The 72,089-nt window shown below is 35.8% G+C and overlaps 4 protein-coding genes across 5 annotated transcripts; 2 read left to right on the forward strand and 2 right to left on the reverse strand.

Annotated features, from left to right (window-relative positions):
• The first annotated feature begins 6,735 nt into the window (after nt 1–6,735).
• Nucleotides 6,736–11,862, forward strand: LOC110740295 (transmembrane protein 97-like). The gene is made up of 2 exons (XM_021920775.1): nt 6,736–7,848; nt 11,491–11,862. Exons 1-2 carry the CDS (start codon nt 7,525–7,527, stop codon nt 11,665–11,667), a joined length of 501 nt encoding a protein of 166 aa, XP_021776467.1. The 5' UTR covers nt 6,736–7,524; the 3' UTR covers nt 11,668–11,862.
• Nucleotides 11,863–20,427: 8,565 nt separating this feature from the next.
• On the reverse strand, nt 20,428–23,046 carry LOC110740296. Of its 2 annotated transcripts, none has more exons than XM_021920777.1 (2): nt 22,524–23,046; nt 20,428–20,872 (listed from the first exon to the last, which is right to left on the reverse strand). In XM_021920777.1, exons 1-2 carry the CDS (start codon nt 22,884–22,886, stop codon nt 20,729–20,731), a joined length of 507 nt encoding a protein of 168 aa, XP_021776469.1. In that variant the 5' UTR covers nt 22,887–23,046; the 3' UTR covers nt 20,428–20,728. The 2 variants fall into 2 exon arrangements, 1 of the variants encoding a protein (XP_021776469.1); XR_002515018.1 differs by lacking the exon at nt 22,524–23,046 and adding an exon at nt 21,865–22,515 and having other exon boundaries at nt 20,782–20,872.
• Nucleotides 23,047–25,698: 2,652 nt separating this feature from the next.
• On the forward strand, nt 25,699–26,955 carry LOC110740260. The gene has a single exon (XM_021920744.1). The coding sequence runs from the start codon at nt 25,995–25,997 to the stop codon at nt 26,940–26,942; it is 948 nt and encodes a 315-aa protein (XP_021776436.1). The 5' UTR covers nt 25,699–25,994; the 3' UTR covers nt 26,943–26,955.
• A 708-nt stretch (nt 26,956–27,663) lies between these two features.
• Nucleotides 27,664–38,536, reverse strand: LOC110740297 (exocyst complex component EXO84C-like). Its single transcript, XM_021920778.1, has 7 exons — nt 37,839–38,536; nt 36,556–36,650; nt 34,338–35,373; nt 31,068–31,592; nt 28,996–29,184; nt 28,425–28,561; nt 27,664–28,349 (listed from the first exon to the last, which is right to left on the reverse strand). The coding sequence occupies exons 1-7, from the start codon at nt 37,932–37,934 to the stop codon at nt 28,094–28,096; spliced, it is 2,334 nt and encodes a 777-aa protein (XP_021776470.1). The 5' UTR covers nt 37,935–38,536; the 3' UTR covers nt 27,664–28,093.
• Between the last annotated feature and the right edge of the window lie 33,553 nt (nt 38,537–72,089).

Below are 72,089 nucleotides of genomic sequence, written 5' to 3' on the forward strand. Positions count from 1 at the left end.
TTGATCCTACTTTTGTAATTGACACTATTAATTATCTTTTATTATTATAGTTATCGTTTTTTGCGAATAATTATTATTATTTTGCTAAATATTTTTATAAACTTAATGACGTTTGTTTTATTATTTGAAACGAAGAAAACAAGTAATAATAATGATTTTTATTTATAATTTCCAAAATACATGTTACAATTTGTACTTCTAAACTACTAAATTACAAAATATTGAAGTACAGCTAACACTACATGTATTTTTACCCTGCTCTACCGAAGTAATTTTCGGGCTTTACTTGTGGATTAACAAGTAAATTAATACGGCCATTAGGAGGACTACTAGCCCCACAATGTACATGAAGTACACCCTTTATCATCTTTCATGTCTTCCTCAAAGGTAAAGACAGGCTGATCTTCCTGGTTTTCTTGAAACATGGTGGCCGAGTTTAATGGTGGTTTTTTTATTTGGTTTTTTCGGGTAAGGAGGAAGATGGAAGAAGATAAGAATTAAGTGGTGAGTGGAGATCTTGGATAAAGGGTAATTTCTTTTTATAGTAAAAAGTGAGTATTTTAGACTGTACTTTTATACGTATATGTATAATAATCGTATAGTATAAAGTACAATATTTTTTGTCTCACCAGGGGAATATATCATTTTCTTTATAAACAAGCGTTGTTTACTCCTTTAGAATATAATAAGTATATTCGTATGTTCACTTACTAGAGTAAGTTTTATTCTTTTTATTTTATCTAGTGATTTTTGCAATTTGTGCACTACTCTATTATATAACCAGTTTACTTAAGCAATAAAATCCACTACTCTAAAGACTCATGTCCAACCAGTATAGGGAAATGACAAAAATCCCAACACCTAAATGGGTACTATATGTTGTAGCATTAAAGGGACCTCATTTTATGTACGCTTGTTATAATGTCTTTGTCTTTTTGTCCCGCACTTAATAGTTGACCCGATAAATATAAGTTCGGACCAAACCCATCGATATTTATTTAAGGATAATTGAGTATTGTATGGACGAGAGTAAACGGGAAATACTTGTGAATACAACGCGTAGAAATGAAGTATGTATGAATAGTAAAGACAGCTGAAAATTCGGATCGTGTATTGAGTTTCTGTGAATGATGTTGCATGATTTTCTTCACTTTTGTTATCTTACTTCTGTTCGTTCTCCACAATTTAATGGGTTCTAACATTCCTTTCACCAAAACTAAATAAGTTATGAGCTTCTGACATTCACATTTTGATAAATGAGTTATGAGCTTCTGACATTCACTTTTTATTTTGTTTTCTTTTCATTTTTTTTTCTTTTTCTTTTTTTTTTCTTTTTTCCTTTTTTTTTGTTTTATTCTTTATCTTTTTTTTTGTTTATTCAATCTAGTGTGTGTATTCTTTCGTCAGTTTTGATAAGCAATTGTCAATAGTGAAATAACTTCACCTTTTTCCCCCCCTTGGTTAATATTGTATCCAGTAAATTTCAATTTGGACCAATTGCATCAATGTTTATCTGACGCTAATTGGGACAACTGGATTTCATACGTGTCATATATTGCATTTCACTATTCAAAATACTATTTGACCCTATTCAAAACACTATTTGATACTATTTTAAATAGTAATTTCCGTTACGTTGATTTGCTTCGCCGACGTGAATTTGGTCTTCTGTTTTATTTGTTTTCTTGTTGTTTTGATCTAGTTTTGTATCTTTTATCTTTTTTTTCGACTATGATAAGTATAAATTTGTGTTTTAGTAGAGTAAGGCAAGGTAAGAGTTCACCTTTTTTTTTTAAGGTCATTCGGTTAAGGGAATATTTTTTTACTCTTGACCACCTTAAATTTATGTCGTATGACTTAATACTGTATGATATATTTTCACGTTGACCATGTCAATCTTATGATTTTATATGATTTACTTTACTTTATATTTTTAATAAGGGTTATTATTTAAAATGCTTGTATTTATAAGGTTTTGTCGTATGTTTAGATGTTCTTGCGTAAATTTATATTTACTATCTAATAAGGGCAGAGGTTATTTTTCTTTTTACTTTTTTTTACTTACTCTAAAATATTTTGTCCAACTCTATTAGTATTGTAATTTAATGTCTTTGTGTAATTTTCAGAGCTGGCATCTCAGAGCTGATATTTATTTTATAAGTGTTGTTTTAGTACCTTGGTGAGTATAATAGTCAATAAATAAATTTAGGCACTCTGCTATTATATACCTTGTGAGTATTATTATTATTATTTTTTTTTTGAATTGTGACATGACTTGGTCATATATTTTATATTTTTTACCATGGAATTTTAGAACCTTTTTATTTGAATATTAGAGTTGATTTTATTACAGTTTTCTTTATTTTTATCAGTTTAAGTGTTGCAAAACAGATTAAGTAAGTTTGTTACATATAAAACGAAAGAGTTTAATATCAAGATTCTCATTATTACCAAAATCTTGATATCTACCAAAATAATCCTTGAATTTTAATTTATTTACTTTTTTTTATTTACAAATTAACCCTTTATTTTTCTATAAATACCCCCCTAATTCTCAAGTTTTAAAACACCAAAAAATTCCTACAAATTCTCTCTCTAAAATTCTCTCTAAAGAAATTTTCTCCTCTAATCTTTGCTTTAGCTAAAATCTCTCTAATTTAGCTTTATTCCTAAATTATTAGCTTATTAAAAGCATCTTATAATTAAGTTGATATTGTTATTTTTATTTAAGTATTGTTATCATCTTTAATTCCTATAAAAAACACAAAAATATTTCAAGTTCAAGCATTATTTTTCTTTATTATCCTTGTTAAAAAAAATAATAGTTTAATTGCTTAAGTATTTCTAGTCTATATTAAAAACAAAAAAAAGGGTTTGTTTCTCAAGATTTAGCTTTATTTTTCATGTTTATTTCCTCTAATCAAAAATAAAAAATAAAAAAAAGTTCTTTAACTCTATTTTTGCATTAATTTCCTTTAATATCTCAAAACTCCAAAAAATCACTTAGTCTCTTTTATTGCACTTTAATTAAGGAGTGATCATCTTTTCATCCTTGATAAGTAATAAGGGTTATCCAAAAAATTGCTACATCTAGTTCGAGGTATTATCTTTATTCCTTTCTTAATTTCCTTAATTATTATTATTATGCTAACTAATGTGTTTGTTTTCATGTGATGTTACCAATAGGGGTAATGACGATATTAGGTGCTAAATTAGCCCTAAATCTTTCATTACTCCATATTAGAAAGCCAAGCCTATTGGTGAGGTGATAGGTTACAAAGAGGGGGGTTAATTGCATTTTGCATTGCATCTCTTTATAATGCATTTTAAATATGAAAGGTTAATACATTCATGTGACTGCCTAATATATATTTTAAGGAATGATTTATTTCTTAAAGTGAGCTTAAAGATCCAAGGAATTAAGAGTTTAAGCAAAGGTTGTTCAAGAGTAAAGAATTACTTACCACGACCCAAAGATGGCCTGTGAAACAACCCTTACGACCAAAATCCGTTCCATTTCTTTAGCTCAAGTGCTAGAACTTTTCAAGAGCTTTCCAACCATATCTCACAATAAGTTTTTCTATTTTTCTATGATTTTTAATGAAAATTTTAGTTCAAGCTATCAAATAGATGAAATATGCACGTTTTTCTCTTAATTGCTTTTTTAAAAATTGTATTAATGGTGGTATGAAACTTATGTTACACTATATTATATATATACTTCTTAACTTATGGAGTTTTAATTAAAATGTCTTTAATCTTATCTTAAAAATGACTTTAGAAATAAGAGTTTTAACCAGGCTTAATTCTAAGTGTTATTTTAAGAATCTTTTTATTTCATTTTAATGAAATAAAGTTTTAACAAACATTACTTTCTTTTATAATTTCGTGAACCTTTTTATTTCAAACCCTTTTGTGACACAAGGATGAAACATAACCTTGCTTGTTTATTTCTAATAATTAATGATAGTTAATATAAGGTTATGGCCTCAAAACATGAGGTTAAGATTAATTATTTAGTTGTATAAGGTTGTAACAATTATCCATCTCCACAAAAATAAACTTATATCCCATCTAGCACTGTCAAAACGGTTTGACAGTTCGGTTTCGGTTCGGTTTGAAATCGGTTTGATATTTAATCGGGTCGGTTTGGAATCGGTTTAATTGTCTCACGGGTCGGTTTTGGTTCGGTTTAAATATTATCGGTTCGATTCGGTTTCGGTTTATTCTTAAGCGGTTTTAATTCGGTTCGGGTTGTAAACAGTCCGGGTAGTAAACGGTTCGGTGCGGACGGGTTGCGGTTTGTTAACGGTGCGATGTAAACGGTTTTTATCCCGGTTCAAACAGTTTCGGGTTGGAAACGGTTTCGGGTTAGAAACAGTTCAGTTCTTTTTCGGTTCAGTTTATAGCTGGTTCGGTTCTTTTTCGGTTCAGTTTTTAACTGGTTCGGTTCTTTTTCGGTTCATTTTATAACTGGTTCGGTTCTTCGATTGTTTAACCAGTTTAACGTTATTCATATCGGTTCCATTTCAAGTTTACTAAATTATAGTTGAATCTGAATTAAAACATAGCCTAATATTATATTCATGTCACTAGCACACTCCCATCTTTATTTCATTATTACTCACAGAATCAATGTAATCATATGCTTAATAGTCTTTGTGAATTAATTTTATTTATTACGTCTTTAGCCAAGCCTTGGTACCTAATATTACAAGCTTTTTGTTCATTTGGTTTCATCACTTCAAATGTATACATGACTAGAGGCAGTAGTGTTGCTAATAGTTTGAGGCAGGGCCTGAGCCTGCTTGTTTTGCTCTTGTTTGTGAACACTGATTATCCTTAAGACCTTAATGAATGATTTTCCTTGCTATTTTAAAAAAAATATTCTAAGATTTCTAATATTTAATCCATTTAATTATATCCCCGTAAAAAAAAATCCATTTAATTATATAAAAAAGTTTGTAAACGGTTCGATTTAGAAGCGGTTTGGTTCATAAACGGTTTGGTTTATAACCAGTTCGGTTTACAATCAGTTCGGTTTTTAAATGGTTCGGTGCAAACGGGTAGCAGTTTGCTAACGGTTCGGTGTAAGCGGTTTTTTTGCCAGTTTAAATGGTTTTGGGTTAGATACGGTTCGGTTCTTTTTCGGTTCGATTTTCTTTCAGTTCGGTTTATATTCGATTCGGTTTGTTAACGGGTTCGGTTCTTATACGGTTTAACATTATTCGGGTCGATTCGGTTTCGGGTTTACTAAAATACGGTTCAAGTCAGTTTTCGGTTTCAAAAAAATCGATTTTTAATCGGTTCGGTTCTCATTTGGGTCGGTCGGTTTCGGGCAGTTAAACGGTTTTGGTTTGAAATTTGACAGCACTAATCCCATCATAATTATCCGATGGATTAATTGACAATCGGATATGATTAAATAGTTTATTGTTCCCTTTTATTTGGAAGTAAAGCCTTGACAGGTGTCGTGTTTTACTTGGCCAATTCCATTGAGCCTAAACACATAACCCTTAAAACCTTACAAAAATTACCCTTGAGTGATTTTAAACCCAAAGTGAGATTATATAGTGAACCCTTACAGTTTCACTCCAAAAAAAAATACCTTGACCCACTAAAAAGTCGTCAATTGGGACGCATTTGTTGAATTGTCTTATTCAAAAGACATTTTTGGTAATTACTAATCGGGGTGACTTTCCTCAACTAAGGTGGTTCATTTTACTTTTATGAGTGAATCCGTCAAAGATCACTAAAATCCCACTTACAAAAATGACGTTTATGTCAACTACCCAAATTAAAAACCCAATGGAATCAGTTATTTAAAACATGGCATATGTCCAAACTACGAAGCTTTTGATCCGTGAGTGAATTCAAAATCTCACTATGATCGGTACGTAGTGCAACTTTGGTGCTCAAACCTACCTTATACTAATTTTTTATTTTTTATTTTATGTGGTTTACAGGTCTTAAAACTTGATTTTTAACAACACAATAGTAAGAGCCCGTTCCTTAGAACGGAAGGGAAGACGAGTTCCAGACGTTCGATTCTCTTAACCTAAACCCCAAACCCTGTGCCTTATTTCATTTTATGGAGTTAGCAGTTGATTTGTTTTTTAAGATTTATTTCTTAAAATTGACTGTTTTTAAATCCGTCCTTATTCGGATAAAAATAAGGTGGCGACTCTAAGTTTTTAATTATAAGTCTTATCAGACACTTAAGTGGAACCTTTTATACACTAATTTTTGTCCATTAAAAACCAGGTGCCACGGGTACTTTAGTCATTTCACAGACTTTTATTGAGGACCTGATTGTAATTTACCATGAAGATGGATTGAAGATGGTTAACTAGTGCTAAATAACGTTAACGAAAATGAACAGCAGCTCTTGCAACAGCACTAATCGCCATCGGAGAAACGTTGAGGTTGGAGTTGTCGACAACGGACTTCAGCGAGGCGCGTTTGGAGAAGGTTCGAGTCGGTGGAATCAGCGAGAAGATTCTAGTTGTTAAACTCAGCGTGGTGTTGTGGACCACCACGACCCGTAATGGTACTAGAATTCGCTTCGACTGTTCACGATTTCGTTTATATGGAGATTTCAGAAGCTGAAGGGTTGTTTCAATGGAGGAATATAACACCCCTACCCTATGGGGTTGATTATGCCCTTTATTTCTCATTTTGTCTATAGGGTTTTCGTTTGAATGGTGGTGGGTGGAGATGAAAGCTGTCAAGAATAGTAGAAATGGTGGTGGGTGAAATTTTTAAAAAAATGGGTGAAATGGTGGAAATTGTATGTTCAGGAAGAAGATGGAATAGTAAAAATTGCTTATGGTGTCAAATGCAAAGTTAGCTTGTAAAATACGAAGTAATAATTAAAAAAAAAAAAGTTGTATATATTTACATTATTGTCCTTTTTTGTTACTCAAAATTGCGTAATCGGGGCTTGACCCTATTTTACCGTTTTCTATTTTTTTTTTTGAAATAATTTTACCATTTGCTATTTGTTACTCTGATTGCGTATATCATATTATTACACAGTGTCATAGGTTAGACTTTTAAAGATGGAGGATGGATGGGTATATGCATACTCTAACTCAATAACAATATAAGTTGAAAATTTTGTCATACCTATTTTGGATTGTATTTATTTCACAATCATCTTGATGAAAATAATATCCAATCGAAATTGATAGCCGTATCAATTAAGAATTTGACCTATTTCTTACACACCCTCTTGGTCATAAATCTTGCATAATTTTCTCCACGTTACAAGCACTAACACAAACTTGGAACTTCAAACAACATGAACCCAACATTCTAAACCACTTTCAAATTTTCAATATTGAATTCTCAACAAAAAAAAACCCTCAAAAACATAAACAATTGCAACCACCATGTTCCTCTTAGATCTAAACAATTTAAGTCAATTTTCTATAAATACCCACAACACATTTTCACAATCACATCACTCTCAAAAACACCCACAATTCCCATTTCAGAAATTCAATTTCAAATCCCAGAAAAATGGGCTGTGTTATCAAACTCATTGATGCAATTTTATTACTGTTCTTCCTTTTAATGTCAGTTGTTATCCCATTGTTTGATGCCCAAAATTGTTTACCAAAAGAATATTATCCTAATGTTTTGGTAGATCTAAATTCATGGTATAGCAGTGTGTATGGTGATTATTTGGTGGCTGAGAAGCCACATTTCTTTGTGGGTCTAATTTGGATGGAAGTTCTTGTTCTTTGGCCATTGTCAATTATCAATCTTTTTGCTCTTATTTCTTCGAAGTCGTGGTTTCGCACTACCTGCTTGATCTATGGATCCTCCGTTGCCACCTCCATGGTATATTTTTGCTCTTTTAATTTTTGTTATCTTGATAATTTGATATATTTTCAATCTTGGTGTTATACTGCATAATGCTGTTTTTTTAGATCATTTTTTGAATCGATTCTATATACTACGGGTGTATTGTATACTACGAGTTTAATTAGTTGGACTCATATGGGAGTCAACCCTTTGTGAAGTTTGTCATTTATGTGATTTTGCCTGTGTTGTATAAAGTTTTTGCTATTTGGAGGTATTTTCTGTGGTATGCTTGTGGATTTGGGTGTTTGAATTGAGTGTCCTACATTGAACCTATGTCAAATTTAGATTAAGTTCTCAAAATGGGTAGAAATGAAAGAGAAATGTGTTCTTTCTTTTTACACTTTTAGAGTTTTATCCATAGACGTGTAGAGGTTTAGGACCTGTGTCTTTGGGTGGTGGTGGACTGGTGTGTGCTGGGTTGAACTATTGACAAAAAATGCTAAAACCCAAGGAAGGTAAAACAATAAAGGGAAAGCGAAAATTGGAGCTTGATCGTTGAAAGGATAGTGTAATGGTGTATTTTTTAGCTTTCTTACCACACTACCGCAGGATGGTAAGTAGTGTCATGGAATTATACTGATGTATTACAAAAGACAAAAAGAAGGAAAATAAAGAAATTTAAGCTGTAGTTTTATTTTAAGAAGGGATTATAGAAAAATGAGAGGTTCTTTACTTATTTTTGGAGGGTTAAAAAAAGGGGGGTTGCGGGCAATTCCTTGATTGGTGAATGTTGTCAATCAAGTATCATTTTTATAATTAAAGTAATATATAATCTACTTTTTCGGGAAAAAATAGAGTAAATTGTAATAGAGAATTTTATTTGAATATTCTCCTCATAGGTTTAGGATATATATTTATGTAATGATATATCCTAAATTTATGAGGTTAATATTAAAATTAATATTCTCTATTAGATGTATAATCAACAATCAATGACGTAATTTGTACATTTTTTAATTTGTTAATTACTAAAATGCCACTGGATTGATAAAATTTTCAATCAAGGTGATTGTTTGGTCAGATAAATTAAAGAAAAGGATGGCTTGAAGGGTGATGTGTAGTGCATTAGAACTATTCAAGTATAATCTTGACTTTATATGGTATCATATACTAAACTTAACAAAGAAATATAACTAAACTTAACGAAGAACTATAGAAGTTATTTAGGTGACTGCCTTAGGCCACTCAATTGAACGATCAACAAGATTTCCCACTCAATCTAAACAAGGGTAATACACACCTAATATTGAGTTTGGGATATACTCTTTTTTGATTGAAATTCTAAGTGCCCATTTGGTCGAATTGAAGTAATAATTAATAAAAACACGTTTTTTTTTATGTAGGTTTTTACCTAGGAATTTTAAACCGTTGGTACCTTATGATCAACCTAAATGAATCTTCTTCCCTCCCCTACTAACTCCATCAGGAAGTTCCACCATTTTATATGAACTAAAACCTCATAGGAAGTACAACTATTTATGTATTTTGCCAACCAAAAATTTCACTCTTCCACTTTCTAGGAAGTTCTACTTCCCATGATTTTTGATGTCACCAAACTAGCAATATGAAGTTCCATCTGTATATGCTGGGATGGTTGACACACAAAAAAAAAAAAAGAAAAAAAAAGGGAAATAGAATTGTCTAGAAATTGGATAATTTTGTAGTAGTTTACTTGGCAAATAGAGTTTTACACAAGGGAAGAACATAGAAAGTAATATTTCCTAGAAAGTTGCTTCTCCTATGTAGTTTCATTTCCTAGGAGGTACAAAATGTTATTTGGTTAAGCATGAGAAGTTTATTTCTCATGAGTCATGAGGCCATGAGAAATTCCATTGAAATAGGGGTTCTAAGTAAGTAACTTCATCCATTTTGTAGGATGGATAACTTTCCACTTATTTTGCAAATAAAAAACTTCTACCTTCCACATTCCAAGAACTTTCACTCCCCATGTAAATTGATATCCAACAAACAAGCATTAAGTGCTTATATGGTGACATAAAAACTCATTGGATGTAGGATCTAATGGGACGTGGAAGATGATGGAATTGTTTAGTTGGAAATAACACGCTTCCTAGGAAAATACATTACCTACAAAATGGAGGAAGTTGCTTACCTAGGTCTCTTTAGATAGGTAGAACTTTCAATGCTCAACCAAACATTTTGCATTTCCTAATATATCTATCTACATGGGAAAATTTCTTTGTATGTTATAAAATCACTTTTAAGTTAACATAAAGTACTACTTATTTGATGGGTACATAGCCATTTACTGCAACATAAAACCTCAAGTGTTGTGTAGAGTGTGTACCTTCACCTGCAGCTGTCATGATTGTTATTGGATAGATTGCTAGATCAACATCTTTTAGACCTGAGGCATTTGATTTTGATTAGTTTTTCACGTGTTGGTATCAAGTTACACTTGTTCTGGTGGGTGATAAGGCGGCTTTTGAGTGGACAGGATTGCATTACCAAGTAGTTGTCCTGTTTCATTGTTAATTCTCTTGACTTTAAGTAATGTATTTCTGTTGCTACACTTTTAAGGCCCGTCTTGGTTACACTGTTTTCTGCTTGCTGCATGTACTTACTTTTATCTATATTATTTAACCCATATATTTTGGTAGATTATAATAAAACCAAACATGTAACGTATTTCCATTGCTTAGGGGAAATATACCAGCTAACTAAGCAGGATTTGTTCTACCTAAACAAGTATCTACACCTTTGAGTTTCTTTTAAGACATTTGAAAAAGTAACATTACAAGTTGGTTAAGAGATGGTCAAATTTGACTTTTTTGTTGATCACCCACCACAATAACTCTTGATTCACACAAATGGTAGTACATATGTACCTTGATGTTGTTGATTGCCAAAATGGTGATATATGAAAGATCAAATTAGGTAATTTTTTAGCTTTAGGTTGTGTCGTATACGGCTGTTGATTGCAAACATTATTTTACAAGGCAATTGGTGTGAGATTTGTAATTTAATTTTAGGTAATTTCACTTTTTTTTTTCATCCCTTAAAATGTCAAAGAGCCCCCTATTAGAGTAGCCATTTAATATTGTGAAAATTCTTATTATTCATGTACTCATTTAAAAGTCTCATTTATGTTTAATGAATTTTTCTTACTTTTTAGTTGTTTAAACTATCAGGTCTTTTGATATAAAATATTTATAATCTGTTTTTCTTTCTTTTTCACCTTTGTACAAATTTTATTCTGAATTTGAGGTGACCTAAACTTGAGTCTTAAAAAATGAACCCCTTTTTTTTCTTCTAGTTTTGTTCTTATTTTTGTCTGTCTCTTTGATCTTGGTAGGGCCTCTAAATTTGAATTGTATTGAAATAATTCTTAAGGTTTTCAAGTTTAGAAGGTATAACTAGTATTATCTGGATTGCCAACCAGAATTGTGTAAAAGCGGGAAGGGTGGGGGAAGGCATAAAAATAACTGGGCTAACGTGGCGTCCGGGTAAAGTAAATGTCATTGTAGTCGTAATTGAGTAGCCAGATAATTATCATTTGGCTATTGGACATGGCAATATACAATATCATTGTTATTCTGTTTATAATTGACTGTCAATGACAATTTCTGAATTTTGATCATAAATTGTACAATTCAGGCTGCAATACTTTCTGAACTCTTGAGCTCAGGCAAAGCATCAGATAAGTTGAAAATGGTGTACTTCCCATTCATGGGCTTCGCTGTGTTGGCGATCCTACGTGGTTTACTTCCATCATCATGCAAGCCTGCAGCTGTCGGCAAAAATACTGTAGCAGGTAGGAAGAAGAGGGCTTGAAGTTACTAGCATTGCAACTACAATTTTGCCTTTCTGAGGTCCATTGGATATTTGGATGATATTCCTTCCATTCTTGTTCCTGTGCTACAATTAGAAAAGCTCCATTTTGAGCCTTGATCACAATTTAATGATCAGAATTTTGTATTATTACAATTATTTTGATGGCCATTGTTCTACAGATTTGACTGTTTATCACTTTCTCTTCTCTTCTTCCATATTCTAGAGTTTTGAATATCTTTTTGAACTTCATGATGCCGGTTTAGTATATAGGTACAGGATAAGGTCTAGTTACATCATTGTGTTGGAAGTTTTTGATATAAAAAACAAGAGTGTTGGGGAAAAACAAAGTCCCACATCGATTGGGGAGTGAGGTGTTTCCTTGTTTTTATATTGTAGTGCTTTATCACTACTTAGTTGAGTGAGTTGGAGGTGTGTGTTACTCCACACACACGCGCGCGCCGAGCCGGGTCGGGCTCGGGCCTCGGGACTTGGGGAATGCGATGCGCGGGCGTGGGTCCTTGTTATCTTTTTGGAGAAATTTTATTTCCCTTTCTTTGCTAAACAGAATATTCCTTTTTGTCTGTTGGGATTATTCTTTTATGACTGTTGGGATTACGGAATTAATTCAATCATTAATTCCTTGATTGTAGCTGACTGATTAATTCCTTGTTTCTTGCCTCGGTTGTTGACTGACTAAATTAATCTGGTCATTTTCTTGGCCAGATTCTTCCCACCTTTTATGCTTCCCGTTTTTCCTCTTCAGCCTATAAATACTCTGTGGTTTTCTCAGTCTAAACACACAACACAATCAGTCTTCTCTCTTCTCTATAATTATCTAAACACATGTTTTCCTCGTTCTGTTTTCTGGGCAAGTATTCTGAGTTCCAGTCGGGTTTGTGAGTGCACATAAACTCCGGCGCCGTGCTTATCCCAGAGGGCGACCGCAACTGTCTACTGCACCGGGAGGTAGCGCGGAATCGTCTTTTAGGTCAGTGGTTCTCCACGACGCGGCTATTGTCAGTTTGGTTCACGCATCAAGAGATAAGTTAATTCTGTTTTATTGCTTATTAGTATAACAATCTAAAAGACGAATATGGCTTCCAAGTTTCTGATTCCTGATATGTCTAAGTTAGAACCTCTTGATGGAAAGAATTATAAACGTGGGGCTGTTAGGATGCGTTTTTATTTGGAGCAAATTGATGTTGCATATGTTCTTGATGATATTGTTGAACCTGATGATAAGGATAATTTGTCTGAAAGTGATGTTAAGTTTGCTAAGGATGATAAAACCTGTAAGGGCATGTTGTTGCATTATATGTCGAATAGTCTGTTGGATATTTATATGGGTTTTTTTCATGCTAAGGATATTTGAGATGCTTTAGAGAAAAAATATGGAACTGATGATGCTGGTACTAAACGTTATTGTGTTAGTAAGTGGTTAAGTTTTCAAGTTGTTGATGATAAGCCTATTATTGATCAGATTCATGCTTATGAGAGTGTTTGTATTAATATGGCTGCTGAAGGTCTGTCTATTTGTGATACTACCCTTGCTATTGTTCTGATTGAGAAACTCCCTCCCTCTTGGAAGGATTTTCGTAACCAACTCATGCACAAAAAGAAAGACCTAACCTTAGAGGAACTTGCTGCCCACCTCAAAATCGAGGAGGAAAACCGTATCAAAGACAAAACCCCTTCTGTTTTTCCTTCCTCTTCTTCTGCCAAAGCCAACCTTGTTGAACCCAAATCAAACAACCAGTCCAAAGCCAAAAACAGTAAGGGCTAAAGATTGCAGGGTCAAGAAGAAGAATGGGCAAAGTCAAGCAAATCTTATTGAGGATTCTGATGTTATTGTTGCTGTTGTTTTAGAAGCTAACTTTACAGGTAATGCTGCTGAGTGAATTGTTGACACTGGAGCTACCAGGCACATCTGCGCCAACAAGGACATGTTCACTACCTATGACAAGGTTGAAGGTGAAAATGTCTTCATGGGCAACTCAGCTTCTGCTTCTATCCAAGGCAAAGGGAAGATCGCTCTCACTCTCACTTCTGGAAAATTGCTTACTCTCACTAATGTTTTGCATGTTCCAGAAATGCGCAGGAATTTAATTTCTGGCAGTTTGCTCATGAAAGCTGGATCGAATCTCTCCTTTGATTCTGATAGATTAGTTCTTACTCGCAATGGGAAATTTGTGAGGAAGGGCTTTTGTAATGGGGGGCTTTTTACTCTTGATGTTAAAGTTGACACTATGAATAAGAATGCTAGTACTTCTTCTGCTTATATTGCTGAGTCTATTGATTTATGGCATGCTAGATTAGGTCACGTTAATATTGATTCTGTTAAAAGGCTTAAACACTTAAATTTGATTCCAAGTTTTTCTAACACTGATTTTTCGAAATGTCAAGTTTGTGTTGAAGCGAAATTTACTAAGAAGCCATTTAAATCAGTAGATAGACAGGCTGAAGTACTAGAACTTGTTCGTAGTGACTTAGGTGATTTTAATAATCACGAAAGTAGAGGGGGTAAAAAGTATTATATTACTTTTGTTGATGATTGTTCACGTTTTTGCATGGTTTATCTTCTCAGGTCTAAGGACGAAGCTGAGGAAATGTTCCTCAAATATAAAGCTGAGGTAGAAAACCAGTTGGACAAAAAGATCAAGAGGGTTAGGAGTGACAGGGGTGGTGAGTACAGCCCTGACACTCTTAAGGCATTTTGTGAGCAACTTGGCATTGTTCATGAGACAACGACTCCCTATTCACCCGAACAAAACGGTATAGCTGAAAGGAAAAATAGAACTTTAAAGAATATGATGAATTCTATGCTTATTAGTTCTGGGCTTCCTAACAACATGTGGGGGGAGGCTATTCTTTCTGCTTGTCATGTTTTGAACAGGGTTCCTCACAAGAAGCTTGACAAGACTCCATACGAAATATGGAAGGGTCGAGTGCCAAACCTGAAATACTTGAAAGTGTGGGGGTGCCTAGCAAAAGTAGGCATACCTAGTTTCAAGAGGGATAAAATTGGTCCCAAAACTGTTGATGCTATTTTTATTGGCTATGCTTATCAAAGTGCAGCTTATCGTTTCTTTGTTAAAGGTGCTAACAACTCTTATGCAGGTGGTCATATCATTGAAGCAAGAGATGCTGAGTTCTTTGAGAACATTTTTCCTTTGAAAATGTCTCCTTCTAATGATAGTGAATTGCATGCTAGTAGTTCTGTTAGTTTGCCTATTGCTAATGCTCCTATTACTAACGATGATTTTGTTTTGGAGCCAAGGAGAAGCAAAAGGGCAAGAAAGGAAAACAGTTTTGGTCCTGATTTTATTACTTCCTGTTTATCTGAATCTTCCTTAATTGATGATGATTTTGTGCATATTTTTGTTTTGGAAGATGATCCAAGAACCTATGATGAGGCAATGAGGTCAGTTGATGCTGTTTTTTGGAAAGAAGCAATTGATAGTGAGTTACAATCAATTCTCAATAATAACACTTGGGAATTGGTTGAACTTCCTAGAGGTTGTAAGCCCATTACTTGTAAATGGATCTTTCGGAAAAAGTTAAAGGCCGATGGATCCATAGACAAGTATAAGGCAAGGATAGTGGTAAGGGGTTTTACTCTAAAGTTTGGCATTGATTATTTTGATACTTACTCCCCTGTTACTAAAATTGCAACCATTAGGACTTTAATTGCTCTTGCTTGCATTTTTGATCTTGTTGTTCATCAAATGGATGTCAAAAATGCATTTTTGAATGGTGACTTGGATGAGGAGATTTACATGGTCCAACCTGAAGGGTTCGCTGTTCCAGGACAAGAGGAAAAGGTTTGTAAATTAGTCAAGTCATTGTATGGGCTTAAACAAGCTCCAAAGCAATGGCATGACAAATTCGATAAGACTATGACTGGTAATGGTTTTCATGTTAATGAAGGTGACTCTTGTGTTTACTTTAAGCATGATAGTCATGGTTGTGTAATTATTTGTCTTTATGTGAATGATATGTTGATTTTTGGGACTAACTTGGATCGTGTAAATGAGACAAAACAGTTTTTGAGTTCGAATTTTGAAATGAAAAACATGGGTGAGGCAGATGTGATTTTGGGAGTTAAAATCAAAAGGACTCCAAATGGCATATGTCTTAATCAGTCACACTATGTTGAAAAACTTCTTAAAAAGTTTGACTCATTTAATGTCGATCCAGTTAAGACTCCCTATGACCCAAGTTTCCACCTAAAGAAAAATAATGGTAATCCAGTTAATCAGTCTGAATATGCTAGAATTATTGGTAGTGTTATGTTTCTTATGAACTACACTAGACCTGACATTTCTTATTTCAGTTAGTACGATGAGCAGGTACACTCATAATCCAAGCAGTGATCATTGGATTGCTCTAAGGAGGTTGCTTAGGTACCTTAAGGGTACTATGGATTGGGGTTTGCACTACTCCAAATTTCCTGGAGTTTTGGAGGGTTTTTGTGATGACAATTGGGTATCCGATAATGATGAAGTTAACTCCACTAGTGGCTATGTCTTCACCCTTGGGGGTGGAGCCGTATCCTGTAAATCTTGTAAGCAATCTTGTACTGCTATGTCTACTATGGAATATGAGTTTATTGCTCTTGAATTGGCAGGTCATGAGGCAGAATGGTTGAGGAACATGCTTGCAGATATTCCACTGTGGGGGAAGCCAGCTCCTTCAGTTGCACTTCATTGTGATTCGCAAGCTGCTATTGCTGTTGCACACAACCATGCCTATAATGGGAAGAAGAGACACATCCGTCTGAGGCATAAAGCCGTCAGAAATTTGTTGTCTGAAGGGGTGATATCACTGGACTATGTTAAGTCCGAAAAGAACATTGCGGGTCCGTTAGCTAAAGGCCTATGTAAAAAACTAGTTTTGGAAACATCGGAAGAGATGGGGCTAAAGGCCGTTGTATGAATTGTGAAATAATGAACTCCTACTCACTATGAGTTCAAAGGGGAACATTATGTAATAATTCGGAAGCACAATTTTATTTTATTTGTCCATCTCTAGATGTTTGTTTTGTGCTTAGCTACATATGAGAAGGAGGTTGAGCATACGGCTCTTTATGAACCCATATCCATATTTTTGGAGGTGTGTTGTAGCTCACACTTGATGGAGTTCACCTACTTAAGTGTGGAAGTGTGGCCGCTTCCTATGAGTATTTCGTGGGCTTATACTCTAGAGCACCTATGAGCATCCAGGCTGGACGTATGGCCAGTATAATGCGTCACCTTTATTCGCGGAATTTCAGAATATTATACATGTTCAATTGTGTGGCTCAAAGTGACGGGTCCATAACTCCCTATTGAGTTCAAGACGAAGGTCACTTGGTAGGTGAGGGATCATAGCTTGATGTCCACTATGTGTTAATTCAAGTCGCGAGACATTGACACTTATGCAATTGTTTTGTTTTGCCCAGAATTTATTTTTCCTTTCTCTCCTTTTTCATATCTTCGAACCTGTGGGGGATTGTTGGAAGTTCTTGATATAAAAAACAAGAGTGTTGGGGAAAAACAAAGTCCCACATCGATTGGGGAGTGAGGTGTTTCCTTGTTTTTATATTGTAGTGCTTTATCACTACTTAGTTGAGTGAGTTGGAGGTGTGTGTTACTCCACACACACGCGCGCGCCGAGCCGGGTCGGGCTCGGGCCTCGGGACTTGGGGAATGCGATGCGCGGGCGTGGGTCCTTGTTATCTTTTTGGAGAAATTTTATTTCCCTTTCTTTGCTAAACAGAATATTCCTTTTTGTCTGTTGGGATTATTCTTTTATGACTGTTGGGATTACGGAATTAATTCAATCATTAATTCCTTGATTGTAGCTGACTGATTAATTCCTTGTTTCTTGCCTCGGTTGTTGACTGACTAAATTAATCTGGTCATTTTCTTGGCCAGATTCTTCCCACCTTTTATGCTTCCCGTTTTTCCTCTTCAGCCTATAAATACTCTGTGGTTTTCTCAGTCTAAACACACAACACAATCAGTCTTCTCTCTTCTCTATAATTATCTAAACACATGTTTTCCTCGTTCTGTTTTCTGGGCAAGTATTCTGAGTTCCAGTCGGGTTTGTGAGTGCACATAAACTCCGGCGCCGTGCTTATCCCAGAGGGCGACCGCAACTGTCTACTGCACCGGGAGGTAGCGCGGAATCGTCTTTTAGGTCAGTGGTTCTCCACGACGCGGCTATTGTCAGTTTGGTTCACGCATCAAGAGATAAGTTAATTCTGTTTTATTGCTTATTAGTATAACACATTGTTTTTCCGACCTGGTTCTGTAAGTGTTGGAATCACATCTTTTGATGTGAAGGACTGATGTAATGGCTAGTATGCTCACAGGATGTAAAGCAACTAGTCATTTGGCTCACATGAATTAGATTTCTGCATGAAGTGAAACTTTTTGAGGATCACTTATTTGTGGTGAACCAAAAAGACTTAAATAATGTAAACTTATGTCAATTGAATGAGAATTAAGGAAAGAGACTGAGGCAAGCAAGGCATGCAGTCAGTCTGCACTATGAATCTTTAAATCATAGCTCATGTTTAGGGCTAGAGGACATGGAGGATATAGAGCAACAAAGGCCATGTGGAAATGGTCTAAGAGTGTGCAAGACTGATAAGGACCAAGTGGTGAAGTGGGCAAGGTTGGGGTTGGGTATATCGTCCTTACATCAAAATAGTGGCATGACCGTGCTATAGAATGTGTCGAACAAGATGCATAATACTTCATTACTTCTTCCATCCCATAAGGCCATAACACTGCTCCGTTTGATATCTTATTAATGCAGTGTTTTGAATTAGATAGATCAATCTTAGTTGGACAAAAGCAGTACACGTACTTGGTTGTGGGGATGAGATGGTCAAAATAAGGAAGACCAAGCAGTGGCAACAATCGGAGTTGTAATGGAAACTGCACCGTGAGGCAGCATGAATTTACAGTTGTAAATGTGGGTGGAACCTATAAGAGATCATAAGCCATAAAGATACTATTATATGCTACTACCTTCGTTTTTTATTACTCGCAACAAAGGAATATTTTACATCTCACAATTAATACCCCTTTGTTGCGAGTATTAAGAACCGGGGGTGGTATATTAGGCCATCTCCAATGGTGAAAATTGGATTTTTTTTTAGGAAAGAGTATTTTTTAAAGGAATATTTCCCTAAAAATTGTTGAATTGTAAATTAATTCCCTATTTGCGTTGGTTTAAAAACTTATTCCCACAATATTGTCCACGTAGGTTTGGTAGATTTTTTTTTCTTTTTTTATTTTGCAAAACCGCTAACGGTGATAGAGGTCCTATACTTATAAAACAGCTAATGTCGTTAGCGGTTCTTGTATTAGGTTCTTGTATAAGAAAACTTCACAATTTAAAACTTAATATAGGAACCGCTAACGACGTTAGCGGTTTTATAACAAGTATAGAACCGCTATCACCGTTAGCGGTTCTTTGTAAAAAAAAAAAAAAACACCAAACCTTTTTCCAATCCTACGTGGACAATATTATGGGAATAACCGACGCAAATAGGGAATTAATTTATAATTCAACAATTTTTATGGAAATTGTTCTTTAGCGATTTCCGTAAATAATGCTAAAATAAAAAATAATTCCGTGTATACATTGCTTTAAAAAATATTTCCCACCATACTGTACCGTCCATGTAGGCTCGGATTGTTGGTTTTTTTTGGCTATTAATAAACCGCTAATAAAGATTACGGTTCTACACAAATTAGAACCGCTAATGGTATTAGAGGTTCTTCAAATAGAACCTCTAATACCATTAGCGGTTCTATTTGAATAATCTGAAATGGTTAGAGGCTCTTTAAATAGAACCTCTAATGGTATTAGCGGTTCTATTTGAAGAACCTCTAATACCATTAGCGGTTCTATTTGAAGAACTTGTAATGGTTAGAGGATCTTTAAATAGAACCTCTAATGGTATTAGCGGTTCTATTTGAAGAACCTCTAATACCATTAGCGGTTATATTTGAAGAACCTCTAATACCATTAGCGGTTCTATTTGAAGAATCTAAACATTAAGCCTAATAAATTACTGAGTATTTTAAGTATAAACCGCTAATGACATTAGCGGCTTTAATAAATGAACCGCTAATGACATTAACGATTCTTTTTTAAAATCCGCTATTGTTATTAGCGGTTTATAGCCTCGGATTTTACAACCCTACGTGTACGGCATCAAGGGAAATAGTTTTAAAACTGACATATATACGGAATTATTTTTTATTTTAGCATTATTTACGGAAATCGCTCGTATACATAAGAGAGTTTTACCGTTGAGCTCCTTTATTTTTTTTTTTAAATACATCACTTTAATTTTTGCACTATTCACATATCATGGTTGACTTGATTTTTTCACCTCTATAAAATAAATAATTGTTATTATATAATCTTTAGATTTGTCATAATGTACAGTTTCATAATATAATTTTGTTATAATTTTTACTAATTATAATTAAAGATAATAATGGTCAAAGTTGCGCCTTTGCAAATGTGCCGGTCAAACTGATACAAATAAAAAAAAACAGAGAGAGTATATCCTGAGTTGTTAAATTGAGAAGTGAGTTGAGTATTACGTACTATTGGGTGTGAAAATCTACTCATTTTCTATTTTAATACTTAGAGTTGAGTCTCACTATTAAAAATAATCTTACATACGGAGTATTATACGAACAATAATTAAATTACAATTTCCCCTTTAATAAATTAAATAACAAGAAACAATAATCCAAAAAACCCTCATATATTAGCTATACATGAATGCAAATTATTTACAAATTAACCGACTATTGATTGTCACAACAACAATACCAATAGTCCACCACCACATACAACGGTAGATGATTTTTAAACAAAGAGTGAGGCATTCTGTTACACTAAATTATTGTATAATAACAATGCTATAGGCCTATAGTAATTACATAATATGCATTTCGCAAATACAATCTATAGAACTATAAGAAATTCTTGGTTATATTTGCATTTAAGGGAGGACAGAGAAAAGTGATAAATTAAACAGAACATATCAACCAAGATAGTTGACAACCATAGATACCGGAACTACACATAATCCTTTTTGCTTCAAATCAATGCAATCTACATCCTTGAAATCATGCTCTCTATTTATATTATTGTATTCCATATGCTCATCAATTGAGATTTCATTGCCCTGCATTATGATTATAAAATTATCATTAAAGTCAAATGTGTTAGGTATATGTTGACCTTTCAGTTAATTGAAGAACATATGAATAATTTAAAGGAGATTTAAGACATAGAATCTTTGGAAGATGCTAATTTCTAGCCTATACTTAATTTAGTTCCTAAAGGATAGATCTTGAACTAAAGACGTTATTACAAGATTTTTGGTTTGGACGTAGAGAAAGATGAAAAGACAATGATGTAAATGAGAGTCAATTTAAAATTTTAGGTATCACTTCTAAAACTTTAACCAACTAAGTTAGTTGACAGTCAATTTCAATAAGAGAGGATGACTATGAATATTTAACAACATAATTTAGACGCTAGTGTCTAGTGAGTGCGAGGAGAAGTTTTGGGGTGAACGAGTGACATATTTAAGAGTATGTCTATTGATCATGCCAATATATACTAAGCATGTTTAATATTTTTACGCTTTCAAAAACAGAAAGGAATTTTTTCCCCCTACTAGTGCATGTTCCGTACCTTATGCTTCTAATGAAATTATTGTACGTAACATCCTAAACGACTCCAAATCATGTTAAACAATTTCATACATGAGTGACTTTCATGTGATATTTGGCAACCAAACTCAACAGATGTGTATACTATCTAGTAAAATTATTGTATACAGCATGCTTAATAATTTCAATTCATAATAATTAAATATTTCATATATGAGTGATTTTCATGCAATATATAGTGACCAAACTTGATGGGTATGAGTAGAATATAATCATATAAAATCATTGTATATAACATGTTTAATGACACCTATTCATATAAATCAATTTTATACACGAGTCACTTTCATGTGATGTATGATGAAAAACTTGATGGATATCATGATATGAATATATAGGTTGAGTGTAACATTAAATTTAAATCATACCATTATATTCTGTAAGAAGAATAATGATTCAAATAAGTATTATATAGGGGAAGAGTGATACGTAGTTTTACCATGGGACTTCCATTGTCGTTGTCCATTTTTCTGGAATTAATATCCATCCTCTTGAAAAAAGAAGTAATATGTTCAAAGAAAAAGCAACTAAGTACTAAAGAAACAGAAAACAAATTAAATGCATCTTTTGAGACTTGATATGAACCTAAGGCAAAATTCATATTATTGATAAATATTTGTTTTATAAGTAGATACGTGTCACATGAGACGTCTAAAAACTTAATAGTTACACCCGTGACTAGTACATATGTATAAATCAAGGAATAATAATCATTCAAATATTCGACTTTTTATATCCTAATATGAATTTCATACTTCCCTTGTTCGTTTTTTATTGTATCATTTAGAGTTTTACGTTTGATGATGCTAAACATATACAATCAACATATGAACTAATCTTGTATTAAAATTATAAAATTTGTATTTTCAAAAATATATTGAGACAAGTTTAATAAATTGTAAGATAATTATATTTTGTCATACATATAAATCACAATATGGATAAAAAATAGAAAAAACAAAAAAGGTGCATGATCCCATATAACAAAAGGACATAAGAAGAGTAGAATTACGTTATAAAATCAACAAAATAAATTTTTTGATAAAAGAAGTTGGTTTAAACATGTGAATATTGACAAAATTATAAACAAAAACTAACCTTGGGACTATTAACAGGGGAAGAAGCAGTATCTTCTAAGGAATCATCAAAAGGAATTTTCTTCTTGAAATTTAATTTCTTAGGTATTTTTTGTAAAACACCAAATGAATTACAACCTCCTGCAGGATTGATACTGAATTTGTGTTTCCATTCGGGTCCGGAACCGGCATCAGACACCATAGAATAGCTCATATAACTAGAACTACTACTGCTGTTTTCATGAACACATCCTTCCTTATCGTAGGCCTCGAAATCTTCGATATACTGCGTCCACCCGCTCTCCTCCGGTACACTATCGTCTTCGAGGATTGGTTCCGGCGTTGTAATGACTTTGTAATGGGAGGAAGAAACAGAGTTTTCCATGCTCAACTTGATAAAAAAAAAAGCAGCAGTCAAGGACTTAACTACTTGTATATGTAACAGAAGTAGACTTTTTTTTTGCCGGCCTTTAAAAAAGTACAAAAAAATAACTAAATTACTGTTATTAAAGAATAAAATTCAGGGGAAAAGGTCACCAAAATTTGTAGAATCTTTGTTGCAAAGAACAAAAGTAGTTAAAGAACCAATAATTTGAAGCTAATTTTAGAGACTAAAAATAAAGGATATGTCACGTATTTGGTAAGAAAGTTTAAAGGTATGCCTCCAAATAGTTGACCATTTCGTATTGTCGTTGAGAAGTATCTTTCACAAAATCTCAATTTGCATAATATTTAGACTTTTTGGCTTACTTTTAAACCGAAAGAATCTTTCATATAATGACATAAAGAAAAAGTATATTAAAGCTAGTTTAATTAATATGTATATATTGGCTAATCTTTTGATTTCTGTATAATTGTAATTGTCCATCCATTTTTGTTTAATTGTTATAAGTTGAGAGTCATAGAATTATAAGAGGTTGAGTTGAATTTAATGTAATGAGATAACAGAGGTAGTAAAAAGATTAATACATAACTAACATTAATGTACAAGAGATATTCCCAGTGTTTCATATTAGTCCCTCCGTGTTTTTTTTAAGTGTTACACTTCCTATTTCCGGCCGTGTTTTTTTAAGTGTTACACTTCCTTTTTTTTGGCAAAAAGCTATATTAAAATATTATATCTCTCCCCTCTCATAGTCTCCACCCAAACTCTTTACTACTTTTTTATTATATATTTCCTCTCACAAATTCATTACTTTTCAATAAACTATTAACCCCAATATCTTTCTTTTACAATTTTTTAATACTCCAACTACCCCACTTACCTCTTATTTTATTTAAGTCAATTATATTGCCTAAATCTATGTGTCGGTCAAACTGTAACACTTAAAAAAACACGGAGGGAGTAATTGTAACATTAGTGTTCATAAAGTTAAAGAAAATTTATAGACTGGGGCCCAATAAAGGATTTTTTTATTATATTTATAATACTCGTATAAAGTGTTGTTGGTAAAAGAGAGAAATAATAAAATATTTGTAAAGTGTGGTTAGTGGGAGAAAAAAATTTATAAAATAATGATCGGACCTTCCCAAAAGTTATAGTATTGCAATTATAATGAAACGGCCAAATATAAAAAGTGTTGCATTTAATATGAAATGGAGGGAGTAGTAAAAAGAAACCGATATGTGCGTTGAAGAAACACATAATGATGTAAGATTGGAGAAAAAAAAGGGAATGTGTGCGTTGATGCTGCACAGGATTATGCGAGAGATAGATAATAATATAATATAGTGCAATATATCTATCACATAATCCCGTTCAACACCAGCGCACAATGCACATTGAAATGGAAATCCATTTTGTTTGAGAAAAGGTGGCATTGGGAAATGTATGATTATTACATGCACAATCCTACTAGATAGCATTCCATGTATTTTCACAAAATGCCTACCTCATCAACTATTCTTGAACTTAGATACACTCTCAATGTTCGACCTTCTCCCACTAACTGCAAGGGTGTGATAGAGAATATATGTAAATGTTATTCGCGTTGTAAGTATTAAGATATATTTTGTGAATATTGAATATTTAAATTTTGAGATTTTCTAATAAACATGATTATGACTCAAACTTGTAACCCTATATATATCCATTAACACAACTTATGGAGTAGGGATTTTTGTTTTTTTAAGGCTTGAAAAGAAATGTAGATTAGAAAGAAGTGGAGGGAGTAATATGGTGAATATTTTCTTTCTTTCTGTTTACATAGTTTTCCAATCAATAAAGACACTTCAAACAAATTAAGTTTGTTCCCTAATGCTGTGTTTGCAAGGACAAGCTTCGGATCCGGTTGACCATTGTCTATGTTGTGACGGAGCATGGCTTTGTCAGGATAATCATGCAGGCTCTGGCTGGATTTTTCGACAGGTTGATTCGGATGTTGTTCTAGCTAGAGGTGCTCCGGCTAGGAGAGCAGTCTCTGCTCTTCAGGCAGAATTGCAAGCCTGTTTGTGGGCCTTTTCGGATGGCTGTCCGTCGGGGTTTTCTTCACCTTCTCATTTATACGGATTGCGCTCAAATTGTCTCCTTGTTCAGCATCGTTGTTCTTCGGATATTTCTTGCCTTTGGTTGATTCAAGAGATTAAGGAGATTCTCCCTCGTTTCACTATTTGTAGAATTCGTAAAGTGCCTCGTCAGTGGGTGACTCCGGCACATTGGTTAGCCGTTCAAGCTCGTGATCATTGCTTTCTCTTATGGTTATTAGTTAGGTTTGCTTTTGATTTGTTAGTGATCTTTGTAAAAAAAAAAGTTTGTTCCCTAAGAAAAAAAAATAATCAAGAAGATTCTTAGCCCCCAATTTTTTTAGGCATACAAATGTACATATCTAAAAATAGTGATTATGGTACTGCAAGCCTACACAAAAATGTAATTTATAGTAAAAAAAATTTGAGCCTACAATATATTTTTTCTGTTATCTTAATTTATCCTTTCCGTCTCTCTAATGGCTGCAATTAAATTCATTTGACACCACAATCCAAAATTTCATTCATTCTCATATTTAATCATTCTCTTTTCTTTCTAATATTTTTTTAGGCAAAATCAACTTTTCAGTCGATATTTTTAACCATTATCTCCACCTTACTTAGGTTGCTCCCAATTTCCATCATCAAAAGATAGCGTACATTGATTAATACATTGATTGATTATTCAAAGATCAAATTCATCTTTCTGTATAAACATTCCTATATTCTTTGTTTTCCTTCTCAAATTTTGAGATTGAGTGAAAATTACATATATGCATGTACGTGCGTTGGATAAGAAATTCCTTAGAACATTTGGGCATGAAAAGAATTTTGTTGGTGCAACAACTTCACCTTCTCAAGTAAAGTCATCTAACCATATATGATTTATTGCATGAAATTCTTGGCAGAGATTACCATTATATTGTTGTTCGATCACATAGTTGATAGCTACGTATATTTTCATTTAATCCCTCAGTCGGGTACACATAGAGTTAGGTGTAATATCCATGTTACATTTTCCTAGAACGTAATGACTACAAATATAAGATCTCGATCAATGAAGGGACCACCAGAGAGAGTAACGGAGGAGCCTATAACCCTTAAGAGTTCCCTATGCACGGTAACAAGTGTTTTTCTAACAAATATTGCGGGATATTGGAGAAATGTTAGTGTATTGTGGTGTAAAAACCTAATGAACATTTCTTTTAGCATCATTATAGATGGATGTGAAGGTGAAATGGAAAGGCAAACAACATGCAAGGTAGAGTTAAAACCTTGGCATTTTTGGAGCAAGAAAGGGTACAAATCTTTTGAGATGGATCACAATAAGGTACCGGAGGAATCCAGCCACCAACTCGACTTGTATTGGGATCTACGATCTGCCAAGTTTGCCGGTAGCAGCCCCGAGCCATGCTCAGACTACTACGTAGCACTTGTATCCGATGAAGAGGTTGTGCTATTACTAGGGGATTTCAAGAAGAAGGCTTATAAGCGCACAAAGAAAAGGCCAGCCCTAGTAGACGCAATCCAATCCTTAAAGAAGGAGACAGTGTATGCTAAGAAGAGTTTCGCGACAAGGGCACGTTTCACTGAAAGCAAATGGGAGCACGACATAGTGGTAGAGAGTTCAACAACGGGAACTAAAGACCCGGAGATGTGGATTAGTATCGATGGAATCGTTCTCATTCATATCAAGAACTTGCAATGGAAGTTCCGAGGGAACGAAACAGTGGTGGTTAACAAGACGCCGATTCAGGTGTTGTGGGACGTTCACGCATGGCTATTTTGTAATCCAGGAACAGGGTATGGATTGTTCATATTCAAACCGGGAGTATCCGAAATGGACACAGATAAGGAGGGAAGCAATAGAAGTGGAGCTAGTGACAATAGTTGTGGTAGTATGTTTTACTCAACACAAAGTGCTCAAACCAAAATAGTTGATTTTTGCCTGTTATTACAAGCTTGGAAAACCGACTAAAATTGAATCTTACAATTCTAATCATTCATATTATCAATAGAATTTTCTTTGTTATGTAAATACAATTTATTTCAATGTTTATTATTATGGTTTACATAATTAGATCCCTACATTTCTACTTTTATAATTACCTAGTGCAAGGGTCGGTTTAGAGGTGTCCATTCAGGTAATTAGGTTGGATTTAATTGGGTTTAGTTGAATTGGGTCTATTTCTAGTTTAAGTCATATTAAACCATTGTGTCCATACAAGTCAAGATTTGAACCTTGTTACTTCTTGTTTGAGTTGGTTTTATCGGGTCGAGTTAGATTTTGACACCTTTAGGTCGGTTTTACTCATTGTAACATTTACAGCAACAATAATGTGCAGGAACAATGCTATTATCACTATCATAATCACAACCTTTACTCATTAACATCATCATGTATTATCCCTATCATCTGTCATTATTGGCATTATCATTTTTGTCTGAGTGTCTCAAGCAAAACCAAAGTCATTATCGAGAAAGGTATTTTGAGTAGACCTATCAAACAGGTTGGATTGGGTTCGTGTCAAATTCAAACAGGGTGATTTCGAGTTTGGGTCCAGCAATGCTTGTCCTAATCTACCCCAAAGCCTTAGTTTTGGGGTTGCGATTTAAGCAACAGGGCAGGCTATCAGGCCATGAAAACAGACAAGTAACCTGGTTCCAAGTCTCTGATCTGGAAAAATTACAAGCTAAGGTGTAAAACAAATCTGCATTGAAGATTATTTATGATAACGCGCTTGTTGGTAATGTAAAATTGTTCAGTTGTGTCAGGTGTAAAGATCAAACCTCTGATTTTCGGTTCCATTTGACAGTGGTTGTAGGTGCAATGAATAAGCATTCCTCCAAGAATAAACCTGTTTCCCCTGGTTGAAACCATTCCTCTTTACTCGCAGAACATAAGTACACTTGCCAAATATACCTGATTTTAAATAACTTAGTACTCTCTGAGAAGATTACCGACTAATATTGACAACATGTTCTAACCTACTGAAAAACCCAAAAGGCATTACCCTATCTGGGCCTTATATGACCTCGGCTTCTTCCTCTAGACCTAAATCAGGCTTTCAAAAGCTACCAAAACCACCTTCATTCTCTACCAAGTATAAGTACAATTTCCAGCTGGTTTCAGGCCTCGTGATCAATAATATGTGAGGGGCTATCCAAATCTCCCGTTTCTGCAGAGGCAAAAGAATGGAAGGAATCTACAGTTGAAGTACAGGAAATAGAGTCCTCAGAATCTGACACGATATGTTGTTGATGTAGAAAGTCATGTTCTTGTTCTTCGTCTGGTTCTGATGCTTCTGACCCAGAGGCTCCAAGCAAAAGTTTATTAATGGCAGCCTTGGCAGCCTCAGAGAACCACTCATCCTCTGGAAGTGTGCTGAAAATAAAAAACGAATCATAAGAAAACAGCCATATATATTAATTTAAAACCCATCAGAAGTAAATGGGATACCTCTGCGGATCAATGCCTCTTGCAGAAAAGGTTTTGACTGCACGAGCAATGATTCCAGATGCTAGCTGTAGCACATGTCTTGATGAATAGCCAGCAAAGCGTGCAATTTCAACAGTGAAATGCATATCAAGAGTCAACTGCCATGATGAACGATCAAGAAACATTGTTCATTTGTTAGAGACAATTGTCAAAGGGAGGAAAGAATAACATTCACTCAAGTCATACACCACCTCAATTTTGATTTTGCACACCAAGCAGAATCAGATGAGAAGAAAAGGCATGCACTAATCTTCCAAAACACTCTTTGTTAATATGTCTGGGATCAGTCTTCAAATGAGGTAGGTTTACAATATGGTAAGTTAATAATGGACAGCAAATCTTAGGCAACTCACACACTAACTTATAGTGAGATTAACATGTTACTTGAATAATAACAAGTCACTCCTAGAGTTTATTAAACAGTGTTACTTGGTATCACAATGAGTTATTACAAGATGGTTGATTTTAACCAAAAAATTGACGCCTTTTTCCTTGAATACAGAAATACAAAAAACCATACATAATTAATTACCTGCTGCAAGCCAAATGGCTTTAATGGAACTGATTCATCCTCAAATACACCCCAAAATTCCTGTTCATCAGACAACCACATGACTATTGTTTCTGTCAGCCTTGCCAGTAGAACTTTCTGAAGTTTCTCTTTTCCAAGCAATACATCCCCAGCAACAGTAGCTAATTGTTGTAGCCTTGCAAATAAAGCCTGTAAAAATTTCAGGTCAGCTTCTTTTACAAATGAGATCTTGAGTAATACAATTTAGTCAGGCCACTGCTTATCTGTGAATGCCACGGTACACCGATACTGCAAGGAAACAGCTAGCAGTTGGAGTTTCCGTGTTTCAAAAATAATCACGGGATCCCTATAATGTATTAAATCTCTAATATATTTTCAAAGGTTTAAAAGTTCTAGAAAAAAAATAGTTTTGAATGCCAACTAAAGCACAATATTGACATAAGCATGTTAAATTGCTCTAGTTTAATAATCCTCAGTGATTTGGATCTATAATCACTAAAAGATGACTTCGTCACTATTGTCTCATTCAGAAAACCGAATCAATGGCACTATTTTCCAAGAAAGGCCAAATACGTAGTACATAGTCCTGAGCTCTTAAAAGCATACTCATCTTTTTCTAGCATCATGCTTGACCACAGAGCGGCATAAGATTGGCTGTCTATTAACAAGCCTAGCGCTGCTAATTATCTCTTACAAAATATTTGGCTACAGTAGAGCATTAACTGAAGGCTTATTATAAAAACTAGCCTCAGAAAGGCTTATGAAACTATTATTATCTGTCCTTTTTCATTTTACATGATGCTTGCTTTGGGTTTTATAGGATCTTTCTCAGCAGGACTGTGACTTGCCTTTCTCTAAGTCTAAGATATTTATGGGACGTTTGGTTGTGAAGCTCAATAAAAGGAGAGGAGAACTCTGTTGTTTTATTCTGTGAGCCATAGGCATTAGGTCTTCCTTGTTCATTCTCTACCTTCATTCCTCCTAAACTGGATCACCCCATATCAATTACTCTTGAATCCCCCCCTCCAGGATTCCACTTGGATATCCTATCTGAAATTGAGTCATCTGAGTATCTGACATTAATACCATCAACACAGTAGGTCAGAAATAGAACCACTTTTTTACCCGTAAGTAGTGATTTCTAACTCACCAGACACACAACAATAAAATTGAACAGTGGAAAAAAAAAAAGGTTGGCCAAGATCTAATCTAGCATAGATTGGCCAAAAAAGGTAGGCAGGAATCCTAACACCTAAAATAATCTCATCTATGGACAAGTCTCTCTCCTCAAAAGTACAATTCTGGAAAAAAATTGTGGTCGGATTTGTTAGTTGGTATCATGACCCGACTACCAACAGTCCAATACAAGGCCTTGTGGATAAAACCCGATAAAGCTGGCAGTGGATATGGAAAAAATTAGAACAGCATTTGTTAGTCAAGAAGGGGTAGGCTTAGGCCATCTCGCTTGCTGCCCTACTTATTGTCATCTCTGGGATCTTGATTCCTGATTATACTTTACGTCAAACTTAGTGAAATTTTAACTAAAAATATCTCTTTTTGCTGTTAGGGCCTGTTCACATTTACTGAACTGAGCTGAACTGAACTGATTAGAGCTGAACTGAACTGAACTTGATTGGAGCTGAACTGAATTGAGCTGAGCTGAAATGAATATTTTATGAGAGAGGGAAATTAAGAGCTGACCTGAACTGAACTGATTGGAGCTGAACTGAACTAATTAGAACTGAACTGAACTTGATTGGAGCTGAACTGAACTGAGCTGAAATGAATATTTTATGAGAGAGGGAAATTAAGAGCTGAACTGAACTGATTGGAGCTGAACTGAACTGAAATTAAGTAAATGTGGATGGGCCCTTAATGTAATACTATTCTCAAGTATACTGAACAGAAATCTCATCAAGGTCCAAAATGAGACGTGACTACTAGCACACAAACAGAGTGAATAGCATCATTAAACATAAAGTTTAAAATAAGTAACCAGAACGACGTAGAAATTAGAAAGACAAAGTAGCTAACTGTTTAACATAAAGCTAGAGCACCTAGAAGAGAATTACCTGGAATGGAAGTGAAGGAAGCGGAACTGATTCCCATTGTAAGTTCTCCCCTTCTTCATCAACATATATTCTGGCATCAAGTCGTGAATTACCCTCTCTAGAATATATGAAGTTCAAAACATATTGCCGGCAAAAATGATCCCTGAGCTTGTCTAGAGAATGCTGAAGTTGACGTCTCCAATCCTTGAACTCAACAGCATTACCTCCTATAGACGAGATGCTCTCATGGGATCCAATGCTTGGATCATGAGTCTCCATATTAATATTCCAAATTCTTGAAACTGCCATTGGTAGTAGCTCATCTGCAACACTGTTAGCAACCCCCAAAAGCGCAAGCTGTTGTGAATCTGTCTCAGCTTTGAAGGGAAGAGTCTCCTTCAGCTCTGTAATGCCATCATCCTCTGAAGGACTAGGTAAAGCTTTAGTTAGAAGGTCCACATAATTATCAAATAGTTGCACAATTCTACTTAAAAGATTTCCCCCAAACTGTAGAATGGCCAAGGGTGTCAGCTGGTCAACAATATCCTGCAGTTCCATAAAAAAGACATTAAGAACCCAGTAGGCAGAAGATATTTGAGCAACTTATATTAGATCATCTCATCTTAAAAAGGCTGGTGCTTTACCATATGGTGGAATGAAAAGGAAAAGGTGTAAATGAATCAAGTTCTCCAGATTAATCAACATAGATGTTGTGTCAAAAAAAAAAAAAAAAAAAAAAAAAAAAAAAAAAAAAAAACATTGATGTTTTATTTTTTTTTTATCCTCAAAGAAAATAAATGCTAACCTTCCCTCCCCAAAAAAAAAAAACAGAAAAAACAGAAGAGTACAGAGTAACTCATTTTCTAAGATATGTCCCAGTTGAGCAACTTTTGAAAGCCCCAGCTGCCCTAGCCCATAACGGCATTGAATAAGTGATTTTGCTCAAACCAAAAAAAATTCTACTAAAGCATTGCGCCACAAGTATCAAAAATATTTTCTATTAAAGCATTGCGCCACAAGTACCCACAACAGCTTCTTCTCCTTACCCTACCAAACCCCCTGAAACTAACCTGCATCTAATCCAAAACCTCTGAAGGACAAGATTCCTCATGCAATGCAAACAGCTCCTTCTAAGGTTACTTGCCAGTTGCCACTTCACACTGTAGAAATATATGTGAACAAGACTCACTATGCTCACACAGATATCAGGTGAAATAAAGTATTCCAGCCTAAACTTTTGGAGCATGTGATTAATACTTTTTCCACCAAAAGCCAATCTCCACACAAAAACCCTTGCCTTTAAAATAAAGTCTGAATACTGAGGGGGTCAATCCAAGACACTAAGAAAAGATTGACAAAAAAGTTACAATGAATCCTCAGTCAACACCCTAGCATTGTTCACTGCAGCTACTTGAAGATCAAGAATCTGAACTAAAGAAGAAAGCTCTCAATCTCCTCCAAAAAATTAAACAGCAAGCATTATCACACTATAAACCAAACATTGTGGATTCTAGATAGGAGGGAAAAAAACAATCTCCTCTCCAAACATCTTCCCAATAACGAATGTGACAACCATTTCAACAACAAGAACAAAGAAAGTATTTTGCAGCATTTTAGGAATGCAGGAGCACTCTAGATTTCCAACAAGAAAAAATGGAATCTAAACTATGTACAATATACATATCAATCTTAACACCTATTTCAAATCAGACTTCAGAGTTTTATTCTCCAGTCTAATTAACATCACTTCAGAAATTTTTCATATTGCCGGTTCCAATCTTCCTTTCTCACTTAATCCTAATCAGAGTATCAGAATATAAGTCTCCCGTCAAATTATCATAGCATTAGAAAGTCTTGATATTGCTTATTCCATTTATTTTCCTATATAGACTAGTTTTATATCCTCATAACAGCCTCATGAATTTGAGACGCTACTGTGAAAGGCTTAGCAGAATCATTACATAACATATTAACATCCAAAATTACAGTACTCCTATCATCATTATTATTTGCATTTTACCTTGTAATACAAAATTAAACATGATATGCGACATCTAAACAGTATTATAATTAAACACAATTATACAAAGGCCACAACAATAAAATACCCTCAATTTATCCAGTTTTTACTCAGCATGACAAAAGAATGTCAGAAATTACATGTAATTGCAACATTACTGATTGAAATGCATGGTCATTCAACATTTCTTCACTTCTAGAAACACAAGAGAAAAATCTTGTAGCTTGGGACAGTAAGAAATTTCTCCCTCTAGAAAAAAATTTCTCCCTCCAGAAAAGAGAGAGAGAGAGGAGACTTTAAATTTTCATCATATCATTATCAATCAGTGGTTCCTGCAGGCGCCGGTATGCTGTATTGTACAGTCGTTTTGCATGAAAGAACATAATATAGAAAAGTGAAGAACATATAACTATAATGAAAAGAACATACTATTAAAATGTAATGAACATATACCCTTCAGTGAAAAAAACATATTTACACCAAAAAAAGTGAAAATAACATATGTTCATGTTCTTTGATTATCTGTATAATGTGCTTTTATTTGTGACATAATGCTCATTGCTTATTGTTAAATGTTCTTTGAATTTTGTCTCCAAATTATAGTGGGTATATATAAATAATGTTCATTACATAATATTATCATGTTCTTTATTAATATTACATATGTTCTTTAGATTATAAAAAAAAAAAAACATAAAGCTGGATGTTCTTTACAAAACAACTATATGTTCTTTATAAAACAGTTGTATGTTATTTATAAAACATATACATATACATGTTCATTCCGCGTTTTTTGTCTGTGCCAAGCATGGTACAGTCGCCTGTACCTTAAAATTTTCATATCATTATCAACAACAACAAAGCCTTAGTCCCAAAATGATCTGGGGTTGGCAAACATGAATCGTCATAAGGAACCATACGATACAGAAAAAGGGACATAACAAGATAATCAGTTGAAATTTTCTGAAAAAAAGGTGTTCAAAGTGATAATCAGAAAGAGCATCCAATTAAAAATTAGGGGATTTTTAAAGTAAACTTTAAATTTTCATCAAACAAGAAAATTCTACTTAGGAAATGTACAATCAAACTTGGTTGTTTTCACGCAAAACAACCTCTTAGATGTAGCCTGTTTGCAAGTCTCTTCATATTCTTAAATTTCCCAATTTTCTTAACGGCTATTTTACCTAATATGTTAACTTTAAACAGCATGGTTCACGGAATGCATCAATATTAGATATTTTCTTCAGCAAAATTTCAGAAAACAAACTCACTTTGATAATAGAGATAAACTTCACTCCATTACTTATAAGAGCATTATCTGGTGAAGGTGCAAAAACTGACAAAGGAGATAAAAACCGAGGAGACAACAAAGGACTGTCATCATTATCTGAAATGTCTAGAAATACTCGTCTTGCTCTTCTAAAGTTCATCTCCAAAACTTCTTCCATATAAGGCCGCATTAGTACCATAAGTAACTTAGAGAGCTTGATTCCCTGTAATTCCAGGATTATACAATTGCTGAGACTAGCCTGCACACAAACACTAGCTGCACGCAGTGCAGTAATTGTCTCAGATGAAGGCCCATGCTCCTTAACAAACCGCACAAAAAATTCAATTTCCTCCTCTGCCCATTGAACTACTCTATTTGTGTATATAGGATCATCGCCAAATGTAGAATGTGATTCCTTCGCAGCTAATGAGATAAAAGAAAATATAATTTTTGACAATGTAGCTGGGTATGTTTCTGGATAAAGGGAACATGATGGAACAGAAGCTTCAACTCTGTTTCTGAGGCGAGAAGCGTATCTTTTGAGCAGTATCTGATGTGCTAGGGGTCCTTTTCCAAGTTTTAGCAAACCACATAAAGCCTGCTTCAGCTCAACGTCACCAAGTGAAGGCTGACTGCTGATTCCTACAAACTGATCCTCAAGAGTAGCCTTTCTTTTCAAGAAAGCAGATTTATAAAAGGATACGTTTGATGAAATATCTCCAGCACTTCTCAGGTCTGGTGAGCTTTTTTCCTCCATTTCTAAAACTTCCAAGGCATCCTGCAGTTTGTGCTCAGCTAAGAGGAAATCAATCTTTTCCAAAAATATTCTTTTTGCATCATAGGTGTCTTTACACAACACATCATCTTGCTCACAATTCTGCAATTCAGGTACGTTTTCTTGCTCACCAGCTTTGATGCACTCATCTAATTCACGAAATACGCCACTCTCCAGATCCTGTACCAAAATTCCTTGGGCAGAAATGTGCTTTCTCAGATCAGTCAATTCATGTTCCATTTCAACAACTTCTTCCGATAATCTGTGACATGATAGATTAACATATTAAAGCATGATCTTTAGGCATCCAATATTAATGGTACAAGTGTACAACGCGCCATCGAATGACATCTCTAAGAAAAATATGAAATCCAATAAATTATGAGCTTGAAGGCAAATTTAACTTCCTCGATTTCAACTTTGATAGCAGTCTCATTATCTTTATATATTTTAATTCACCCAAAGCTTTTCACTTCAAAGGCTTGTAAAACAAATTCAAATTACTCACTAACACATTTTCAATGTTGATGAGCCAGCTTTGGTCCACAAACATTTTTCTTCTGAAGTTAGGATGGGATTTTCAAAAGATGAACTTTCTTTCTCCAGACCTGAACTAGGTTTCAGGAGTTACAGTTTTCCCACTAAATAACATACATAAACGGAGATTCATAATAGAAAAAAGCAGTCCGTATCGTATCTAAGACCTTGATCACAAGACTAGTAGCCTAAGATTGCATTTGAGTTACTAATGGAAAGTAGTGTCTCACTTCCAAGGCATGTGCCTTCATCTCTTGCATGATGCATCCAGTGCAAATTATGAGACCTTATTGCCAGTTTTGCCACAACACACTTTATGTCTCCTTCAGAGCATTGTATGTCATACACTAAACCTGATCAGGAGCTAATTAACAATTTAGTTAGACCTTACTCACTTAACATGCCAAAAGTAAGTTGCCTCCATGCAAAGACATTTAATCCAAGATTAAAAATTGTTTAATCAATCACATTGGCATCACTAAACCTACCATATTGTTAGCACAACTTTTACAGTTATATTAGCTTCAACCTAGAATCGCTATACATGAGAGACAATTTAATGCAAGTAACATGGGAACATGTTTTGAGAGAAAGGGAGGTCATTAAACTTGCTGAAAAATACAACTAAATATGTAGGCAATTTCTTTTCAACACAGTTCTATTTTTGAATATCTAGCCTATCATTTACAGAAACAGAGATTTCTTACAATTTTGTATGGGACAAGTGTTAGAACCTAAAACAATTCAGCTGCCCAAGCCCTCAACATGTATTCTAACCACCAACCGATAAAAAAATGCATGAAGGTCTGTGCTGTCAAATATGAAATTCTATATTTAAAGAGAACTTTGAATCAACAAGTGAATACTGGCTACAATAAAGAAAAATCAAAAGGTGGTTCTATGATACCTCAGGAAAGCCAAGTACTTTGCCCTTGTATTTCCACATAAATTCTCCACTGAATCCTTCAGATCCAACAGCTCACAGCACAATCTTCTGATTCCCTTAAGTAATTCATGTGCAACACGTGTGAGAGTAAGAAAGCAGCAAGATACATAAAAGGCCGAGAGGAACATAATAAAACCACAAAAGCTCAGTGACAGATAATAACAATTAGCGAAAAATGGATAAACCAGATACCCGTAGCTCTAAAAAGAAAACAATGCATATAATATAATGACGAATATGAGACTTAAATTATTCCTTAGCATCATTTTCTAAGATAGGTTAATATCAACACTGCAGAGCTTTAGAGGAACTTGAAATTTCCTTCACTGAACAACAATCATCTTTCAATTGAGCTCATACACAAACTTTGGTTCTCTGTTTTCTTATCCTCCATATGGAATTTTTTTTATTTATTTGAGGGGGGGGGGGTCATCTAAAAACAGTCCCAACTCCCAAGTATAATCATGTTGCTAATGCTCGGTCTTTTCAGGTCTGTAATGCACAGGAACATAACAGTCATCTTATCAATCCTGCTGAATTCAGCTCCACAACTTTAAACATAGCTATGATAAGTCGATAACCAAAGGTAAATTCATGCAATCATGCCCAAACAGTCTCACCACCCGGCCATGGACGAGCCATTTTTAGCCTATACATAGAAAATTTTGGGCAACTTACATCAAAGGAGTTCCAAACAAACACAATGTCACTTTTTTAACTAATATAATATATAATTAAACTCTTTTCTATTCAATTTTAATTTCATTTTTTAAGGCAAGTTTGATTTAACTTACCATATTTGAACTTATTTTGTTTAAACAAAATGTTCTATACTAAATTATCTTATTTTTGTGTGAAATTGTCTTAAAATAACATATTTCATTTGAACTAATTCTCTAAAATATATAAAACATAATAAGTTGAACAAAACCGAACCTTGAGCCTAAACATGAGACTCATTTTTCCTTTTCTACTCATTCATAGCTAAATCAACAACTAGAGAATACCAAGTAAAATTATACACGCTTAATCGAAAATATATCAAATAAAACAGCAAAATAAGAAAAATCCAAAACCCGGATCAAATCTCGAACATCATTTACCCTCGTGGCTCACTAAATACACGGTACACTCGGGTGTATAATAATGCCACTAAATAAAAAAATAAAAAAAATAAAAAAAAAAACCCAAGAAGATGATTAAAAAGCAAAACCCTAAAATGTAAGAAAAGAAAGAGAGAATACCTTTTCAGTGTTAGATTGAAAGAGAGAGTTGATCTTCGATTGTGGGATTATGCCTTCATGGTATGAAAAATCTTCATCTTCGTCACTGCTGTCCATTGCAGAAAACCAACTTTTGAATCGAAACTTCTGGATTAATTTGCGATGAATTATGACAAAATTTTCAACTCAAGTATAAAAGCTCACTTCGGGTTACCTACTAAGAAAAACCAGTGACCAGAAACTGTGTTTTTTTATTTTTTATTTTTTTTTTCAGAAGCAGAAATTGTGTGTTTGAAAGCTGAATAATGAGAAAATACTCGTTAATATGCGATATTAACGAGCAGTTTTAAGATGGGGTTATCAAGGTCATTTCAGTAAGGGTATAGTCCGTCTTCTCTTCACTAATGACGTGTCCGTGAAAAGAAATTCCCGTTTTGCAAAATCCCCGTTCTATTAGTTGCTGATAGTACTGGGACTTTGAGGCGGAGTTGGTGACGAGAACCAGTAGTCCACCCAAAATCCCAAATTGGTTCCTTCTGGAGTTGAATTCGAAATCAACTAGCACTGTCATGTCGAATTCATGTGCGGTTCGACTGCGGTGGTGAATTGAAGTTCTTTCACGGGGTTAAGATTGGTTCAATTGAAGGTTACGGGTTGAACTGTTGAAGTCGGGAAGTTCAGCTAACTGCACTACTGGTATGTGGTCTGATCTTTAGTATGAGGTTAGAACCATCAAACTATGAGCTTAGAAGTGTCATAAATATTTTTACAATTCTAATTTCGACAGCGATGGTCAATTGTAGTTGGTAGCTGATTTAAGATTTACACATTCAATTCAAAAGAGTTTTAATTTAGGATTTACTGGGAATATACCACCATCATTATTATGAACTACAAATCAAAATCCTCTTATTTTGAGTCATAAACACCAAATTAATTACCCCAACAATATGGAATAAGGCTCCAACCTTGAATTTTGTCTCACCGACACCCACTCCCTCACATTTGCTGGAGATTGAAGAACTAGAGCTCAAGACAAAAATAACGGTTTTTGGCAAATGATGAGGATGGCAAAATGAAAGTCAAAACGGGATCCAAAAATAAGGTTAACCATTGACTAACGTCAGAGTTAAGTGCCAACACACCACCAATGAGAGAAAATATTAAAATAATACAGCAAAGCTCTTATATTTGCGATTTTGCCACTATATTAACATTCAATGTCAATATCACATATTAACCAGGCAAAGCTCCTGAGTAATTGCTCATATTAGTACGGAAAAGTCTTGTTTATTTGGCCTTATTTTTTTTTTGGGAAATTCCCATCGGTACACCTGTGGTTTTGACTTTTCCCATTAATACACTCCAAAATTTTTGTCTTTTCATCGGTACATCCATGGTTTGGTCTTTTTCCCAACCGTGACTAACACCATTAAAAAGTATTTCTTTAAGTTAAAATAATTAAGGAAAAGATTATAATACCCCTTTTAAACATCTAATGTCTCGATTTGCGTGTCGAAAATTGTTCGGTTTAAAGTTTTGGGAGTCCTAGTCGTTAAGGATACAAATTAACCTCGAAATTAGCAAAAAAAATAACGCAAATGTCTCATATGCGTGTCAAAAAATATCTCGATTTGCGTGTCATTACTTTTTTGTGATAATAATTGTTCGGTTAAGGTTTTAGGAGTCATTTTGACCCTTTATGGATCTAAATCGAACTCGAAATTGTCAAAAAATTAACAAAAATATCTCATTTTGCACGTCATGATATTTCTTTTTTGTTTTGTCATGAGACGCAAAACGAGACATTTTCGTTAATTTTTTGACAATTTCGAGTTTGATTTAGATCCTTAGAGGATCAAAATGACCCCCAAAACATTAACCGAACAATTACTGTCACAAAAAAATAATAGCACGCAAACCGAGACTTTTTTAACACGCACATGAGACATTTGCGTTATTTTTTTTTTTTGCTAATTTCGAGGTTTGGATCCTTAAGGACTAACATGACTTCCAAAACTTTAACCGAACAATTTTTGATACGCAAATCGAGACATTAGATATTTAAAAGAGGTATTATAGTCTTTTTCTTAATTATTTTAACTTAATGAAATACTTTTTAACGGTGTTAGTCACGGTTGGGAAAAAGACTAAACCATGGGTGTACCGATGGGAAGACAAAAATTTTGGAGTGTATCAATGGGAAAAGTCAAAACCACGGGTGTACCAATGGGAATTTCCCTTTTTTTTCAAGGATCTTGCTATCGAGTGTCGGGCGTTAGATAAGCAATATTACTACCTCTGATCCAAATACTCGCAACTATTTCCTTTTTGGGTCGGTTCACATTACTTGCAACTTTTCCATTTCTTTTCTTTTTTAGTGAATTTTTGGGTGGTAATTGACCAACGTTCTTTACTCTTTTTTAAACAACCTTATTAAATTACAAATCTGATTTCATTATATTAAACCCCAAGCTTAATTAATTAAACCCTCATCCCCTTTAATTTTCTCTCTCCTCCTCCAACTCCGTTTTCATGGTGGCTTTGTGGTGTTAAGAGCAACGAGGTTCGTCGGTAATAATGAAGAGAATGAGTTTTCTCTCTCCTCTCCTTCCTAGTGGCTTAAGATCGGCGGGGATAGGCGGCACTGTGGTTTAAGATCGGTGGCCTCGTGGGTTTCAAATCGGTTGGTTGGGGTTGGTGGTTTCGGTGTTGCTTGTTTTGGTGTGCTAGGTTGGTGGTTTCGGAGTCGGTGGGTTCGGGGGTCGTGAGTTTATAGGATCGGTGGGTTTCTGGGGGTCGGTGGTTTGGTGGTCGTGGCTGGTGGGTAGGTTATTTGGTGGTCGTTGGGTTTCTGGGTCGGTGGTTTGATGGTCGTGGCTAGGTTAGTCGTGGCTGGGATTGGTGGTGGTGGGTTTCTTTTTTAAAATTGGGTTGAATTTTTTTTTATTTTTTTTATTTTTATTACTTGATTAATACTTAAGTGTATACCCTTATCTTTCAATAAGCATGCTTAGGAAATTTTGCCTCGGCCTCCGCAAACCCCCCCCCCCCCAAAGTTGCAACTAAATTGGACCGGAGGTAGTATATTTGTTGAAATTTTATCAAGTTAGTAATGCATGATAAAATTACACGTCGTTCGGTGCAATTAATGTTAGTTTTATTCTAATATTCCACTTTTAATTCTCTTATATAATGCCCCGGGAGCGCTAGCTAGTTAGCTTTTGCCTTTTTTCTAAACTAAAATTAGTTTTACTAATTTTTTTAGTCACTCCGTCACACAATACAAAGCTTATATTGTATGGGCTTTTTTAATTAAGGTCAAATGCGGTCCCTAAATTAACGTATTTGTAGCATAGAAACTATAGACCCTTACCAGGTACAGGCCCTCGTCCAATACCTTAATAAAAAAATAATATTTGCAAATTAAAAAAAGATAAAATAAAATGGGGGGGGGGGTAAAATGAAAATGCGTTGGGTAAAAAAAAGGAGGAGAGAAAAGTTACTTTCCCCCTTTACTAGCTGCTCTTCCCGCAAAAAAACAATCAGCGCCAATGTAGCTCAAGGTTCATAGAGGGGAATTTGGCTTGAACTTCCACATTAAGAGGCGAATTTGGCTATAACTTCCACCTTAATATGGAAATCCACCTTAATCAAGTAAGAACCTTGTTGTATTTTGGCAATGATGTAAATTATTGAAAAGTTAGGGTTGGTTAGTTAATTAAGTAATCTGTTATGTTGTTATGGTGTTTTACAGGGACAATTGTAAATGAAAATAGGTGAAGGTTCTTGTGGAAATGATGACGACCATCAATTTGAAGTGTTAGACTTGGATCCGGTTGAAGCGGATGTATGTATGAAAGAGATGTATTTATTAGTAATTGGATTTTTTTAATGGTTATTTATTTGATTAAGTATAAAATTTGTGGTTATTGTTGGATTTAATTTGATTTAGTAAAGATATGATTATTAATTATAATTGGATATGTATACCTGGACTTAAGATTTGAGTACTAATTAAGTTTTTGTTTTTTTGTTAAGATTTAGTATACCTAAAATTATATGCTTTTGTTCTCTTGATTTTTGTTAGATACTAGGGGGCTAGAGCGCGCTACGCGCGCTTTATGTTTGTAAATCGTGTTTGTTTGTCTCGTTTAGAAATGAGGCAATGTTGGGGGTTTTATAAATCTGATATCTATGTATGTTATGATTTATAGATAAAATGCAAAGTGTTTAGTTGTGGATTGTAATGTAAGGAAGTATTTATTATTAGGAAAAAAAGCTAGTATAAGTATAGGTAATATTATACTTTTGATTTTATACATTTCTATTTTTGTTGGACATCATAAACTAAGTGATTTATATACATCATATGCCATATATGATGTGTTAGAATAGCATTGATGTAAAAGTTTTTCAACTTTTAAGGTCTATAAAGAAGCATTTTATGTGTTGTTGATTGGAGATAAGAATGCTAAGCATTGAATTAGTTTGGATGGTTATTGTTGACTTTGAAATATTATTATTTATTGTAGATGTTAGAGTTTGTATATGCATTGAAAAAGATTAATTAGTGTTGGAGTTATGGGTGAGTAATGTGCAATTTTTAATGATCTTTATTGTAATTTGACTTAAGTTTGAACTTTGTGTTGATGGTGTTCATTTATGTATAAATATCGGCTAAGCAATTGCAGTTGTGTGCATGAAAAAAGTGAATTATTGATGTGTGATGGCTAGTGGAGGTGGTGGGCGTGGACGAAAGCCTTTTGTGCAAGGTTCTCGGGAAATAGTAGCTGAAATACATGTGTGGTTGAATGATATGACAATTGATTGGGAAGGGATGTTTTTAAAATTTGTGTTTTCTAAAGCATATCATTCAGAGGGAATTATTGTATGGTTTTTAAAAAATATGTTTACATGGCAATTATTTATTATGGATTAATTTTTTTTTGTTATGATGTTAATTTATGTTTGAATTGATGCAGAATGTTCCGTTGGACTTTGCTAGAGCACAATTTGGTTTGTTTCCAAAATCAACGAATGTTGTTATGCAACTTTAAGATACTCGATTTGATGCTCAGTTGAAAATCAAGAGGCGTGAGGAAAAGATTATTCAATGTTTCATCAAAAATGGAGTTGCTGCTGCGATCGAATATTATATATGAAATACAAATTGATGAAGGAGCGATTATTAGTTATTTCCATGAAAATACTATAGTATTTGATGTTACATTACAATTGAGTGCTGATTTTTAATGTATTGTGTTGGTAGAATAATAAGCTCTTATAGTGTGAATAACAGTGCTATTATTAGCCTACTGTGTTATGAAATAACAATTGGAATAAGTTTAGTGTTATGAAAAGTAAGAATTGAATAAGCTATGTATAGAATTGACTTTGGTATTTTAATATATTATACATACATATTGGTATTTTAATAATTAAAAATAATAAATCAATTGAAACATGTATTTCATAAATTAAGTGGATTATACTTATCATACATTATATATGATGTGTTATAAAGCACTGATAGTTAAGTTATAGTTGAAGCAAATTAAATATTTTTTTTCAAAATAAATAATATTATTTTGTTGTTATCTAATAGGATTTCACATGTACGTTTAGAATAAATCGGTTACCTAAAATTGCAGGAACAAATTGTAATACACTTTAGTATAAGGGATTTTTGGTATGTGGGAAGAAAAAAAAATTGTAGGCCAAATAATTTATTTATTTATTTATTTTTAAAATGTAGGCTTATAACCGAAGTGTTTGCTCGAATAGGTACGTTGTATAAAATAGTGCAACTCTTCTTCTTCTTTTGCATGGCATGATAGACAACTGAAAAGACATGTTTGTGATAACTGATGTTTTTCTTTGTAAGAAAAGAGAGAAAATAATCATCATTTATCACACATATCCCCAAATTCACTCTGCATTCTTGGAAAGTTGAAAAGTCTTCCTCTCAATTCTTCCCGTTTCCTTTACTGTATCTGCACGCTTAATTGAAAAATCTAAGTAACACCATGTCTGGATTTGATGATAGTGATACCATCTTTGATGATTGGTACCGGGAATTCCTTGTCAAGCGCAAAGACAGTCTTCGTGGCCAGTTTGTGGCCTGGGAAGAAATCCGATCAGAAGCTTCAAAGAAGATGAATGGTTTGCTGGATGATATGAAAGACTGTGATGAACAGATAGCGAAGTGCGATGAGGTGGCGAAGAGGAAAAGCAAGGCCAAAGAGAAAAAACCAGAAACAAAGGGTAAGGAACCTGAACCCGGAAGCAACTATGAAACTCCAATCAAAGTCGACAGCAATTCTGATGATGACAAAGCACCAGTGAGAATGATAAGATATGTAGGTGTGCAGGGTGAGCCGTCTAAATTTAGGGGTCAATGCAGTGGTACTAAGTTGGCTTTTGGTGTTGGGGTCGAAGAAGGGGAGGCGGATATGGATATCAGCGAGGATGAGGGCATAGTGAAGCATGTAATTTATTCAACGGTGGTTGCGTTTGCTGAAGCAGAAGAAGAGGAACTTATGTTGGGGTCGAGGGTGTTGGTGCAGTGCAACAGGGCCTACAGCAGCAGCAGGAAAGGGAGTCGGAGGAGGAGCATGCAGATGAGGAAGAAGAAACTGAGGAGCACGACGATTCTTCTGAGGCAGATAATGGATATCCTTACCGTTATTATTCTCCAGATATGTCTGAAAGTGATGATGAAGCTTATGGGTTTGATTCTGATTAAGATCAAGGTTTCCTTTTTAAGTAGCTTAATTTAGGTCTTTCTTAGTTATTTTAAGACATTATCTATTTTGAACTGAAATTATGTTCTTATGTTGGATGTATTGATGAATGAATTTAGGGGTCTTTTGTTTTAAAATCATGTTCTGAACTATTGTGGTGGTGTATTACAGCATGTTTACTATTTATGATGATGGACAGTGTTTGTGAAATTAAATATAGTTATGCTGAATCTATTTATGTCTTTGATTGTTGATTGTGGTTGAATGAAATATGTTAGTTCATTTTTGAGGTAGACAGTCACAATGTACTTCTGCATAAAACCAAATAGTTCATTGTGGAAGAGAAGTAATTCTTCCTATTACTAAATGATGTTGAGTTAATATATTGTGAAAGAGAAGTATCACTGCTCTTAAGTTTTGGTCATTGTTTCTGACAGATTATAAACATACTATTGTCTCTCACCCTGTGTGTACCTCTTAAGTAGTTAATAGCCTGTGCTGTGTGTTGTTTGACAAGTGTTTAAGTGTAATATTATTTGCAAATTTTAAGCTCTGAAAACTTAACTAACTTGTGATACATTGTGTAATATAAATTGCTAAGTTTTGGGTTTATCTTTCACATGAGTTATGGAGCTGGGTGCTAGGGTTACTTAGTGTAAATCAATGAACACATTTTCTGGCACTCAAAATTTTCACTATTTTATTTATTCTCACAATTTTGGCATTAAGTTTGTATTGCAAAGTTTTGTATGCATTTCAATTTAAAATGGCTACTTTGAATTGGATTGAAGGATAGGGTAAATTGCTCCACTATTTTGTCAAAGTATCAATTTTAGTTTTGATTGATCAAATCCAAAGTGAGGGCTTAACATATTGGTTTAGATACAACCAAATTTGAAGGCAGCTATAATACAGACTTAAAAGAAAAGGAGAAGATTTTGAGGAGGTTAGATTAATTGCATATGGTAGAGATTACAATGTGTTGTCCACAATACACTGAATTAGCAGCAAATTATTAGTTGTAGAATGTTAGACATGTAAGCAGTCCATATTTATACAGGTGAATGTCCAAAGCTTTAGAATGTTAGGCAGGGAAAATAAGTGGAGATAATTGAATGTCATTGTTTAACAAAGACAAAGTTAAATAAATCATTTATAAACAAAGAGTGTTGATTTTTCAATCTATTGTGCTTTGGCAACATATATTGATCTATTACTCTGATAATGGTGTTGCTGGTGTGCTCACTACTCAGATAAGTTAATAGCTTGATTTTTGTAGTTTTGGTGTTGAGTATTTGCTGAGAACAACCGCATATTAGGAAGATTATTGTGTCGTAGTTCTAATAGTAATTTCTAATAGCCATGCCTTGTTTAACAAATGGGTTCTTCCTAATAGCTAATAAATACCTGCCCCTGAAAAAACTATATCGAAATTTGTTGTTTTTATGCACTACACGGCAATGTAGTAATATTTATACTTTAAACGATGAATTTGGGGGGGGGGGGTTTAGCACGACAAAGTTAATCAAAACAATTGTTAGGAATTCACAAAAATTAATTTGGAAGAAAGAAAACAAAATAAGTGATTGTGTGTGATATTTGAAGGGGAAAGCCATGATGATTGACTATTAGTAAGGAAATTTTTAAAAAATGGTAACAGGTGCTGCTAATTGGCACAAATCATGCATTGATTGTGAAACATTAGAGTATATAACACAAGGAATTTTGAATTCAAGCCTTAGTTAAGCATGCAAAAGATAAATTGTTTTAAAGATAGGCAAAACAGCAAGCTATCCATACAGCTATAGCAACAAAAGCAAGGTTTTAGTGCCAATCAAAAGCAGGTCTGTTTGATAAGTGATTAGAGAAGAGCTAACTTGTTAACAACAATTAATAAGGTCTCAAACAAGAACACAATCCAAAATGATAAGCAACGCTCATCGAGAACGATGTGTTCTGATTTGAGCCCGTAGATCAGTACACTTAGTATTCACGGGTGGGAAACTGACTGCACTACCCACCTAAGCACCCCTGCCCTGTTCAACGACTGTGATGGGTGAAGTATGATGTGCATTGGTGTGTTCTTCAGCGCTGCAGCAAGGTGATCAAAGTCACTCCAATCATCCCGAGATAAATAGAAGAAAGTGTCATGACAAGAATAGATATATATAGGTGATTTTATTTAATAAGCCACCTGTATGATTAAATAGGCACCTTAATTTTCCTCTCAAAGATCTCTAATGTAGGTAACTGGAGGAGTTGCTCACATACTGGACCAAATGCAGTCAGACGGAATGTTCCAGTGTTGTCTACAACATCAAAGGTGAAATTGACCCTACATTGGTCTGGGGTCAGTGCTTTTAAATTGAGAGTAGTAGTTGGCTGCATAATATAAGCATGCTGAAAAGTAAATTGCACCTTTTAGTGGAAGTGCATTTTTCGTTAGGGCAATGTGGACAAAAAAATGACACATTTACAGCGACTCCACATCGTTTACCACAACCATCACAACCAATACAAGCAATGACATTGCTCAGCTGTGCATCAGGAAATGTGACTGTGATTGTGTAGACCTCTTCTTGGACAGTGTTGTCAACCTAGATGATTTAGTGTGAGTTAGAAAATTAAGTGTTGGTGGCAATGGGATAGGGAGTAGCTGACAAAGGGGCTCACAGTTTTATTGATGATGTGATCAAGTGTTGTAGGAACTAGTTCAGTACCAACAGTCATGAATTCAAGCTGCCTGGCCATATAGTCAGTAATGACATCTGGATGTGCATGGGCCCTATTGACGGTAAAAAGGGCAGGAAGAATAGAATTGAACTGAGGAAGTTAAATATAATTCTATAATGCAATGTAATTTGAGGGTTGATCATGAGCACTTAGGTTGTTTACTTACCAAGCTCTTAAAGCTTCAACTTTCTCACCAATAGGGTCCGGGTTAATTTCTGTAGACATACTTGACTACAGAGACAAGCCTGTGAAGATTGCATTAGTGACTTGATTGTGCAGAACATAAAAAGTAATAGATGGTCTAAATGTGTATAACCTCTGTGAGTTGCAGGCTTGAGAGAAGTTAAGCTTACAACCAAGGGACTGGATGCCCAATCTTTGAGGAGTTCTCAGTCTGAAGTTGCAAGTTGACCCCATGCAGAGATGATCATGGGTCTAGTACCAGTGCTGCAAGGGCAAGGAATTGTAAATTAATATTTTGGTTCAGTTATATTGTTAGAGTTGTTGTTGATGTGTAGCAGAGTTGTCACCTTTCATCAACAATGTTGATATCGCGCACATCAGCTACTTTGCCTGACTTGTATGTCACTTGGCGCACATCTTCCATGTGGACCACCACACCTAGCAAATCTAGCAAACAACATCAATTGAGTTCATTATGGTTAAGAGATGATGTGGTTTGAGGTAGGAAACATAAAGGAAGCTTTCATACAACAAAGACAATACAAGGAGCTTACCAAAGCGATCATGTTGACCACTGGTCTTAGGAACATCAGCAATAGGAATGTATTCTGGCAATACAGGTCCTTCAGTTCGATCAACAGGATGGATTTTGTCATGCCTCCAAAGGTAAGCTCACATTCGCCTGGGAAGGAACTGAACTTGGGATTTACGATTCTGACCGGAGCATTAGCAATTTCATTTTTTTTTGTGTTCAAAGACTTTCTTAAAGTGGTCACATTCATCTCCGAACAAAGTAGCTTTCATGCTGTTACCCTGCATTGTGAAATATTAATTTTATGTGCAGTAGCATTTTACTATAGATTTGAAAAGAAGAAGGGTAAATGTTAACTTATACCTCATCGTCTTCGAAGACCAGTTTTTGGAACTTTTTTTTGTTAGGAGGAGATCGGATAGGGGACTTTTCTTTCACGGTAACTCAAACTTTGTATGCTTTTGTTATAGGTGAAAGCTTGTCCAAAGGGGTGTATTCAGGTTTCATTTGTGGACATGAGTGTAAAAAAACATGTTACATGAGTCTAAGTTATTTTATTTTGAAGGGTCACACTTTATTTGTTGTGGTTAACAATCTAATGTGTTATAACTGTTTTTTTTTTAAATGTACAAATAACATAGGATGATATCTGTTTATTTCATAAATTTCTACCACTTGTATTCAATGGTAAGGCACATAGGAGAATCTAGTATGAATTATAATTTTAGCAGGGCACAACTTTAACTTGCTGACAATAGACTGACACCTAACCATATATAAAAGGAAGGTAAGTGTTCACAAGTTCACAACCTTTCCTTTTCATTTTTTCTTCCAGTGTTGTAGCTTAGTGTCGTCAGAACAAAGTAGGTAACAATGGCCAGCAAAGGAAAGGGTAAGATGGAAAGCAGCAAACAATCTGACCTCCCCAACCAGCCAAGGTCAAGCTCTCTAGAGGAAAGGGTTGCTGTTTTGGAGCAGAAGGTGGAGAATCTAGAAGCAGTTGTGCAAGAACTTTGCTTTGAGCCAGAATATAAGCAACCAAGCCCAAAGAAAGAAACTCCAAAACAGGGAACCAACAAACCTAACTTTACTTTGGGCTGTGATGATATCCACCACCATTCAATCCCTTCATATTCACCTGAGAGTGATGCTTCCTATGGTGGTTGTTTCTAAGGGAATTCTTAATTTATATCCACACTTGTTGTAGGTTTTTAGGCTTACTAATGATGGTTCTTAAGTAAAAAGAATTATTATTGTTGTTTTCTTGTAATACCAGCTTCAAGCTGGATTTTCAAAGTAGTAGTAGTTAGTTGTTACTGTGCTATCAGTTGCACTTTGTCTTTGGATTTCCTAAGTAGTATTTTTTAGGAAAAATTGAAACTAATAATCCCACCTTTGACATTTCTGCTCAAAACAATCCCACCTTTGAATAATCTCAAAACAATCCTACCTTTAACCTCCATATTCTCAAAACAAACCTTTTTACCGAAAACCTGTTATACAGGTTAATTTTTATTTTTTTAATAATTTTTTCTTTATTCTCTCTCTTCCCACCTCACCATCTTCTTCTTTGGATAATCCACCATGACCACCACCTACCCTCCATGACCACCACCACATTGCAACCCAAAATTCTTACCCATGTTGCTCCTAACGAACTGAATTGAACCTCCATGAAGGCTTCTTCCCAAAAACCCCACCCATCGGACGATCTGACGCCCTCACCCTGAACTGGCGGAGACCCACCAGCACCATTAAATAAAACCATGCTGAAAATTCTCACTCGCAAAGGCACGCACATTACCCACCTCCACCCTCATCCCTTCCCACCAGATTCCCACGCCGCCGCCGAACCAAAAAATCCACCCCCACCAGACCTCGAAAATCGGTGCATCGAACCAAGAACCCCACCTTAGTTCGAAACCCAACTCACTGAAGTGAACCCCACCCCATTTTCGAAACACTTACACACCGAACCGAAGTCCCCTTCCCACCAATGGAGTTGTTATCGACTAGGAAGGCGGGGTTGTGGGGATTGCTCCGGCAGATTGTCTAGGTGTAGAACTGGAAGGACATTTTTTTGGTTTAAAATTATTTTTAATTATTTTTAAATAATTAATAAAGGATTAATTAAAATGAGACATGTGGCAAATTACCCATTTCAACCAGTTACTGATTTGACAAACCAGTCAAGGGACTGTTTTGTGCAGATGGGGTGCAAAGGTGGGATTGTTTTGAAATTATTCAAAGGTGGAATTGTTTTGAGCAGAAATGAAAAAGGTGGGATTATTAGTTTCTATTTTTCCTATTTATTATTTCTATAAGTTGTATTTTCTAAGTACTAATTGTTATCTATTGGTGTTGTGTGGATTTATTTATTATGTCTGTCTTTAGTAAGCATTAGCTTCCTTTTTTTTTCACTATACATGCAAAACTAAGCTGATGTATGCACCTTTATATTCACTATATGCACAACTAAGCTATTCTGTATAAGGTTGAATTTAAAGGTATGGTTTCCATGCAAACTTGAAGATAAAGAGAATTCTAACCATTCTAAGGTAGTGTGATGTGGTCCAGAAAAATGAAGAATTAATATTGCTAGCTAATACTGAGCACTAATTAAGCAGATTATGTAAACTCTATGAATTGTTAGCATCTTATCAACCAAGGTTAGTATAAAAGGAAGCTGTAACTTTAGGAAGGCAAAGCTTTACAGCTAAGTGTACCAAAATGAGCATATTTTATAAGTCTAGCATTTACATAATGAATGCCAAAGTGCTATCCAGAGCAAGTGTAAAGGGTAGTGATTAGCATTTCAATAGAATGTATAGTGAAAGTTGTTTAAAGTGTACATACAAATCTAGAAAGCTATGCAATGCACACTGTTCAAATTAAGTATTTGATAAATTTCTAATATATCAGGTTGCTAAACAAATCATACTTTTCTGTAAATGAAATTTTAGTTAACATGGTATGTTAATTGTCTTAGCATGTAAGCAGGAAACTGAATGAAGAGAACAACATGGCATTGTTAATTTGAAAGCAAAAAGAAAATTTAAAATGAAAAACTGAATTTAAATTGAAGAGGAAAAGCATTTATGAACGTACCTTGTTAGGGTGGGTTTGTAAGCAGTTATTGCTAGATCACAGCAACAAAGAACTAAAATGACAGAAAGAAAAGTGAGGAGTAAATGTTCTCTATGAAATGTTATGATTTTAAGTTGCAGTAGAGGTTTCTAGACTTAACATGAGTCCCATGTAATGTCCAGTGTATCTTGCTATGGTTTGAAACTTTTTATTAGTGGACTCCTTGAAGCGCTTAGGGGAATTATTATGGAAGAATAAGGAGGCTAGAAATTAGGTTAAAGAGGGAGAAGAGAATGATTTTTGGTGTAAGGTGAGAGAGAATGATTATTGGTGCCCCGAATTGCAGAAAGGGGGGGTCCTATTTATAGGGAAAATGAGAAGAGGGAACACGCGGAACCCTAAAAAGATAAAAACCCTAAAAAATAACACCGTGACACGGAAGAGAACACCGTGACACGGTGCCAGGCACCGTCAGACGGGGGAAGGCACCGTCATACGGGGAAAAATCCCGTGACGCGGTGGACAACTGGAGTGACGCGGGAAATATTTGACCTATGGCAAGTGAAAACACGTGAAGGATTTACGCGGAAAAGACACGAGAAAATTTCGTGACGCGCCACACGTACCGTGACACGGAATTGTCCACCGTGGCACAGTACAGTACACCGTGTCACGATATAGGAAAATGCGGAAATTACACGGAAAAAGCACCGTGACACGGTGGGAAATACCGTGTCACGGCAGCAGGTACCGTGCCACGGTGGAATTTGACGCAAAAGAGCTTCAAAAATGGCACCGTGAAACGATGTAAAGTATCGTGTCATGGCACAAGGCACCGTCAGACGGGGCAAACTCCCGTGATACGGTGCTTTTGCACTGTGCGCGGTGATTCCAGTTTTTTACCCGTTTTTTAAAATCATCATAACTTTTGATCCGTAACTTGGAATAAGTCATATAATATATAATCGGAAATATTATCAAGTATACTTTCTAACCCAATTAAAATCAGGTCAAAAGGATCTCTAAATTTTAATATATAGCCGTTTTAGTGGAAGGGTGTCGGTTTTAGCCCGAGTTTAGTGTTTTGCTCAGATTTTTTTTGTTATAGCTTGGAATTGGGCTTATGATATATGGTTGGAAATATTATTTAAAGGCCTATCCAACAAAATAATAATTGGATCAAAATTTTATAGCCATAAAATCAGTTTCTCTCAGTTTTGCGACGTGGACACGAAAAGTGGAAAATAGGTTATGGTTTAGGGAAATGAGCTAGAAATTAGATTGGTTCATGAAATATATTGGATAGAACATAGATTTAAGCACTCCAAAATTAAATACTCAACCCAAACAATAATGGCGGTGAAAGGTGTTCATCAATGGGTTTGGTTTTGGGGAGACATTTTTAGGTGTCTATAGAAGCCCCCACTTTGACTGAGTTTGTAGAAACGTCAGTTTTGAAAACGATAGTCAAAGTATTCGATAGGGACGGATAATGATTTAAGACGTTCTGCGGTCCTAAATCACTCTGTATACGCCGATAACTGCAAAAAAAAATGTTAATTCCACAGATAAAAGTGTAAAGGGATAGAACGCTTATCTGACACCAGTGTATCGGTGACAAATGAGTTTGGTATTTTCCTATGCTTGAAGGAATCCACCGGATGACGTTTGTTGAAATGCTTTCCATGCTTGAGGAAAGCCGACAGATGAGTTTGGTAGCTTTCTAAGCTTGAAGAAACCTACCGGATGACACTTTTCATGCTTGAGGAAAGTCGACATATGATTTTGGCGTTTTTCTATGCTTGAAGAAATCCACCGATAATGCTTTCCATGCTTGAGGAAAGTCGATAAAGGAATTTGGCGGTTTTCTATGCTTGAAGAAATCCATCGGATAATACTTTCCATGCTTGAGGAAAGTCGAAAGATGATGATATTGCAAGTCTTTGTGTATCGAGAACCTTGCTTCATGAAATGATGGTGGTTCGATTGTCCCTGAACGTGGGTTGTAGATGGTGCGTTTGTCCCCGGACGTGGGCTGTAGTTGGTTCGCTTGTCCCCGAACGTGGGCTGTAAATGGTTCGCTTGTCCCCGAACGTGGGCTGTAGATGGTGCGCTTGTCCCCGGACGTGGGTTGTAGTTGGTTCGCTTGTCCCCGAACGTGGGCTGTAAATGGTTCGCTTGTCCCCGAACGTGGGCTGTAGATGGTGCGCTTGTCCCCGGACGTGGGCTGTAGATGGCCCGCTTGTCCCCAGACGTGGGCTGTAGATGAGACCTGCAAAAATAAATTTGCCATTGGACTCGTATATATTGTGATTGACTTGACCACTAACTTGACCAAGTTTGACTTGATGTGACATGACATGTGTATGACTTGTGAGTGTGTGTGTGTGTGTGTATATGTGTGTGTGTAGACACAAGAAAAGAAGATGCAAAAGCAAAAAAATTTCGTCAATTTTTGTCATGAGTGGAGGGTACCGACTTTCTCCCGAAAAAGAAAGACGTGAAAAATGAAGTTTTGCTTTTGAACTTCCCTCGATAAAAATTTTGAAAAAGTTTTTGAACTTCCCAAAAGAAAATAATGAAAAAGGGAAGAAGTTTTGAACTTCCTCCTTAAGCAAGACAAAATGAATCATATGGATTGAATTGCTTGTCTTGAAAATAATGTATGCATGATGAATGTTCTTATGCCAGGAGGCTAAGGACAATTACATCATGTTACACGATAGATGAATGAACTTAGGTCATGGAGCTAAGCATCATATATGGTGTAAAGAAGCGATCTTGAATGTCACTTAGGTCTGGAAGCTAAGCACGTATATAGATGAAATTATTGATGAGTATTACATAATGAATGTTTCTTAGGTCAAGGAGCTAAGCATGATATGTGTTGTATTCAAAAATACATAAATGTTGCTCAGCACATTATGCGATGCGTGAAACAATGTACATTGCTCAGGTCAGGAAGCTAAGCAAGTATACAATGTTTCTTCTAATGAATGTTGTCTTGAATGATGATGAAACATGCACAGTGTTGAAACAAGATTTCATGAAAAAGGGTTCCTAAGGGAAAGATGATATGGATGTGTGAGTGAAGTGTGTGAATGTGATACTAAGGCTGCCTGCAAGGGTTATGGTGATGGAAATATATGTGAGAAGAGTCAAAGATGATGACTCTTTAGGCTAGGTAGGCTAAATGATGTGGGTTCAAGCCCCCAAGTCTAGCTCTAAATGGGTAGGGGTAAGCATTGGATATTCTTTGACTTGATCATGCATGGATATGAATATGAATGTGGCCGCACCTCGATGTGAGTTTGCCTACGTATCCGTTAGGAATTAGGCCGAACGTAGCTCTAACCAAACTTTGCACAAGTGTATGTACACCTAAAAGAGGTCTTTCAAGGGTTGTAATGTGGTTAAGCTGATGGTTTAAGGAAGAAAAGGGTAAAGACCCGAGAGAAGCCCCCAAGATGTGTAGTTGTGTATTTGAAAATTTGGCCTTTGCAAGTTTATTTTCAACTTTTTTTTTTCTTTGATTTTTTTTTGAATCAATGTAGGCAATCTCAGATCATGCGGTCCATCACTCACTTAGCATTCATGTTTCACAGGCACGGTACCAAGCATTCGATAAGAGACGCAATTCGAGACGTGTTCGTATCAAAGACATTGGAACACTTGCCTTTAGACATTGTTTTATTGTTGCTTTGCTGCTTTTTTTTTGTTTTTTTACTTGCTTTTTGAATGTTATACAATTACACATCTTCCAATCCTAGGGTTAAGTGAATGTGGGTTGAAGAAATGAAGGCCAAACGTTAGACGAGGCTCAAAGTGGTTGATGAAGAAATGGAATGTGATTGAACGGTTAACAGGGAATGAAAAAGTTGCAAAGGTGCCTCATGTCATTGGTGTACCTTGTGTTTAGTTCGATAATTGATTGATTTTTTTTCTTTTTTTTTATTATGTTTTTTTAGAATGAGTGAATGAAAAATGCCATGATCGAGATGTAAGGGAAATTTGCTCATTTTATTGATGGAAAAGGTGAACGAAGCACATGAAACATATAAAAAATCTAAATGGAAAACCTATGCTAGACATGAATGGGGGAATGGATATGAAGAATAAAGAAAGAAATCATGAAATCTTGCACGAAGGATCTGCTGTGCGCCTTGTGTTCATTACTTCTTGCCGCCTGGAGGGACATGAAGTTTGTTTGCATCCTCCAAGTCTTGAATGACATCCTTGAAATTCCAACATTGCTCCGTAGTGTGGCTCCTTCCTTGATGGTACTTGCAATGGGCATTGAGATTCCATTTGGCGCTCCTTTCTTCAGGTTTTGGGTTTGGAAATGGCCCAATAGGTGTGATCAAGCCTTGACCGTAAAGATGATCAAAGGCCGCCTCATACGTCATTCCTAAAGGAGTGTAAGTTCTTTTCTTCTTGGGCAATGGAGCATCAAGAGCTAACACTTCATTGAGATCAACTTGGCTTATATTATTAGTAGTATTTTCGTGCTTAGAAGACGAAGAAGAAGGATGGTCGTTCTTCTTGTTTTTCCAAGTGTTATTATTGTTATTACCAGCTGTCTTTATTAGCTCATCCTCGATATTGATGCCGATGTCATATACAGCTTCAAAAGTGTTCAAAGGAAGAAATTTGAGATGTTCCCTATACTTGTGAGTCAGATTATGAATAAAGAGGCGAACCATCTCTCTTTCTTTGGGAGGATATACCAAGAGTGAAGCCGTTTCCTTCCACCTGTTCAGATAAGCGGTGAAGCCTTCATTCTCTTTTTGTTTGAGAATGAAGAGTTCACGTTCAGAAGTTTTAATTTGAATGTTACACTTGTAACGATTCATGAAACTGTCGGTGATATCTTGCCAAGTCGCAGTACGCTTGGCATCTAGAGAATAAATCCATTGTTGGCAAGCATGCTCTAAGGAGAGAGGGAACACCGTAGGGAAGATTGTTACGTCCAATCCCTTGAGAGCCATGGTTGCAGAGAACGCGTTTAAATGGAACATTGGGTTGTCAGTAGGCTTGAACTTTGGAATATCAGCAGTGAAGAACTTTTCAGGAAGTCTGTCCTTAACATTCAAAGGAGTAGGAGGCCGTTCCACATAAGTGAAATCCTCAGAAATCTTACTCATTTGTTCCTTCAATTTGTCAAGGGTGGAAACAGTGACCTTTTTGTTCCGTGGTAGTGACCCTAATGGTAAGGGTTTGCATCATGGAAGACAGTGCCTCGATGGATTTGTTGATGTTCTCAATATCTTCTTTAGTGGCCATTGAAAGGTGATAAGTAATGTGGAGATGGAAAAGTTCTCTTTGAACGCCTATTAGATCTGAGAGATTGTTGCGGTAATGAATCAAACCGTATTAATCTATCCCTATTTCTTGACCAAGTACTATGAATAAAATAATTCACTTAATTATTTGACTCATTGCTCAAGATAGGAAAGGAAGGAAAAAATAGACATTTGAAAACAGGTGAGAAAACTCCACTCATTTTATTATTATGACGAAAAAAGGGTGCATGAACCTAGTATACGATCATAAACGACCTGGTGCACGACTCGAGTCGGAACATACAGAAAGTGTGTGGACTATACATGACTTGTGAGTGACTAAGTGATATTATAAGACTCGTGGTATGATCGTATGGCTAGACATGTGAACAGTAACAAAAAATGACTGACGCGAGGACCAAATTAACACGGAAGACTAAAAAAAGTTGACTGGACGTGGAGATCATTTCAAGTTTTTTTTTTTTTTTTTTTTTTTTTTGTGCTAGAAATCCACTGTGCCACGGTGAAAATTGCCGTGACACGGTGAACTTTCCTGTGGCACGGTGGATGCTGACGTGGCATGACAATTTTTTTTTTTTTTTTTTTTTTTTTTTTTTTTTTTTGCTAATTACTAAGTGAGTACGCTCCATTGGCAATCGTTAGTCATAAAATAATCCACCATAGACAAAGAAAGATCATTAAGGTTAGGATCAAAACGACCAAACATAAAACACGTAGGCACAATGATGCAAAGAATAGTTCGCAACCTAAGGTCAAGTTCTATGTTCGACTATGGTCAGGTTTATTTGGTGTCAATAGGGTACCATGGTTAAGTGTTTGGACGCGTTAGCAAGGCAGCCTCCCTTGAGGGTGTATGCCAACGGGCGGCTCCGCGAGTTTGTGATGAAATCGAACTCGACTCCATGGTTTGGGTGGATTTAATAACTCGGATGAACCCTTATTGCCATGAGCGTTTTTTGGGTTGATAGAGCTTAAATCCCCCAGGGCTAAGACGCATGTAGAACACACACGTTTTTTCAGAAAAATCGAAGGAAGTTGACTGTGAGAAGAGAAAACAAGCCACCGGACTGATTTTAGGACTGTCGTGACACGACAAAGAGCATCGTGCCATGGTGCTGCACACCGTCAGACGGTGTACTGCACCGTGACACGGCAGATTCTGCCGTGGCATGGCAGTCTGAACATCTGACAGGTGCCCCATTTTCCTTCGTACGCAATCAAGTTATTCAATTTTTCCTACGGGACTGACCTAAATGCGACGTTAAAACGTCTATGCTTATGCAACAATGCGAAATTAATCACAGGAATATTTTTCAAGAATCATTCAAGTCTCATCCACTCATCTTAATTAAATATCGATCACTCAAATCGATAAATAACCAAGAATCCTCCTCAGTGGAGTCGCCAAATTGTAGGCGTCGCTCGAAGTGCGCCTACGTTGAAAGCATGTGTGAATATGCTTGGAACCCATAGGAAGTGGGAATTGACATAATACAATTAGGGACAAGGAAAGTAGGGAGCCGCCAACAAGTTTTTAAGGAACTTGTAAACCGTACACGGATCATAAAAGGCAACCACGATAAAGGGACAATGAAGGCAACAACGATTGACCCGTGAAGGTTACACCCCATTCATAATCCATGATATTACTAACTCCATATGGTTTGGAATCACGAAAGGAGGATCGGGGATGATGGTACGAAGTGAGTCATGGAGTCAAATTCGCCCGTATTGGTCTCTACTCGATTCTTATAGTGAAAAGTGATTCCTACGATCTCAAAAGCATACAAACAAAATACTCAATTCGTTCCAAACTATTATTAAGATAAATTGGTTTAATATTAATGCAACATATTATTCTAAAATATTGTGATCACTTAAATTAATAACAAGATTAAAAAGGATCCTAAACCGGTTGTCCAAATTATCTTATTGGGCATGATTTTCAATTACGTATTCCCTTTAAACATGCAATATAGTGATCAATATTAACAATAGAATAAACATTAATATTGGAAGCAATTTAACAATAATAGCGTTAGTCAAATCAAATATAAAATAACCCTAATCATGATACTAGCACTATAAAAGTAAAATAAGTAATTAAATTAATTAATTACTCACATTCCGCGCGTTCCTTTAAATTGCTACATCATGAATAAATTGTTAGTAACTTCAATAAAAAATATGAATTAAATAGAAATTAAATTAAATTAAATAGAAAGTAGAGTTGATTTGGTCCAAACCCTCAGTTATGTGTACCTTTCACGCCTTGGATTAAGGACGGAACCTCAGGTTAAGTATGGACTCCTTGGAGCGCTTAGGGGAATCATTATGGAAGAATAAAGAGGCTAGAAATTAGGTTAAAGAGGGAGAAGAGAATAATTTTTGGTGTAAGGTGAGAGAGAATGATTATTGGTGCCCCGAACTGCAGAAAGGGGAGTCCTATTTATAAGGAAAATGAGAAGAGGGAACACGCGGAACCTTAAAAAGATAAAAACCCTAAAAAATAACACCGCGTCACGGCAGAGAATACCGTGACACGGTGCCAGGCACCGTCAGACGGGGGAAGGCACCGTCATACGGGGAAAAATCCCGTGACGCGGTGGACAACTGGAGTGACGCGGCAAATATTTGACCTACGGGAAGTGAAAACGCGTGAAGGATTTACGCGGAAAAGACACGAGAAAATTATGTGACACGACACACGTACCGTGACACTGCAGTGTCCACTGTGGCACAGTATAGTACACCATGTCACGGTATGGGAAAACGCAGAAATTACACGGAAAAAGCATCGTGACACGGTGGGAAATACCGTGTCACGACAGCAGGTACCGTGTCACGACAACAGGTACTGTGCCACGGTGGAATTTGACGCGAAAGAGCTTCTAAAATGGTATCGTGACACGATTTACAGTACCGTGTTACGGCACAAGGCACCGTCAGACAGGGCAAACTCCCGTGACACGGTGCTTTTGCAATGTGCGCGGTGATTCTAGTATTTTAGCCGTTTTTAAAATCATTATAACTTTTGATCCGTAACTTGGAATAAGGCATATAACATATCATTGGAAAGATTATCATGTCTACTTTCCAAACCATTTAGAATCAGGTCAAAATAATTTGTAAATTTTAAGATATATCCGTTTTAGAGGAAGGGTGTCGGTTTTAGGCGGAGTTTAGTGTTTTACTCATATCTTTTTCGTTATAGCTCGGAATTGGGCTTATGATATATGGTTTGAAAGCTTATTTAAATTCCTATCCAACAAAATAATAATTGTATCACAATTGTATATCCATAAAATCATTTTCTCTCGGTTTTGCGATGTGGACACGAAAAGTGGAAATAGGTTATGGTTTAGGGAAATGAGCTTGAAATTGGATTGGTTCATGAAATATATTGGATAGAACATGGATTTAAGCACTCCAAAGATTAAATACTCAAATTGACCAATAATGGTGGTGAAAGGTGTTCATCAATGGGTTTGGTTTTGGGGAGACATTTTTAGGTGTCTACACAATCCGACTAGGAAGTCCGCATAGGCCAAGCTAGCCCAATCATATGACCCGACCATGTGATGGTCACGAAGAGCAGGCAAGTAGTAGAGTATGACTAGACTACCTCTGTCAGGAGAAAAGGTCCCAACAACAAGATAAGTGCAAAGATGCGCACCCGCTGCTCTGGGGTGGTCGCACCATCCTGGAAAGCCACCACGAGTGTGGACCGGCGGATACATCGAGAGTTGTGATGCGTCAGATCGGCTTCGCTAAGAGCTCAAATAGTAATAGGGCCCAACATCTCCAGTACCACGGGAGAATAGACAGTGATCTCACTATCGAACGGAAGTGGACGTAACGAAACTCCAGCCCCGTGATGAACGGGTAATGGCCATCTCACCCCAGGGGAAATAAAAGGTGTTGGTGGATCCTAGAAGAACTCCACCAAATCTCGAACCACGTAATGGATCGGCTTAAAAGAATACAGAGCTTGAGTGGATCGGAACAAAGAAGTCAAACCACAAAACTCCCACAGTCGGTGTAAACCATCGTGATTGTTATATTTAATGTGATTAAACTTTTGGAATTTATTAAATGTGATTTAATTATGCTCAAAATAGCCATGAAGAGGACCAAATTAAGCCCTAGACCATTCGAAAATTTCGAATCCTAGAACCCTAGTTTCGGATTTTCGAAAACCCTAAACTAATTTCGAATTATTTTGAAAATTCCTAGCCTAAAATGTGATTTTTGTGCTTGATTTTGATTTTATACGATTTGTTTTATGTTTCATAATTTTAATCGGATTAATTTATGCATAAAAACGTTTTGTCTATGATCATCGATTTAATTTTAAAAGTTAAAATTAAATTGGGATTAATTTTTTGATGAACCCTAATTTTAAGATTGAATGTTGATTTAATTTTAATTTTTGGACTGATTTGATTTAATTTTAATAAATGTTATTTTAATTAAATTGAAAACAAAAAAAAAAGTTTTGAGGTCGGCAGCTGCGGCTGGGTGGCACAGCCACGGCGGCTGCCGACCTGGTGGCAGTCAAAGAGGGAGGGAGGGCGGCGATCCAAGGTGGCTGTGGGCAGCAACGTGCAAGCGTTGCACGGCTGCTGCCACGGCTACCAGTGTTGCTGCGACGCTGCTGCCCTTGCGGCAATGGCTGCTGTTGGCAGCCATCCACCGTGGCTAGCTTCGGCTGGCCAACCACGGTGGCCGGTGTGGTGGTACACGATTTTCAAAAAAAAATTATTATTATTTTATTTTAAAAATATTTCAAGATAAATATGATTTATTTTGGATGAGATAAAATATTATGAAAATATGATCTTTTATTTTGAAAGATAAAATCGATTTTATTTGGATAAAATCTTTTATTTTAGGATAAAATCAAATATTCAAAAGTTGTTATATTTGATATTATCCATATTTAAAGTTGTTAAATTGGTAATTATCCATAATTAAAGTGGTTAATTTTGGATAAGATTTGTTAGGATATTCTGAGCATATTCCAAAAGGATAATAATTGATTTAAATAATGTGATTATCCCATAATTAATTTTGGATATAATTGATTTAAAATTTTGTGATTGGCTAGTAATTAGGATAGAATTTCCTAACATTGTTAGGATAATCTTTGAGGATAAATATGATTTATCTTTTAAGATTAAAATAAGATTTGATTCTATTTCATGACTAATTTAGAATATATGTTATTTTATTGATGGTCATGAATTATGATATGATCTAATTACATTCATTAAAAAAAAATATGAGATTTTTTTGGTGCCATGTTTCCTTAATTGTGAACATTCGATGTTGTAGTTTAGGAAAGCATGATGAGTGATTTATTATGTGGAAATTTTATAATATATGATGTTATTTATTGCTAAATAATGACTAGTATGGCCCAGTAGATTACTAAATACGATCTGCGCATCGTGATGTATTTTTGTAATCTTAGTACGGTCTACGTACCGATAAAGTATTTTTGTAATTTATTTCATTTTATTTAAGTAGTAGATAGAATAGAATAAAATTACAGGTTGCAGTTAATCCAAGAAATCCATGGATTGAAGGCCCAAAGGAGCAAGATGGATGAGATCCATGAAGGTTCAAGTGGGAGTTTTTTGCTTTATTAGTTTTCTTAGGATTAGAGGCCATGCTATGTCTTGTTTATGCATTCAGTTTATTATGCATGTTAGATTTTATTAATGTTTTGTGATGATGCGCTAGAGTTCACTATTTAATCACAACATAATAAATCTAGGTCCCGGTAATATTGAGGTTGCTTTTCCAATCAAAAACCCGATGAAACCTTCGATATTTATGATGGGTCATGCCAAAGCAGGGTGTCATATTATATCTTAGGGGAGTGGGGGTAAAACAAATTTTACACTTTTGATTGGTTATACTCAACAAGGTTACCTAAAGAGTTTAGAACCTTGAAGCTGAGGGTAATAATTAAACATGTGATGGTTAATTATTCAACCAAGAATTACAAAGAGTTGTAATCAGTAAAGAGTTTACTCACCTTGAAAATGTAATGGTTGATGGTAGGGCCAAAGTCTGGTCAATGATTGCACAAATAAAGGATCTTGGAATCATTTTATTCAATAAGGATCAATTAAAATTGAATAAATGCTTTAAGTTACCAGTTTTAAAACCGCTTATGGTACTTTAAATTTTATTAAACATAATTGAATTTTGTGTTTACTTATAAGTAACATGTCGTTCTGATTTTATTATTATATATAATCTCCTCGATTGAAAATAAAGTTGAGAAACGTTTTCAAAAGGTTAAAAGATAATCCATAAACCTATATTCCAACTTTGCTAAGATGGTTCTAAAAGGCAAGTTTTAGAAATCCATGTCACATGTCTAAGGTTGGTTTTATTCAAAATGTTTGAGTAAAATTCCAACACATCTCCATTTTGAAAAATGTTTCAAGGGATATAATGAGATGGGAGGTACAAACCCTCTAAAAGGCAAGTATAAAAGTCCAATAACATCTCTTATCTTCAATATGATTGAATATAAGAAAGTGATTGGAAAACTCTATGATCAAAAGTTGATCAAATGACGCTATTCTTCATCCACTTTATATAAGAGTTAAATATTTGATTAAACTCTATTATAAATAATGATTGAATAAACTTAGCAAAATCATGAAATGTACTTAAAGTAGTTAAGCAAAGCATCATTTTGAACCTAAGAGAAGTGTTCTAAGTGGCTGATGAGTGTCATTTATGGCACTCATAGGGTAGTCTTTTAGGAAGATTTCATCTTCCTTTTTATGCTTTCTTATCTTATTTTTGGTCCTTTTTCCTTTATTCCCTTTCTTTCTTTCTTTCCTTGTATTTTTCGTGTTTTGTTTGTGTTTTCCTTTTATTTGGTTCTTTTTCCCTTTTATTCCTTTTCGTTGTTTGTTCTTGTAGGTACTTAGGATTTGTCTTTGCAAGGGAATCAAGATGGGCTATATTGACTAAGCAAGGAGGAAATAATTGGCTTGGAGAGGGCTCAGAGAGGGCATGGAGAGGGCATCAAGCCTTGCCAGTCCGCCGCGGGCGCGGGTGCTTAAGGCCGCGGGCGCGGGCTCATATGCACAAAATTGGCAGATTTCGACCAGGAACTCTCCGCGGTCTAGCCGCGGGCTTGCCGCGGGCGCGGGTAGTTTAGAGAGCCCGCTCGTACAAGAGAGACCGCGGCCCTCTGATCACCCTTTGGGAGCAGGGGATTCGCCGCGCTTTTGCCGCGGGCGCGGGTGCTGCCCAGGATGCCCGCGGAGTTTTTAATGGGTTCCGTACCCATTTTTCCGCGGGCGCGGGGTTTATTGGAGAGGGCGTGGGAATCCCGTTTTTCTTCTTTGCCTATAAATACACTTGTAATTCCTTTTTAAAGAGAACTTTTAGATAATTTTCATTAGCTTAATTTTAGAGAGAGAAGTTAGAGAGAAGTTCTTGGTATTGGATTTGTATTTCAACATTAGATCAATTGTGCTTGGATTTCTTCATTTTCAATCATTAATGTTAGTAAGATTTTCTTCTACTAGTTAATCTCTTACTTGATTGATTTAGTTTCATCTTTGATTGTTTGTATGGATTGGATTTGAATTGGATATTGTAGTTGATATTGCTTTCTCTTGATTTTGATTTAGAATGATGATCAATGCTAATTCTAGTGATTTGTTCTTGAGTTACACCATGATTAGTGAGTAGATTAGTTGCTAGGGAGAAGGGGAAGCATGCTTGATTGATAATTTGTGCTAGTTGATGATCTTTGATTGATTGAATTGTTGCAATTAAATTGGTTGACATAGTTTTGCATGTGATTAATTAGATTAGTGTAGACACCCATTTGTGTCTCCCCAAAACCAAACCCAGTGATGAGTGTCTTTCACGTCGGATCATAATCGAATGAAACGAAAGTGTGGAAAGGTCTAGTGTTGCAGAAAGTTTTATTTCTTTTCTTTTCTCTTCTCTCTGTTTTTGAAAACTTTATTTTAAGAAAATAGCCAATCCAGTTTGGTTGGTCCATGATATGGGTCCAATAGTGGTGTAGTTGGATGGGGCTTGCAAAGACCTTTCCAACGATATATTATAAGCCCAATTCCGATGAATATTGAGGAATTTATGGCCAATTTACTAAACTGGGCCCGGTTTGAGTTTTAAGTACGGCCCAGTGATCTAGGGGAGGGCCTAATATGATTTATCATTCCTAATGTAATTAGGAATGATTTTGGTCTTCTAGAACATTCTAGAAGGTCTTATCATTCTTAATTCAATTAGGATTCTTTAGAGTTTTAATTAGATCAAATAGCATTTTCGACTGAAATTATATAATTTTATCTTCTAGTACGGGAAAGTTATCAGATTTTTGAAAACGCGTTGAAATCCAGTTTGGCGTCCAACCCCAGGCCTTGGCGCCTGGAACCAGGATTGGCGCCAGACGCCAGCCATTGGCGCCTGGCGCTAGCCACTGGTCCTGGCGCCAATGAGCTAGGGCTGGCGCCAAGTTGTTTTTTGCGATCTTCAGACTCTGTTTTGATAAATTATCTTTTTTGGCTGATTTTCTTTATAAATATCGTATAAAAAATTCCGTTTTGAAGGACGGATTAACATCTATCATTCACCAATTCTCTTTATTCTTAACTCTTCATCAACTATCTTCATCATTCACCAATTAGCATTCATCTACAGTCAAATAATCCTTTTCACTCATCTCTTTTCTTCAACTTTCATTAATCATTCATTCTTTCTAAACTTTATTCTTTTACACAAAATTCCGCATTCACAAGATCTTGATACACCTAGCCATATTCGAAGTTGCCTTCGCCCTAGACGTGAAAGGTTTTAATTTCTGAGGGTTTGGTCCCAAATCTCTCTTTCAATTATTTAATTTAATTACTTCGTTTATTATTTTCCTTGAAGTTACTAACGTGTGTATTTTGTAATTAGAAAGAGGTACGAGGCATCCAAGTAAGTACTTTATTGATTTTATGATGTAGACATCATGTTTATTGTTATTATGATATTCCTAGTATCATGTCTAGGGTGTTTTTAATATTACGCATGATTAAGAATATGATGCTTCCTATGTTCTATCTAACATTTATGATTATGATTGATGATGATTATTTATTATGTTGCTTGATATGCATATTATTGTATATTGTTATTGCTTGATCACCTTTTATTGCAGGTTAAAGGGAATTTGGTATTTGCAATCACGCTTAATAAGATAATTAATAATCTTGTTAGGTTAATTGTGATTATAATTCAAGTGATCGCCAATAATAGTTTGTTTGTGCATTAAATTCAACCAACATAGATTAAACAGGTTTAGGGTTAATCTTATTGATTGTATGTTAGTCAGAAAGCGCACATGAATACGATCAGAATAAAGTAGAGGCCTATTATTAGGGCAGGTTCAATCTCTTTTAGGTTGGATTTGTACCATCATCCCCGGACCCTTATTTGGTTCATGACCTTATGGAGTTGACGATCTCTTGGATCGTTAAGGGGTGTAACCTTCACCTCGTGATGGTTTACAAGTTCCTTAAAAACTTGTTGGCGACTCTTTTGCTCTATCTTCTTCCCTTTTGGACGCCACCGTACTTTAGTGTATGATCACAGTGGGGTTCAAGTTAGTGGGATTTTTAAAGGCTTGAAAATATTCCCCACAATTAGGAATGATCAACCTATAAGATTAATCTAGATTGCATTGCATTTCTTAATGACATGACCCATCAATTTGAGAATTGCTTTAATTGATTGAGTTTTATTGTGAATTTCCTTGATTAGCCATTCATAGTGACCCCTAGTTTTGGCCTCTAGGAGATAGCTCTTGAACTCTCTTGATTGCTACTATTGTTTGTCCTTTGCAATGCTTGAATCAAACGAAGAAATTGTCGATTAGCACGATTATTGAATTTGCATGTGGAACCAATATCCCTAGCATTTAGCTTATTGAATTACTTGATTAGTATAATTTTTCTATCATAACACCGACCATTTTCTCACTTCAATCTCCGAAATAGCTTGATTTAGGCTAAAGAGAACACCAACTAACTCCTTTGGGTTCGACCCTATACTTACCTATACTTGTTTTAGGTTGGTTTAGAATTTTATAAATAGTGTTTAATTTTGGGATAAGCAATTAACGACTAGTTTATTCCTCTATCAAAATGGCGTCGTTGCCGGGGAGTGAAATTGGTGCTTAGCTTTAGTTGTTGAGTCTATTCCATTTTAATTGAAAAAAAAAATACAAAAAGATTTTGTTCCTTAAGGCTACATTTGTAGCCGTGCTACTAATATTTTCATTGAGTTTTGCATGCATAGAGCTCGTGATTGATCCATTGTGCCTTTTGACCCGGAAATCGAAAGGACTCTTTCGAGGAGAAGAATTGCTAGTCGATCCTTTGAATTTAGTTCTTCAAGCAAAGAAGGATTTGAAGAGGAACTAGGCATGGGAGATCAACCAAGAGTTGCTTTTTAAGAATTGGGAATTCCCGGTGCGTACAAGTTTGAGAGTGGAATTGCTCCACCTACAACACCGGCGAATGACTTCGAAATTAGGCCGGCTATGATCGCTTTGATCGAAAGGAGACAATATAGCGGAGATAAGAATGAGAGTCTGTTGAACCATCTCAAGGAGTTCGAAAAGTATTGCAACACTATCAAAAGTGAATGGAGTTTCTCAAGAATTCATCCGGCTAAAGTTGTTTCCATTTTCTCTCATAGGTCGAGCCTTGGAGTGGTTGGATAAGGAGGTAAAGACAAATTCCCTTCGAACATGGGATGAAGTCACCAAGGAATTCTTGTCCCGATTCTACCCACAAAAGAAAACGGCGGAGGCTAGAGCTTTGATTCAAGGGTTCAAGCAAAGACCTAATGAAAGCCTCTACGAAGCATGGGAGAGGTATAAAGAGTATCAAAGGGAATGTCCCCACCACGGAATTCCAACTTATCATGTCATTCAAATTTTTTATGGTGGCCTAAGTCCTCAAGGCAAATCATGCCTCGATGGGGGTGCCGGAGATCCCATAATGAATCGGATGGAAGAGGAAGTGGTGGACATTATAGAGGACGTGGTTAAGTACTATAGAGATTGGAAAGATGGTGAGAGGGATTCAACTAGCAAGAGTGGTTCTTCGGTGTACTCTATAGAACATCTAAATGCGATCAACAACTTATCCTCACAAATGACAAACATGGGGAAAGAAATGACCGCAATCAAGGCCAAGTTGGAAGGTTCCTTTCCTTCTCAAGCTTCGAATTCTCCCTCCCAATTTAAGGGGAGAGGTACCTTTTCTAACTTTCAACCCCCTCCCTCTTCAAATAATATGCCTAGTGGTTGCTTGTTTTGTGATGCATGTGGATCTTATGATCATGACTCTTGTAATTGCCCTCATGCTTCTCCGGAATGTGGTGATGATTTTGATAATAGTGAGAGTGAGCATGTGAATTATGTGTCAAATAATAATGTGCAAAGGTTTGATAATCAAAGAGGTCAATGGAATAGGAATTACTAAAACCAAGGAAATTTTGACAACTATAACCAAGGTGGTGGTTATAGGAACCAAGGGAACCAAAGTTCTCGTGGCAACTATAACAATCAAGGTTATAGTAGTCAAAATCAAAACCAAAATTATGGTAATAAAAACCAAAGTTATGGAAATCATAACCAAGGTAGCGGAAACCATAATCAAGGTTATGGTCAAAATCAAAATAGGGGTAATTGGAACAATCAAGGTAGGGGCAATTTTCAAAATAATTCTCAAAGAGGTCCCCCACCCGGATTTGTTCCAAAAACTCAAGGTGAAAATTCCTATTCACAATCTTCTTCTTCTAGGACCAATTTGGAGGAAATAATTGAAAATCAAACCAATTTGTTGAACACATATATGGCCCTTAGTGACAAGAAGTTCAATGAAATGATGACCCACAACAAAATGCTCGAAAACCAAATTTCTCAACTTGCTAGTTCTTTGAAAGACCAAGCAAGCCCTTATTCTTTACCTTTCCAAGGCCTAGATCCCAAGAAACCCGTGAATGCTTTTGTTACAAGGAGTGGTAAGGTTCTTGAGGAGAGATTGCCAAGGAGGAGTGATAACAAGGAGGTCCCAAAGGAGGTTTTGGTTGAGAATGAGGGAAGTAGAGCATCTTTAGATGAGGTTGTGGTTGAGACACCAAGAGAGGTGAAAGTAGATAAAGAGATTGTGAAACCCAAGCTCCCTTATCCCTAAAAATTCACGAGACACAAATTGGATGAGCAATTTGGGAGATTTATTGATATGCTCAAACAACTTCACCTTTCTCTACCTTTCACCGATGTGATCAACCAAATGCCTAATTATGCCAAATTCCTCAAAGTAATTTTGAGCGGAAAGAGGACTTGTGATGTTGTGGAGACAATCAATTTGACTGAAAATTGTAGTGAGATCATCATGAACAAAATGCCACCCAAGTTGAAAGACCCCGGAAACTTTTCCATCCCTTGTGCTATTAACAAAATGCAATTTGATAATGCCTTATGTGACTTAGGAGCTAGTGTAAGATTAATGCCATGTTCGGTTTATCAAAGACTCGATCTAGGGGAACTCTTACCTTCTAACATTACCTTGAAACTAGCCGATAGGTCAATCAAGTTTCCAAAAGGTAAAGTGGAAGATGTTTCATTGAGGGTTGGGAAGTTTGTGTTCCCGGTGGATTTTGTTGTTTTAGAAATGGATGAAGATGCTACCATTCCAATTATTCTAGGTAGACCCTTTCTTGCTACCTTAGGTGCTATGATAGATGTAAAGTGTGCAAAGATTTCCCTTAAGGTAGGAGATGAGGTCACATAATTCGATTTGAATGAAAGCATGAAATATCCAAGTTCTTCTCTTGAAAATTGCATGATGATTGAATCTCTTGATCATGTTGTGTCTTCCATGCATGAGCACTTGTTCACCTCTAATGATGCTCTTGAGAATGTTTTGTTGAACAAAGAAAAGCTAGGTGTACCATGCAAGGAGGTAGCATTGTATGAGGAATTGCTTAATGGAAGCATGGAGGAAGTGGATGAACAATTGTGCTTGAAGATCTCAAGCCATGAAGCTTTGCAAGCGGGCGCAACAAAAGAAGGTAAGGTGGGCCTATGGTAGAGCTCAAACCTCGTAATTGTTAGTGCATCCTTGAGCGAGAGCCAAGCTCAAGCGTTATGTTGTGTCTTGAGAAAGCACCAAGGTGCTTTGGGATATACTATCGATGATCTTAAAGGTATAAGCTCCGCTTTGTGTACGCACCACATAACGCTTGAGGAAGGAACCCTTCCTTCTATTGAACGACAAAGAAAGCTACACCCTCAAATGGGAGAGGTGGTGAAAAAGAGATCACCAAGATCTTGGATGAGGGAAATATATTCCCCATCTCAAGCTCTAGGTGGGTTTCTCCCGTTCATGTCGTTCCTAAGAAGGGGGGTATGACCGTAGTCAAGAATGAGAGTGGTGAGCTCATTCCAACTAGGACGGTCTCTACTTGGAGGATGTGTATAGACTATAGACTTCTAAATACATCCACCAAAAAGGATCACTTTCCCCTTCCATTCATTGATCAAACGTTAGAGAGACTAACAAGGCACAAGTTCTATTGCTTCCTTGATGGCTATTCAGGATTTTTCCAAATTCCAATCTACCCCGAAGATCAAGAGAAGACAACATTTACATGCCCCTATGGGACCTTTGCCTATAGGAGAATGCCCTTTGGCCTTTGTAATGCCCCCGCAACTTTCCAAAGGTGCATGATGAGCATTTTTGGAGACATGTTGGAGGAAGAAATGGAGGTATTTATGGATGATTTCTCCGTAGGTGGGGTTTCATTTGAAGAGTGCCTAGTTAATCTTGAGAAATGTTTGGCTCGGTGTGTAAAGGTTAATCTTGTCTTGAATTGGGAGAAATGTCATTTCATGGTGGAGGAAGGGATAGTGCTTGGGCATAAGATCTCTCATAAAGGAATAGAGGTGGATAAGGCCAAAATTGAGGTTATTGAGAAGCTTCCACCTCCGGTGAATGTCAAGGGAGTGAGATCATTTTTGGGTCATGCGGGTTTCTATAGAAGATTCATCAAGGATTTCTCACTCATTTCCAAGCCCCTTAATGATCTTCTTCAAAAAGATGTTGAGTTCGTTTTTGATGATAAATGCTTGGAAGCATTTGATAGATTGAAGAAGGCCCTAATCTCTACCCCCATTGTTCAAGCCCCAAGATGGGATCTACCCTTTGAATTGAATTTATGTCATTTACTATATGTCCAAGACACTAAATGGGGCCCAAAAGAATTACATAACAACGGAAAAAGAATTCTTGGCCATTGTTCACTCTTTCGAGAAATTCTGGTGTTATTTGTTGGGTTCCAAGACCATTGTCTTCACGGATCATGCGACTCTCAAATATCTCTTTGCCAAGAAAGAGTCCAAGCTAAGATTGATTCGTTGGGTTCTTGAATTGCAAACTTTGGAAATAGAGATTAGGGATAAGAAGGGTGCGGAAAATGTTGTGGTGGACCATCTTTCTCGCCTTGAGGGTGATCAAATTCATGATGATGGTCTACCAATTGAAGATAGAATGCTTGATGATGTCTTGTATTCCATTAAGGTTAAGGATCTCCCATGGTATGCCGACTTGGTGAACTTTCTAGCATGTGGGGAGTTTCCACCTTCTTTCTCCAAGAACCAAAAGAAGAAGCTCAAGAGGGAAGCAAGACATTACTTGTGGGATGAACCAATCTTGTATAAACGCAGGGTGGATGGCTTGCTTCGGCGTTGTGTCCCGAATGAAGAGGTGCCAAGTGTTCTAAAGATGTGCCATTCGGATCCAAGTAGCGGTCATATGGGTGTTTCAAAAACCGCCACTAAGGTTCTTCAATGTGGTTTGTGGTGGCCACATCTCTTCAAAGATTTGTGGGGCTTTTTAAAGTCATGCGACCGATTTCAAAGGGTTGGGAATATCTCCAAGAGGAATGAGATGCCTCAACAACCCATTCTTGAGTTAGAGGTGTTCGATGTTTGGGGGATTGACTTCATGGGACCATTCCCATCTTCATATGGTAATCAATTCATACTTGTGGCTGTGGACTATGTTTCTAAATGGGTTGAGGCCATTGCCTCCCCTACTAATGAACACAAAGTCGTGTTGAAGTTGTTCAACAAAATCATCTTCCCAAGGTTTGGCGTGCCTAAGGCTGTGATAAGCGATAACAGATCTCATTTTGTTCACAACGCCTTCCAAAAGATGTTGAGGAAACATGGAGTGCATCAACGGTTCAGCCTCCCGTATCATCCTCAATTGAGTGGCCAAGTCGAGGTCTCCAATCGTCAAATAAAGTTCATTCTTGAGAAGACGGTTGCAAGGAATAGAAAGGATTGGTCGGACAAGTTAGATGATGCTCTTTGGGCTTATAGGACGGCTTTCAAGACGCCTATTGGTACCACTCCATATCGCCTTGTCTATGGCAAGTCTTTCCATCTCCCGGTGGAGCTTGAACACCGTGCTTTATGGGCAATCAAAAAGATAAACTTTGATTTAGAAAGTGCGGGGGAGAAAAGGTGGTTGGATCTTCATGAGCTAGAGCAGCTTAGACTTGATGCTTATGACTGTGCTAGCACCTACAAAGCTCATTCCAAAGAAGCTCATGA

The sequence above is a fragment of the Chenopodium quinoa genome, unplaced genomic scaffold (assembly GCF_001683475.1).
Source record: "Chenopodium quinoa cultivar QQ74 unplaced genomic scaffold, ASM168347v1, whole genome shotgun sequence".
NCBI lineage: Eukaryota > Viridiplantae > Streptophyta > Magnoliopsida > Caryophyllales > Amaranthaceae > Chenopodium > Chenopodium quinoa.

Bases quoted from the DNA above. Each gene is read 5' to 3' on its own strand.
- LOC110740295 (XM_021920775.1), top strand. From the start codon at position 7,525: ATGGGCTGTGTTATCAAACTCATTGATGCAATTTTATTACTGTTCTTC. The intron at 7,849-11,490 runs GTATATTTTTGC...TGTACAATTCAG, and splicing joins CCTCCGTTGCCACCTCCATG to GCTGCAATACTTTCTGAACT.
- LOC110740296 (XM_021920777.1), bottom strand. From the start codon at position 22,886: ATGGAAAACTCTGTTTCTTCCTCCCATTACAAAGTCATTACAACGCCG. The intron at 20,873-22,523 runs GTTAGTTTTTGT...ATCATAATGCAG, and splicing joins CCCCTGTTAATAGTCCCAAG to GGCAATGAAATCTCAATTGA.
- LOC110740260 (XM_021920744.1), top strand. From the start codon at position 25,995: ATGACTACAAATATAAGATCTCGATCAATGAAGGGACCACCAGAGAGA.
- LOC110740297 (XM_021920778.1), bottom strand. From the start codon at position 37,934: ATGGACAGCAGTGACGAAGATGAAGATTTTTCATACCATGAAGGCATA. The intron at 35,374-36,555 runs GTATCATAGAAC...ATCATGTCACAG, and splicing joins AAGTACTTGGCTTTCCTGAG to ATTATCGGAAGAAGTTGTTG. The intron at 31,593-34,337 runs GTGAGTTTGTTT...ATGGAACTGCAG, and splicing joins AGTTTATCTCTATTATCAAA to GATATTGTTGACCAGCTGAC.